The sequence below is a fragment of the Molossus molossus genome, unplaced genomic scaffold, assembly GCF_014108415.1.
Source record: "Molossus molossus isolate mMolMol1 unplaced genomic scaffold, mMolMol1.p scaffold_m16_p_18, whole genome shotgun sequence".
Taxonomy (NCBI): Eukaryota; Metazoa; Chordata; class Mammalia; order Chiroptera; family Molossidae; genus Molossus; species Molossus molossus.
In genome coordinates, this window is record NW_023425353.1 from 65974041 (window position 1) to 66046129 (window position 72089).

General features: G+C 48.4%; 1 protein-coding gene across 1 annotated transcript; it reads right to left on the bottom strand.

The window, feature by feature from the left end:
* Window positions 1-6430: 6430 nt before the first annotated feature.
* On the bottom strand, window positions 6431-42967 carry ARL8B (ADP ribosylation factor like GTPase 8B). Its single transcript, XM_036266837.1, has 7 exons — window positions 42816-42967; window positions 19636-19716; window positions 17824-17897; window positions 16946-17039; window positions 12489-12556; window positions 12137-12207; window positions 6431-7311 (listed from the first exon to the last, which is right to left on the bottom strand). Exons 1-7 carry the CDS (start codon window positions 42936-42938, stop codon window positions 7262-7264), a joined length of 561 nt encoding a protein of 186 aa, XP_036122730.1. The 5' UTR covers window positions 42939-42967; the 3' UTR covers window positions 6431-7261.
* Window positions 42968-72089: the final 29122 nt, after the last annotated feature.

A 72089-nucleotide genomic window follows, 5' to 3' on the forward strand; every position in this document is an offset into this window, starting at 1 on the left:
TGCCAACACCTAGCTTTAGTGCAAATGCACTTTCTCCGACTCACACCTGCTGCTGCGAGTTGCCTCACGTACACGATTCACTGTAGCGCGGTTTATAAAAGCAGCTTATCAACAACCCGCATGTCGATCGCTGGTGCCAGTTAAATGGATCCCAGTGAAAACCACACATGACAATGAAGTGGGGACCTGCTGTCGTGAAAGGAACGAGGAACAAACTCTACCGCTGTGGAAAGGTCACCAGGGCACAGCGATGGGAAAAAGCCATGTGCAAATCGGCCACTACCTTCCATGTAAGAAAGCGATTATTTGCCTTTCATATTTTGTATAAATACACTGGAAAGGTACATAAAAAATTGATATAAAGGTTACCTGCAAGGCCAGGGTGGTGGCGGAGGTGTGGTTACTCAGTCATGGGTGGGATCAAGCGTTCATGTCTTTTTATGTATTTTCAATTTTTGAATTATGTGACTTACCTATTAAAAATCAACTTGTCGGTTGCAGTTTGTCCCCGACCCTGGTTGGTCATGCAGGTGGCAGCCACTCGATGTGTCCCTTTCACGTCGATGTTTCTCTCTCTCTCTCTCTCTCTCTCTCCCACTCTATCTGTACAAAAATTGGAAAAATGTCCTCAGGTGAGGATAAAAAAAAAAAAAATCAACTTGTCCAGCCCTAGCTGGTTTGGCTCAACGGTTAAAGAGCGTCGGCCCGCAGACCAGAGAGGCCAGGTTCGGTTCCTGCTAAGGGCACGTACCTTGGTTGCAGTTTGTCCCTGACCCAGGTTGGGGTTGTGTGGGTGGCACCCAGTCGATGTGTCTCTTTCACATAGATGTCTCTCTCTCTCCCTTTCTCCCTCTCTCCCTCCTGCTCTATCTGAAGATAAATGCAAAAATGTCCTCGGGTGAGGATAAAAAAAAATCAACTTGTCTAAAAATAAAAAAAGTGGTGAGCTTTCTTTCTCACTACTAAACCACTAAATTAAATGCAGCCACTGCCTATCAAGAACTGATGTTCACCTTGGCCCGTGACTCAGTTGGTTGAAGCGCCGGCCCGTACACCAAAAGGTTGTGGGTTTGATTCCCTATCAGGGAACATACCCAGGTTGATCCCCGGTTGGGGCATGAACAGGAGGGAACCAACCAATGTTTCTCTTTCTCCCCCCAGCCCCCAAATCAGTCAACATATCCCCAGGTGAGGATCAAAACACTGACCCTCACCACCCATGTGTCATGTGCCCTGAGGTCACTGATGCTTCCAGAGAGAAGTAGGAGTTACATAGATTCTAACCCTCTTTGCAGAGTGGGGAGAGCTGGGGCCTTCCTGTTAGCTGGCACTACGGCAAGTCGTGGCAATTCCTTCCTCCCTGGAGAATGGAGACACCTAACGGAAAAAGGAGACACCTAACTCGTGCCGGGAAACTAGAAACGATGGGCTCTCTTAAACTGTGGGCACAAGATAGCATGTAGAGTGACAGATTTACAAAGCTGAGGGTCTAGAACCCTTCTGAGGGTTATGGAAGAGCTGCATGGAGGAGATACTATAATTAGCAATCCTTCCTGTTCAACTTCCCATCCTGTGTTCAAAGGGGACACGTTGGTTTTGTTGCCCCCTCGCCTCATCACTTGGAAAGGAAGTAGCTTCTATAAACTGCTCCAGGTTCCTCCAAGCTCCAAATAAATTCTAGCAGAACCTAGCAACAGCAGCTATAAAGTGTTAAACATTAGCTCTACACCATTTACCCCCAAGTTGGTATATATTCTTCCACACTGCATACCAAGGTACAATTCTGCAGTCTGGGAGAAATGCTTTAAAATTTTTTTAAATTAATTTTTTTATCTTCACCCAAGGATATGTTTGCATTTATCTTCAGATAGAGCAGGAGGGAGAGAGGGAGGAAGAGAGAGAAACATCGATGTGAGAGAGACACATCGAATGGTTGCCACCCACGCAACCCCAACTGGGGCTGGGGACAAACTGCAACCGAGGTACGTGCCCTTAGCTGGAACTGAACCCGGGACTCTCTGGTCCGTGGGCCAATGCTCTAACCGCTGAGCCAAACTGGCCAGGGCTTTAAAATTTTTAAATGGCGCCCGGCCACTGTGGCTCAGTGGTTGGGCGTCAACCCTGCACCAAGAGGTCACCAGTTCAATTCCTGGTCCAGGCACATGCCCAGGTTGTGGACCTGATCCCCAGGGGGGGCATGTAGGAGGCGGCCAGTGGAAGTTCTCTCTCATTGATGTTTCTGCAGTCTGGGAGAAACAGACTTCCTCTCTAACATCAATAAACATAAATAAAAAGATTTTTAAAAATGGCTTTCAAAATATAAGCCGTGTTTATAGCATTTTCTTCAAACAAAATGTTATTGCATCATTTTGCAAAAAGTCTGTGATCTCCAGACCTTACGTTAAACCGTGAAGTTATAAAATGTAAACTTTTGTTTCGGGTTATTTTCGTGTGGAAGAAACAAGCAACAACGTATTGACCAGGATAAGTAGGTGCTTTCGGCTCCTCATTCACCATCGTGCACATCTCTAGGCGGCTGGAACGCAGCCCATCGGGGAAGAACTTGCATTGGAAACCAGGGTGTCACTTCACAGCCTGGAAGACTGCGGAGCCAGAGGGGGGCTCAGCAATTCGCAAGTCACACAACCAGTAACCGCGGAGAAACATTCTCTCATTTCAAGCGACACTTCTTTCCCTTCCACATCCCTTCCTCTTAGGGACGCCCCAGTGAAAACGAGGCTGGAGGACCGTCCCTGCTCCCCTGCTGGGAAATCTGAGCTACCCAAACCCGCGCTGCTCTGGGATTCCGACAGCTGCTGGAGCGGCCGCTGCTCGAGCAGAGCCCCCGCTCCCTCCCAGAGCCGCTGGCCCGCGTCCCTTCCCTCGGAGCGTCCAGCCGCAGCCGGCGCACAAGCCCGGTTTGCTGACCCGCGGAAGGTTAGAGAGAAGCCGCGCAGAGGGTGTTTACTGATCAACAGGAAACACCTGCAGCGGGCCGGGCGCACATCTGGGGGGGCACGCAGCCGGGAAGTCGGCCAGGCTGGAGCTGGCCTCACTTCCTCTTCACGTATCTTCCCCGATGCACGTTGTTGTGGGCACCGCCTTCCAAGTCTGCAACCAAATAAAAATATTTCCAATTCTGCACAGGGTGGTTTCCCTGCAGCAGCCCGGTTCAGGTGCATCCCTCGGGCAGCTGGATGGCGCGGCGCCGTGCTGGCTGCAGGCACTGGCCTTCCCCGCTCCCCGTCTCCTCCTGCAGGCACTGGCCTTCCCCGCTCCCCGTCTCCTCCTGCAGGCACCGGCCTTCCCCGCTCCCCGTCTCCCCCTGCAGGCACCGGCCTTCCCCGCTCCCCGTCTCCCCCTGCAGGCACCGGCCTTCCCCGCTCCCCGTCTCCTCCTGCAGCACCGGCCTTCCCCGCTCCCCGTCTCCCCCTGCAGGTACTGGCCTCCCCCCGCTCCCCGTCTCCTCCTGCAGGCACTGGCCTTCCCCCGCTCCCCGTCTCCCCCTGCAGGCACTGGCCTCCCCCCGCTCCCCGTCTCCTCCTGCAGGCACTGGCCTTCCCCCGCTCCCCCGTCTCCTCCTGCAGGCACTGGCCTTCCCCCGCTCCCCCGTCTCCTCCTGCAGGCACTGGCCTTCCCCCGCTCCCCGTCTCCCCCTGCAGGCACTGGCCTCCCCCCGCTCCCCGTCTCCTCCTGCAGGCACTGGCCTTCCCCCGCTCCCCCGTCTCCTCCTGCAGGCACTGGCCTTCCCCCGCTCCCCGTCTCCCCCTGCAGGCACTGGCCTCCCCCCGCTCCCCGTCTCCTCCTGCAGGCACTGGCCTTCCCCCGCTCCCCCGTCTCCTCCTGCAGGCACCGGCCTTCCCCGCTCCCCGTCTCCCCCTGCAGCACCGGCCTTCACCCGCTCCCCGTCTCCTCCTGCAGGCACCGGCCTTCCCCGCTCCCCGTCTCCCCCTGCAGGCACTGGCCTTCCCCGCTCCCCGTCTCCCCCTGCAGGCACTGGCCTCCCCCCGCTCCCCGTCTCCTCCTGCAGGCACTGGCCTCCCCCCGCTCCCCGTCTCCCCCTGCAGGCACTGGCCTCCCCCCGCTCCCCGTCTCCTCCTGCAGGCACTGGCCTCCCCCCGCTCCCCGTCTCCTCCTGCAGGCACTGGCCTCCCCGCTCCCCCTCTCCCCCTGCAGGCACCGGCCTTCCCCGCTCCCCGTCTCCTCCTGCAGGCACCGGCCTTCCCCGCTCCCCGTCTCCCCCTGCAGGCACCGGCCTTCCCCGCTCCCCGTCTCCCCCTGCAGGCACTGGCCTCCCCGCTCCCCCTCTCCCCCTGCAGGCACCGGCCTTCCCCGCTCCCCGTCTCCCCCTGCAGGCACTGGCCTCCCCCCGCTCCCCGTCTCCTCCTGCAGGCACTGGCCTCCCCCCGCTCCCCGTCTCCCCCTGCAGGCACTGGCCTCCCCCCGCTCCCCGTCTCCTCCTGCAGGCACTGGCCTCCCCCCGCTCCCCGTCTCCCCCTGCAGGCACTGGCCTCCCCCCGCTCCCCGTCTCCTCCTGCAGGCACTGGCCTCCCCCCGCTCCCCGTCTCCTCCTGCAGGCACTGGCCTCCCCCCGCTCCCCGTCTCCTCCTGCAGGCACCGGCCTTCCCCGCTCCCCGTCTCCCTCCGCCATACCCAGGCGCTGAGCTGCCGAGGCGGGGAGGGCATGCGGAAGGCGGCCGTGCCTCCGTGAGGACGAGCGCCCTCAAGCGGCCCCAGTCCAGTGCAACCAATTCACTTGACAGAATCCAAGGGACGGATTTAGAAGTCTCAATTAAAAAACTTTTTGATTTTAGAGAGGAAGAGGGAGAGAAACACCGATGAGAGCGAACATCCATGGGCCGCCTCCTGCATGCCCCCCATGGGGGATCAGGCCCACAATCTGGGCACGTGCCCTCACTGGGAATTGAACCGGTGACCTCTTGGTACATGGCTCACGCTCAACCACTGAACTACACCAGCCGGGCTTAATACTTAAATCTTTTCATTCTGGAATTAAAGTAGCTATGTCTTGCAATTTCAGCTTACTAATAATTTTGTTATGATTTTTAAAACTGGGTTATAAAATAATTAACTAGCTCTTGCCACTTTGAAAGTCCTAAGTTTGGCACATCACGGCGATTCACAAGTATGAGCATCTTCTGCACCCACCCTGAAAAAAAATCACAACCTCACTCATGTGGCTATTTACCAGTTTATTTCTTCTGCAGCCCACAGGCCAGTTCTTTGAGCTCAGCTGGCTGCTTCTCTGCACACGTCTGCGGACCCTGCTCACAGGGACTGTCTTTCCATCCCCTCCCCCCAGGTCGGCACCTCCCACCAGGACACAGTTTAAGTTAAAATCATCGATACAACCCTCAAAATGCAAGTTTATTGAATAAAGCTGAGAAGAGCAGTAAACAGACGAAAAAAGCATCCACCTAAATAAAAAATTCACGTATTTACAGAGTTCAGTAGGTGATGTTTCACATGCAGAGGTTAACGCACAGGAAGATGTGGGTGGTGTCTGGGTCTTGAGACGCTGAAAGCGGAGAAGAGACACAGACACACTAAGGTTTAGCTACAGGTCAGGCTGCGGACCTTTGCGGCCCCCAGAGTCACACATCCCAGTTCCGAGTCCTCCTGTTAGGCACAAGCAAATCGCCACATTCTTTGTGATGGTTCACAGCGACCATCCATGGTGTTGAACTACAGCAGCAAGTTTAACTACCCCTTGATTCACAGAACCGTCCACCCATCAGGGAGTATGCAACATGCTTCAGAGAGTACAGAACAGAATTCTAAAAGCCGAGAGTTTCTATTCATAAAAATGTGGCTGGAGAAAAACCAGTAGTGTCCGTGCGACACAGGCAGCACTTCGCACAGAACCCGGGGAAGGCCACGGCGTCTAGAGACTAGAGCTGGTGTCAGTAAAGGGACCGAGTCTCGGCACACGTGGACACGCAGCCCCACGAGCGCTGCTTCCCAGTGAGGACCCCGGAAGCAGGCGAGCCCGTTCCATCCACGGCAGTGGCGTGGGAACCACGAGGCCCACGTGGACCAGCAGGAACGCATCCCTTTGTGGGTGTGGAGATCACTACACTGCCAAACAGGGTCATCTTAAGTCTTCATCTCCGTGACACAGAGCCGACAGTGGCCAGCCTCAGGTCCTCAGTTCTGTGAACGACTGGTCAACCACCTGCAGACATTCTGCATGATTATGTTAGATAAAGCAGGCAGGTGCAGAGTTGTCACAATAATCAAGATGTCTAATGGCACCAGGCAAAAGCGTGCCAAGCCTTACATCGTCAATTAGAGAAAAAAATAGGAATTTTTTGTTTATAAGTATCCATTGTGCTGAAAGTCAACTTTATGGCTGGATATAAAAAGTCAGGATACTGACACAATGACTGGAGATAGAAAGAACAAAATCTGACATTCTTAACATGTTTTATTATATTGGCCGGAATGCTCTAAATTCATGAAAGCGTTTGAGAAAATCTTCAATTCCCAACCCCTTAAAAAAGTGTTGAACCAGCTAAAAAAAAGAGAGAAGTATGATGCGGACAGACAGAAAACAGCACTCCTCAGCTCCTCCCGTGTGCCCAGCTGCTCTCTGGTGACGCATTCTGAGAGCGGGGGCTTGGAAACCCGTCCCGCACGACCTCCCCAGTGTGAAGACCAATCGCAGCAGTCACCGGTACCTCTGCTCACCTCTGCAGGCCATTTTCAAACTCCGAAGGTGCAGTTACACATTTCACATGCATGTGTGGGACATGTAACGTCAGTTTATGCCCCACGCGAGTCAGGCTAAAGGTTTTCTAAATACTGTGGGTGGCAAATAGAAACGTCATGCTGCATCAAGTCAGTATCAGTGCTAAGCTACTAGACTCTAAACGAAATACCATAGATAGACATTTACTGAAAACCAATATAAAAATCTGGCCCAGAAAGACCAGGACAGAAATATGCAATTTTCTTGGTTGAAGATGGTCAAAAGTATGTTGTTGTTTTTTTAAAAAGCTCTACACACATTAAGACAAGGATGTGTAAGAAGCCTTTCTGTGTGCTGACTGTGTCATGACAACTCTATTGGATCTTTATGAAGGATAGGGTTACACATCTTCAGCAGTGCACATGAGAAAGAAACTCGGAAAAAGGCAATTTCTTGGGTTTAGGAAGGACCGTATTCTGGGAAGTACTTCAGAGGAACGGACAGTAATTCTAGGAGTATAGCCAGGAAGGACCGGAAGACTTCAGCTTTTCAGCTTCTTCTAGATTTTGAATGTTGAATAAGCCACTGAAGTGTGATATCTAAAGACAGAGGGAAAAACAGGCATTAGGACACCAAAGCTAAGAAACTAAGCAGCAGAGAGACTATGTACAATGCAGCTAATTCAAAGCACAAGTGCTGGGACCTGTCCTCTGCTTTTCTGCACCTACATTGTCGTTCCTGTTACCTCGCCCTTAAGACCATCGGAGGCATCATGAGAACAGAGTCTGATTTAAAAGTGAAACTATCGCCCTGGCCGGTTTGGCTCAGCGGTTAGAGCGTCGGCCTGTGGTCCCGAGAGACCGGGGTTCGGTTCCCGCTAAGGGCACGTACTTCGGTTGCAGTTTGTCCCCGGCCCTGGTTGGGTCGTGCGGGTGGCAGCCACTCGATGTGTCCCTTCATGTCGATGTTTCTCTCTCTCTCTCCCTTCCTCTCTCTCCCTCCCACTCTATCTGTACAAAATATGGAAAAATATCCTCGGGTGAGGATAAAAAAAAAAAAAAAATCAATAAAAGTGAAACTATGGGCTGGCTTGACTCAGCTGTTAGAGTGTCGACTTCAGGACCAAAGAGTCTCAGGTTCAATTCCAGACAAGGACATATACCTCAGTTGCGGTTCGATCCCCGACCCTGGTCAGTGTCATGTGGGAGGCAACCAATCGATCTCTCTCTCACATCAATGATTCCCCCTCTCCCTCTCCCAATACCCTCAGGTGAGGACATTCATAATAAATGAATAATACATAAACAAACGTGACGCTGTGCAAGGAACAGCTGCGTCTCCCACTCCTCCGGAAGCCACTGCGGGGCAGGAAGCGCAGGGGAGTGCCAGGCTGCAGACAGGGCGAAGCCCTCTTGGGCCTCGAGGAGCTTTTAGGATTGCAGTCGGAAAACACACCAGCAATCATCTGGGGTGGGGGCTGCCCCACAGAATGCCAGGCAAAAGAAACAGCGTGGGGCTCTGGGTGGAGTGTAAGTGATAAGCAGCGGCTGCCGTGGGGCGGGGGAGGGGGAGCAGGGCTTCTCCACATTCTGACATTTGGCTGGTTAACTCTTTGCTGGGAGGAAGGGAAGCTCTTTCCTGTGCACAGCAGAATATTTTGCAGCATCCATGACCTCTACCACTAGATGCTGTTATCACCATCACCTGCCCAGTGTGACAACTACTAACATCTCCAGACACTGCCAAATGTCCCCCCAGGAGCAAAACTGTTCTCAGGTGAGAACTGTAGGGCTAAAGGGAGCTAGATAACCTTGTATGCACTCTAAGAATTTATTCTCAAGTCCAAGGACAGTTACTGGAATATAAACAGGGAAACTGTACTGGTTTACTGAGCACAGTCAAAGGACAGCTTGGCCCTGGCCGGTTTGGCTCAGCGGTGAGAGTGTCGGCCTGCGGTCCTGAGAGACCCGGGTTCGGTTCCCGCTAAGGGCATGTACCTCGGCTGCAGTTTGTCCCCAGCCCTGGTCGGTCGTGTGGGTCAGCCACTCGATGTGTCCCTTTCATGTCAATGTTTCTCTCTCTCTCTCTGTTCCTCTCTCCCCCTCCCACTCTATCTGAACAAAAAATGGAAAAATGTCCTCGGGTGAGGATAAAAAAAAAAAACAACAACAAAAAACCAAAGGACAGCTTGGAGGGCTGCCAGCACAGAGACCGTCCATGGAGAGCCACCAAGGCCCAAGCAAGCCAAGGCGTGGGGATGGAGAGGCAGCAAATGGGAAGCGTGATTAAGATGTAGTATGACAGGTGTTGGTGACCGATTAACATGTAGTGGGTGAGAAAGAATCCTCTGGCCTGAATGAGAGTCACAGAGCTATTGAGTGACACGGTGACGAAAGGAAGAATAGCCTTGAAAAACCAGGAGACTTCAGCTGTTGCAGGTGGCGTCTGAGGTGCATGTAGAACGCAACAATGACATGCCCGGCCGGGGTGGCTCGGTGGACTGAGCGCCATCCCATGGACTGAGAGGTCCCAGTTCCAGTCTCAGTCAGGGTACACACCTAGGTTGTGGGTTCGATCCCTGGTTGAGGTGCATATGGGAGGCAACCAACTGATGTTTCCCTCTCACACTGATGTCTGTCCCCCTTTTCTCTAAAATCAATGGAAACATATCCACAGGTGAGGATTAAAAAAAAGATTGTCATCTTTCATGACAAAAGGGGCCACAGTGTGAGCCATCTTTGCAAAGATCACTCACCCTCCTGGAAGCAATCTGTTCTGTGTGGTCGAGGACACACCGCCAAGGAAACCAAAGCACTTCCTGCACCGCACCAGGAAGCGGGAAGTATAATGTATGACCCATGCACACTTTTTGGAGCAATTTAGTAAACTGATAAATTTGACACTAAAATTTGTTATAAAAGCTGAAATTACGGAGGATGCTTTGACATGAATACTTTGGCTGTTACCGCATTTCTTGTTTCGATAAGCAGGCATCTGGTTTACAGACTGCGCGTGTAACCTAGTTCGGGGCGGTTTCCTGGGACTGGACTCTTCCACGTGAACCAGGAGTCCCAGCCCCACACCTGCGGGCCCTGGAGCTGCAAGCAAACTACACAAGTTCTCACCTCTGCTTCATAGACTAGCCCCAGAGAGGTTTCCCCCTCAGGAAATATCTGGCTTGTTTGTCGTGGTTGGTAAAACAAAGAATATTTTCTCTCATTTCAGAAACTGTTTTACGAGTCTTGAACTAGTTAACGTGGGGCGTGACGGATTCACAGACGAGCACACCGTCCTGGGAGCTGGGGCGAGCGCAGAACAGGGTGTCTCCGCTGCACCACTGCTGGCTTTTGGCCCGACAGCGCTCTGCTGCAGGTTCTGTTTAGAGCAGTGTGTCTGTCCCTGGTCTCTGCCACTAGATGTCAGAATCACCCTTCTCATGACAACCCGAAATGTCTCCAGACATGCCAGCTGTGTCCTGGGGGAACTCTTTCTAAGCAGCACTGCGTGGAAGTAAACGCTCTCTTGGAGGCACAACGTAAGTACTGGGCTCAGCCTGCTTTGGGTAGTCTTTTTTTTTTCTTTATTGATTTCAGAGAGAGGAAGGGAGAGGGAGAGAGAACGTCGACTAGCCGCCTCCTGCATGCCCCTCACTGGAGATCGGGCCCACAACCTGGGCATGTGCCCTGACAGGGAATCAAACTGGCGACCTCTTGGTGCCTGGGTCGATGCTCAACCACGGAGCCACACCGGCCAGGGCCACGTTTGTTTTTTTAATCCTCACCCTAGGATATCTTTCCATTTATTTTCAGATAGAGGGGGAGGGGAAGGAGGAGAGAGAGAAAGGAAGATCAATATGAGATAGACACATTGGTTGGTTGGTTGCCTCCCACGACTCCAACCAGGGCCAGGACAGAACCGCAACCTAGGTATGTGCTTTTGACCTGAGTTGAACGTGCTCCTCTTCGGTCCGTGGGGCAACGCTCTAACCGCTGAGCCAAACCAGCCAGGGCCAGAATATCTTTAAAACACACTATTTTGGCATTTATTTGAATGAACTTTTGTTTATTAAATAATATCTCACTAACTAGCTGAGAGATGAAAATTGAGCCATACATATTTATTTGTTAATCCTCACCCGAGGATACTTTTCCATTAACTTTGAGATAGAGTGGAAGGGAGGGAGGGAGGAGGAGGAAGTGGCGGGGGGAGGAAGGGAGGGAGGGAGGAGGAGGAAGTGGGGGGGGAGGAAGGGAGGGAGGGAGGAGGAGGAAGTGGGGGGGGAGGAAGGGAGGGAGGGAGGAGGAGGAAGTGGGGGGGAGGAAGGGAGGGAGGGAGGAGGAGGAAGTGGGGGGGGAGGAAGGGAGGGAGGGAGGAGGAGGAAGTGGGGGGGGAGGAAGGGAGGGAGGGAGGAGGAGGAACTGGGAGAGAGAGATGTGAGAGACACATTCATTTGCTGCCTCCCACATGACCCCACCTGGGGCGTGGATGGAACCTGCAGCCCTTCAGTGGGAGTGCCAATGCTCCAACCACTGAACCAAACCGGCCAGGGCCATACTTATTCTTTAGGACTCTGGATTGAACAGTGCCCCCTAAAAATTCACATCCACCTGGAACCTCAGGATTTATTTGGATACAGGGTCTTTGCAGATGTAATTAGTTAAAATGAGGTCACACTGATTATGGTGGGCTCTAATCCAATGACATGTGTCCTTATAAGAAGAGGAAACAGACACACAGGAACACAGGACGCCGAGGCAGAAACTTGTGATGCTTCTATAAGCCCAGGAGCGCCAAGGACTGCTGGCAGCCACCACAGCTAGGAAGGCCAGGGTCCACCCCGAGCCTTCAGAGAGCACGCCCTGCCCTGCCCTGCCCACTCCTGGATTTCAGACATCTAGCATCCTGAACTTGAAAGAATGAGTTTGTTTCAGCCACCCAGCTTGTGGTGCTTTGCTATGGCAGGCCTAGGAAATCAGTACAGACATTATGTAGATTAAGGGTATTTTGGGTTCATAACTCTGATGGAGTGATAACATACTGCAGTAATATACTGATTTCATAAATGAACAAATGTTTTAGTGCCTATGGAGCAATTTTTGTAAAGTCTTATTTCAAGAATTATTATAATTGCCATTGTTATAAAGCACAGCTAAATACTAGTTCTGTGAAAATTAACACAATAAATCGATACCCCATTTGTTTAACTTCATGTCTCTACTGCATCTACTTCTTTAAATAGTGCAGAACAGACCCAGCATGTGACATTTGTCATCAAAGGCATAACATCCACCTCTTTCCTGAGTCAAAGCAACAGTACTCCATAAAGGAAGTCACTTAAACAGAAAGGGGACAACAGACAGAAATATCATTAGATACCCCTTCCAGGGGGTACCCATTCTTCTGAAAACACCTGTCATTTCTTACCTATATTATCCTTTTCTTTGCAAGAAATTGAATAGCAGCAAATTTCTCTATCCTGAATAGCAGACAGGTTCCTATAAGAAGCAGAGTTAAGAAAATAAGTCGGTACTTATAACAGCTGTCATAGTTAATCACTCTTTGCTCAATTTTACTTGTTCTTTTATTACCAAGCAGAAGACATTATTTTACTAAAATGTTAGGGATTCACTTCTCTGTAGGCCAAGTTTATCTACTTAAAAGCATGGCTAGATCATCACTGAATAATGCAATGATGCTAAATAAGTGGTGGGCAAAACAGTGCATTTAGAACCTATCTAAAAAAACGAAAACGCCATCATTCATTCTTAAGACCTACATTTTTTCAATGAGCTGTTTCTCATCCAAGGCATTAGGAAGATCTCTCTTGTTTCCAAGGACTAGCACCTTTAAAAAGAAAATAAATTGAGAGTAAATGTAACATAAGAAAATGTCACAGAAGCACATCCTATGTATCGTATCATCCATGTAGATGCTGAAATGAGAATGTTGCCCTGGCCGGTTTGGCTCAGCGGTTGGAGCGTCGGCCTGCGGGTACAGAGAGAATGTTGCCACCCGCCATAATAGTAAAGCATTTTTGTGTAACTGGCGGCCTATCTCACTCATTAATCATTCAGATTAGTATTCGTTTCGACTTACACCATGTAGATGCCTTTATTTAATACATGGCCCCAATTCCGACTTAAACTACTCTCAGTCTGTGGTGTGCATTCTATTTCTTTTTTTTAACTTACCTTTATTGTCGAATGTATTACACTGACCCCCTCCCCAATCCCTTTCCCCACACTACTGTTTGTGTCCACTGGTTATGCACATATGCATAGAAGTTCTTCGGTTTCTCTCTTCTTGCCCTCCCCTCCCCCATTCCTTTGAGGTTTATCAGTCTAAAAACAATTTGTGCTTAACTCCTTCACCTTTATCACCATCCCCCAACCCCCTTCCATCTGACAAGCAACAAAAAGTTCTCTGTATCTATAAGTCTGTTTCTATTCTGCTTGTTCACATTTTGTTTGTAGATTCAATTGTTGATAGATATGTCTTTACTGCCATTTTACTGTTCATATTTTTGTTCTCCTTCAAGAAAACCCTTCAACATTTCATAATACTGGGTTGGTGGTGATGAACTCCTTTAGCTTTTTCTTGTCTGGGAAACTCTTTTATAGCCATTGATTCTAAATCATAGCTTTGCAGGACAGAGTAATCTTGGTTGTAGGTTCTTGCTTTTCATAACTTTGAGTATCTCTTCCCACTCCTTTCTGGCCTGCAGTTTCTTTAGAGCAATCGACTGACAGTCTTATGGTATGATAGCTCCTTTGTAGGTAACTAATTGCTTTTCTCTTTCTGCTTTTAAGGTTCTATCTTTGGGGAGGTGGGGGCAGCCAGAGGTCCGGAGGCAGGGGAGTGCAGCATTCCGCTGATCTACAGGTTCTGGGGACGTGAGCAGAGCAAACTAGACTGCCTCGAGAAACTAGGAGACTGACTAAAGGCCAGCCAAGAAATGAGGGCCTCAGCCCTATAACTACAGAGAACTGAATTTTGCTAACAACCTCATGGGCCTAGAAATGGATTCCGCCCCAGTGTCCAGAGGAGGGCCCAGACCAGCTGACCCCTTGATTTTGGCCTTCTGAGACCCTAAGCAGGGTACTCAGCTGAGCCTGCCTGACATCTGTTCTAGGCAAGTGTGGAGAAGGGGTTCCTAAACCCAAGAAGGTTGGACTAATTAGCGCCAGCACCTGAACTGGAGACTGGAGAGAAAAACTTAGAGACTGGAACCTGGCTGGTTCCTGAGTAACACAAGCGTCTGCTCTGGGACAAGCTACCCCGTAAATACGGGCAATTCTTCTCTGGAAGAGCTCGAGCTGGACGTTTTACCTGGACACTGATTTCTCGTCATCTGGCCGAAATGGCAATGTTAGCGTTTCAGGACAGCTTCTCTTCTGTTAACAATGTCTTCATCCTCTCATTACTTTAATTCATGATAATAATCCAGACAAGCTTTGACCATTAAATCCTTGTAGGCAGTGGAGTTCCCCAAAGGCCATTCTTTGTTTTTGAGTAATTAGTTTCTTCAATTAATTTTACTGAATGAAGTTCATAGTATATGGGAATTCATTTTCTTTCTGATGCAATAAATTTTCCATTAATGTGAAAAAAAAAAAAAGATTCTATCTTTGTCTTTAACCTTTGGCATTTTGATGATGATGTGTCTTAGTGTGGGCCTCTTGTTTGGAACTCTGTGCTTTCTGGACTTGTATATCTGTTTCTTTCACCAAGTTAGGGAAGTTTTCTGTCATTATTTTTTCAAATAGGTTTTCAATTTCTTGCTCTCTTTCTCCTTCTGGCACCCCCATGATGCGAATATTGGTACACTTGAAGTTGTCTCAGAGGTTCCTTACCCTGTTCTTGTTTTTTTGGATTCTTTTTTCTTTTTGCTATCCTGATTGGGTGTTTTTTGCTTCCTTATATTCCAAATCGATGGTTTCCTTCTTGGCTTCCCCTACTCTACTACTGATTCCTTGTAAATTATTCTTTTTTTCAGTTAGTACATCCTTCATTTCTGACTGGTCCTTTTTTATGTTGTTGATGTTCTCACTAAGTTCCCTGGAGTTCTTAAGTTCCTTGAAGTTCTCACTAAGTTCCTTGCACATCCTTTATAACCACAGTTTTGAACTCTGCATCTCATTGATTGCTTATCTCCATTTTGTTTTGTTCTCTTCCTGGACTTTTGTTCTGTTCTTTCACTTGAGACATGTTTCTTTGTCTCCTCATTTTGGCTGCTTCCCTGTGTTTGTTTCTATGTATTAGATAGAGTTGCTATGTCCTGCCTTTCAGGCCCGACTCTTACCTTCTCCTTCCTCTTACTGAAGTCACTCCAGGTTCTCAAGCTGGACCTGCCTGAGTTTCTAATACTACATCATGGTCATCTGTGATCAGTTGCCTGGCATCTTAGCCCTCTTCTTACATTTGGTAAATCTCTCACCTTATGAACGTGCCTCCCAATAAAGCTACTTGTTTCTGTAGATAATTTCTTTCCCACCCTTCCTTTCTGCTAGAGCAACGGTTCTCAAGCTGTGGGTTGTGACCCCTTTGGGGGTCGCCTAAGACATAACAGTAGCAAAATTACAGTTATGAAGTAGCAACAAAAATAATTCTATGGTTGGGGGTCACCACAACATGAGGAACTGTATTAAAGGGTCGCAGCATCAGGAAGGTTGAGAACCACTGTGCTAGAGCATGGACACAGTCTAGGCTCAACCCAGTCTAAAGAGCCAGTGGTGCAGGAAAGCAGGAAGAGAAAACCCATTCTGATAGGAAAGGGGCATCAACTTTCTACTACTTGTAGGTAGGAACCCTCACAGTGCCAAGGTACAATGATTTTTACTTATGGTAAGTAAAAATAGTTTTTAATGTAGAAGAAAAAGAGAAGGCTGTAAGGTCAGACAAGGGTTCAAACTCGGCTGTGCAGCATACTTGTGGCCTGTTACCCTGAGGGTCTAACAGCTGTTACAAGGGAGGAGTACCCCACGGCCCTCAGTGCGGTGAGGGCCAACTGAGCGATTTCCCTCAAGTACCTACACCCACAAACCTGCCATGAGGCTAGAGCCTGGTCCTCTGTAAGCACTCCTTAGTCCAACCATGGCCACCTCTCGCCCGACCACATCAGCAGGGAACGGGGCATTATTCTCTGTGCCTTCCACTCCGATCCATGCTAAGTCTGACTGGCTGTTTCTGAGCATCACTAAGATCGGTTCCCATTTCACCATCTTGTGTAGCACCCAATCTACGGCGCGGTAATTTGCAGGACAGTTCTATCGGCTCCCCAACACTGCCCCTCACAGCCCCGCCTGCCGTCTCAATGCAGTCTCCCTTTCTTATCCTCTCCCAGGACATTCTTCCATTTTTTGTTCAGACAGAGTGCCAAGGTAAAATGGAGGAAGAGAGAGGAAAGGAGAGAGAAATATCGATGTGAAAGGGAGACATTGAGTGATTGCCTCCTGCACGACCAACCTGGGCCGGGGACAAACTGCAACCCAGGTACATGCCCTTAGCGGGAACCGAACCCGGGTCTCTCTGGACCTCAGGCCGACCCTCTAACCGCCGAGCCAAACCGGCCAGGGCACCTCAATCCATTCTTAAACTGAAATCAGAAGGATTTAAATAATAAATCTGATCATTTAAAATACTAAAATGGCTTCCCACCCAGTCCAGCTCACAAGCCTCCCACAGTGTCCCCACTGCCACATGGCTCACCACACCCCACCCAGGCCCCTCTGCCCTGTGCTCCAGAGCCTGGCCTCCTCTCCAGGCCCCACTTCCTCCTACCAAAAGGTTTTTGTCTGGAACTCTCCCTCCAAGCATCACCTCCCTCACAACAGACCAGATCTCCTCTCTAATTTATAACTCTCACAGCCCATGCACCTCGCCTGCGCAGCACTAATCAAAACTGCTGGTCAATGATTCCGTGGCATCTGCCTTCCTGCTGGACCGCAGGCGCCACGGCGGCAGGGAGAGCTCCCCAGGCCGAGGTCCCCACCGCCCAGGACTGCGCGCGGCCCCGCTGCACATCGTTTCAGTGAACGACTGAAGGAAAGAAAGAGCACAGTGCCCAGGACAGGGCAGGTGCTCAGTATACCTAAGCCTTCCGGACTTTAACACAGAGAGTACTTCACTGACACCAACCATGATGAACATAGTTGCACAATATCATATAATTCTATTAATATAATGACGATGATAGATATTATATGCAATGTATAACAAGTACTCCATACTTACTGGAATTCCTTGTAACTGTGGTTTATCTAGAAGATTATGTAGTTCATTTCTCGAGGCTTCTATCTTTTCGCGATCTGCAGCATCTATCATGTAACTTAAAAAAACACACAAAGTGATCTCAATATGCCATATTCTTTGATGATCACAATTAATACTACAAATGTTTAATTTTAAGATTTACACAACTGAAATTGTTAATCAAAATAAAGCCCTAGCCCTGGCAGGTGTGGTTAGTGTCACCTACACACAGAGGGTCTCGGGTTCGAGCCCCAGTCAGGGCACGTACCTGATTGCAGGTTTGGTCCCAGTGGGTTCCTGTGGGAGGCCACCAACCAATGTCTCTCACATCTACGTTTCTTTCTTCTCCTGCCCCCCCCTTCTCTAAAAAACAAAACCAGCCCGGCCGGTGTGGCTCAGTGGTTGAGCATCGACCCTGTACCAAGAGGTCGCCGGTTCGATTCCCAGGGCACATGCCCAGGTTGTGGGCCAAATCCCCAGTAGGGGGCGTGCAGGAGGCAGTAGTCAAAGTTCTCTCTCACCCTGGGCATGTGCCCTGACCAGGAATCGAACTGGCGACCTCTTGGTGCATGGGTCAACGCTCAACCACTGAGCCACACCAGTCAGGCATCAACATCCCAAAATACTTTTAAAGAGACTGTTCTTGGGAGCTAATACACGATAGTAACATATTTATATTAAAACATAAATAAAACTCTCATTCTATGATTAAATATTTAAAGTCTCATGTTAATGAATTACACTAAGAAAACATCTAAGAAAGACTGTTACTGCTGAAAATAAAAACTGAGCCTTTGAAAGTGGTATCACAAACATCCCTTTTCCTCGAAACCTAAGCTGGCTTTTTAGAGCGTGCTCACACAATGGCGTTGACCCCTCTGCAGTACCGCTCCCACATGCTCCGGAACCGAGGCTGCCCTCCTATGTCCCAGATCTGCAACAGAGACAGACGACCCTCAATACTGACATTGCAAACAACATGCTGAAGGAGAAAGAGCAGACAAATACACTCGTTTTCACAATGAGCCACATCCCTCCTGAAGTACTTGAACTCAAGCTCTTAATCTGGAATTTCCTGGGGCCACTTCTAAACTTGAAGTGCATATTGAATGTTTACACTAAATCCAATCAGTTCTGCTTAAGCAAAGATTTAGTTTTCTGTGCAATACTTTTTTTTGCCTGTTTACCAATAAATTTCCAATACTGAAAATACAGTAGTCCTCCCATATCTGCAGGGAATATGTTCCAAGATTCCCCCGCACAGGATGCTTGAAACCGCAGACAATATCAAAACCCTATATATACCCTTTTTACCAAAACATACATACTTATGATGAAGTGTAATTTATAGATTAGGCATAGTAAGAGATTAACAACAACAAATGATAATAAAATAAAATAATTATAACAATTATAAAGTGTAATTTATAGATTAGGCAGACTAAGAGATTATCAACAACAAATGATAATAGAACAATTGTAAGTGACCAAGGGGTGGGTAGCATATACACAGTGTGGATATGCCTAACAAAGGGACAACTCATGCCCTGGGTGGGACAGAGTGGGATGGCACAATACTTTATCAGAATAGCGCACAATTTGAAGCTTATGACTGTTTATTTCTGGGATTTTCCATTTACTGTTTTCAGACTGTGGTTGACCGTGGGTAACTGAAACAGCAGATAAGGAGGATACTATATATACCTTTAATATACACTTTCAGAATCTCCAGAATCATGCATCATCCAGATTTCAATGCCAAGACAGAAAAAGGTTCATTCAGAACGTATTACAGAGTAACTGTCTCACTGGATCTGTACATTAATGCCTAATCAATTTTAATTATTCTCTAACCAACATACCCAGCATTCCTACCTAGGTGTTTTTCTTATATACAATTGTTTCATCCATATGAAAGCCAATAATTTCATTATTGTATCTACTATTCCAGACGATGGGTTACATAAAAGTCTACGTCATGGTATTTATCTTTAAAAAGCTTCCAATTTAGCAACAAGCACTGGTAACATGCATAAAGAGACATACACATGAAAAGGCAGGAGTTTCATTAGATGCTACATGAAGAACTTAGTAAACAGTTTCTGTGAGCCGTAAGAACTGGTGAAACAGCCATGAGGGCCCAGGCCATAGACGTAAACTCCCATGAACTACTGAACCAAACCAAATCAGACAGACATCCCAAAACAAAACTGAAATATGGCCTCTATTAAACAGGCCAACAATTCATGATTCAAACTCATTGTAAAAAAAAATTATGTTAAATTAGTAAACTTTCCCCATTTTATAGTTTTAATTTTAAGGCTTAGAAAAGTAAAGAAGGGGAAAACTAGGTAACCATATTTGCTACCACTATATTACCAATATTATAAATAATAAATTATAATTTTTCATGAAGTAATGTAATATCACATTCCAAATACTCTGAAAATGAGATTTTTATTCCTAGGACCATCCAAATCCCAAATAATTACCCCTGCCAACTCATGTGCTAAGTTTTCTATGTGCACTTACCATTGAACTCTTAGAGAAAACCCCACAACAGATCCACACTCTTGGAGCAGGCCACTCGTCAGCTAGGAACGGCAAACACTCATGCAAACCCAGAGAGAAATTCTGAGCTGCAACGCCAGCACAGCGAGAGGATCACGTACCTTTATCGTGACGTTGCCTTTGGTCACCTTCCTCATGTTGAAGCCCACTGTGGGTATCATGTCCTCGCTGAACTGCCCTGACTGGATGGAAGAACACAGCCGAGGTCAGAACGATCCACCCCCACCTGCTTCTGGGCCACCGCGGTCAGGAGCTGTCTTTTGAGTGCTGGTGACGACCGGCCGCAGAGCCGGGATTCTTGAAGAGGGCCATGTTTTATTTACACAAAGACACATTCTCCCATCAAAGAAAGACATTTTTGAAACTAAGGAAATTTTTTACATTATTTCCTTAAGTTTAAAATAGGAAATATTGTACATTACAACCACATATGACAGTTTATTACTTCCCTCACCTACACATACATTTTCACAAAGTAGATAAAAATCAGAAGTAAAATTTCAGAGTTTTCCATTTTTGGCATTTAAATTATTTTGACAATCACAGTTAAAATTCACTGCTAAATAGCTTCTCTGAGTTTGTCTTTTAACAAGGTTGATAAAATGTTTTGACCTAAAGAAGGTCTTCCTTTTATGTAATCACTTCTGTCCTCCTTTTGGTTCATTACCTTCCTGTTATAAGATCAAAATTAAATAATTTTTCTAATAGTATTTGTATGACTTTTAAAGTGAAATTTAAAATGTTCATCCACCTTGAATTTGATAACAGAGTATAAGAAAGTTTCTTTTTTTTATATCTGAGTCCTCGATTCTTTTCTGTTTATTCCTAAACTAGGACTATGTGAATTACTACAGGTTATACTATGTATTATTCTAGAGAGCAGACAATAAATTTGGAATGTTTTTGGAATTGTCTTGGTCCTCTCACATTCCAAACAAACTTTAGAAATGATATTTAACCACCACCAAGTTTCTTCATCCAGGCACATAGTTTGTACACTCAAACATTCCAATCTTTAAAAAAATTTTTTATGTATTCATTTTCAGGGAGTCAGAGGGAAACGGAGAAGGAGAGGAAGAGGGAAAAGGTAGGGATTGAGAGAGAGAGACTGATTTGTTGCTCCACTTATTTATGAATTCATTGGTTGCTTCTTTGTCCTTTATTGATTTTAGACAGAGAGGAAGGGAGAGGGAAAGAGAGATGGAAACATCGATGAGAGAGAACATCAACTGGCCCCCTCCTGCATGCCCTCCACTGGGGATCGGGCCCACAACCTGGGCATGTGCCCTGACCAGGAATCAACTGGCAACCTCTTGGTGCACTGGTCGATGTTCAACTACTGAGCCACATCGGCCGGGCAAGAGTTAAAAGCTCAACGATATGAAAATGACCTAATTAAAAAAGAAGCCAAAGATCTGAACAGAGATCTCACCAAAGAAGGTATGCAGGTGACAACTAAACACATGAAAAGATGTTCCACATCACATCATCAGGGAAGCGCAAATTAACACGAGATAACATGTGCACCCCTATTAGAGGCACCAAAATCCGGTACACTGACGACACCCAGTGCTGGGGAGGATGTGGAGCAACAAGAGCTCTCCCTCACTGCTGCAATGTAAAATGGAACAGCCACTTTGGAAGATAGTTGAGCAGTTTCCTACAAAACATACTCGTACCATACAATCCAACAATTATGCTTCCTAGTATTTACCTAAAGGAGTTGAAAACCTACATCCACACACACCTGCACACGTTTGGAGCAGCTTTATTCACCGTTGCCCAAACTTGGAAGCAGGCAGATGTCCTTCAGTAGTGAATGTCTAAATAAACTGTGGTCCGCCCAGACAATGGAATATTATGCAGCATGGAAAAGAAGTGAGCTACGGAGCCACGGAGAAACACACAGGAACCTCAAACGCCCATCTAAATGAAAGACCCAATCTGGAAACGCTACAGGCACGACTCCAACAACATGACTTTCTGAAAAAGGGAAAACTCTGGAAACAGTAAAAAGATCAGTGGTTGCCAAGGGTGAGGGGTGGGAGGGATGACCAGGCAGAGCATGGAGGGTTTCCAGGCAGCATTGTATTGCACGATACCATAGAGACGGACACATTATTATACACTTGTCCAAACCCACAGAATGTACAACCCCACGAGTGAGCCCTGACGTGAACTATGGACTTTGGGTAATAATAATGCATCAGTGTAAGAGCATCAGTTGTAACCATGTACCACTCTGGTGGGATGCTGATAATGGGGGAGGCTATGAGTGCAGGGACTGGGGGTATATGGGGAATCTCTGCACCTTCCCATTCATTACACTGTGAACCTAAAACTGTTCTAAAATATCCTAACAAAATAAAAAAAAAAAAAAAATGGGCAAAGGACTTGAAAAGCCATTTTCTAAAGGAAATACAGAAATGGATAATAAGCACATGAAAAGATGCTCACCATCACTAATCATTAGGAAAATGCAAATTAAAGCCACAAAAAAGATATTACTTCATACCCATTAGGATGGCTATTATCAAAAAACCCCAGTTAGCCCTGGCTGGCATGGCTTAGTTGGTTGAGTATCCTCCCAGGAGAGGTTGGTGGTTCAATTCCTGGTCAGGGTACATGCCCGGGTTGTGGAATCAATCCCCAGTGAGGGGGTTCAATCTCTGTTTCTCGCTCATCAATGTTTCTCTCTCAAATCAATAAAAACATATTAAAAAAAAAAAAAAAAAAAGAACTACCATATGATCTAGCAATTCCACTTCTGGGCATTTATCCGAAAAAATCCAATTAAAAAATATACATGCACCCCATGTTCATTGCAGCATCATTTTCAACAGCCAAAATATGAAAACAATCGAAGTGTCCAATGCTGGATGAATGGATAAAGACGACGCGGTACACACACACACACACACACACACACACACTATTCAGCCAGAAGAAAGAATAAAATCTTATCATTTGGGATAATATAGATGGAGCTTGAGGGCATTATGCTAAATAAGTCAGAGAAAGACAAATATTGTATGATGTCATATATGTAGAATCTATTTTAAAAACGAAAACACTGAACTCAGATCTAGAGAACAGACTGGTGGCTGCCAGAGGCAAGAGGTGGAGAAATGGGTAAGGGAGTCAAAGGCACAAACTTCAAGTTATAAACGCTGTACTGCATACCTGAAAGTTGCCGAGAGAGTAGATCTTAAAGTTTTTATCACCAGAAGAAAAAAATTTGTAACTGTGTGTAGTGACGAATGTGAACTAGACTTCCTGTGGTCATTAGGCTGTACACCTGAAACTAAGATAATGTTGTATGTCAATCAAACCTCAATTTAAAAAAGACTGGAAAAAAAGAAATGAAATTAGTAATTTTAAATCCCCTTAAAAAGAAATGTCTAGGTCCAGATGGCTTCTGCCAAACATTTAAACAGAAATAATAGTGATTCTACATAATTTCTTCCCCAAAACAGAAGAAACAGAAACACTTCCCAACTTGTTTTATGAGTCCAGTATTACCCCGACTTCAAAAAATAGTTTATAATATGCAAAAGGTTGATACACTATCTTAAAATGAGTATAATGATATAAGACAGAAACAGTAAGTAAGAGGAATAAATCACTGTCTAGAAAATTGAAGTCAATCTACAGCAAAGTTCTATAAACTAAGGGATTTTTTTTTTTTAATATGTGATTTGGGAACAGCAGTCTGTGACTAAGGGACATCTATCATTTGTTGAGTCATCTAGACTGTCAGTTTTAGTCAACCAAATGCTGGGGGTGCAGGGTAGGGGAGTGGGGGCATACCAACCTCCCATCAGGTTACTGGTGGTAACCCATCAATGTTTCCTGGTACCCTAGAACTATTTATTCTGGTCTAAAAATGTAAGAATATAACAAACCACAGTTCCACACAACATCCGCTTCCCCGAGGGTATCTTTCTGGCTGTGCCCGGGTTCAGTTTCAAGCAGCCTGGAAATCTACTCCAGCATTTATCAGACACAGAATAAAAGACAAGAATAATCTGTGTTGGAATTTAGCCAGGAGACTTGGTTCCTGATGAACCAACAGGAAAGCATTATTTTAATTAATTAATTTTAAAATATATATATATATTTATCCTCACCAGAGGATATTTTTCCATTTTTTGTACAGATAGAATGGGAGGGAGAGAGAGGAAGGGAGAGAGAGTGAGAAACATCGACGTGAAGGGACACATCGAGTGGCTGCCACCCGCACGACCAACCAGGGCCGGGGACAAACTGCAACCGAAGTACGTGCCCTTAGCGGGAACCGAACCCGGGTCTCTCCGGACCGCAGGCCGACGCTCTCACCGCTGAGCCAAACTGGCCAGGGCTTAAATTATATTTTTAAATAAAGTTTTAAAAAATATGTTTTTATTTATTTGTTAGAGAGACGGAGAGAGGGAGGGTGGAAGGGAGAGATAGAAACACGGATGTGAGAAACATCAATCAACTGCCTCCTGCACGCACGCCCCCTACTGGGGATCGAGCCCACAACCCAGGCGTGTGCCCTGACCAGGAATCGAACCGGGACCTCTCAGTGCACGGGACCACAAGGAGAGCATTATTTTAAAAACCACCATGCATGGTCCCCGAAGTGAAGCACACAAGCTCAGTGCACCTCGTATAGAAAGAAGATGCCAAGGCCATGACCACTGCTACCTCGGGAAGAAAAGGACCAGGAAGCCAATGGGAGCCCTGTAAAATTTGCACCACACAGTGCCCTAATTTCTGGGACTAGGACATCCTGTAGGAAGTGAACTTACTCATTCAAAATGTCCAGGTCTAATATCATCTGTTAACTACTTATGCTTCCGGTTTAGTTCCATTTCTTTCTTTTTTTTTAATTAAAAAAAAAAATCCTCACCCAAGGATAGTCTTCCATTGTTTTAGATAGAGTGGGAGGGAGGAACAGGGAAAGAGGGAGAGAGAGAAAGAGAAACATCAATTCGAGAGAGACACATTGATTGATTGCCTTCTGCAGGACCCAGATAGGGGCCAGGGATTGAACCTGCAACCTGGTACGCGCCCTTGACTGGGAATCAAACCTGAGAATCTTTGGTCCACAGGCTTGTGTTCTAATCACTAAGCCAAACCAGCCAGGGCCAACTCCATTTCTTTAAGGGAAGTTATACAGGGTTTTTTTCTCTTGGGCCACGAAGAAATCTAACTGGTGATGAACATCTCACACAATTTTCTGAGTCTGCCTCATTCTACTTCCAGGGAAATAAACTTCCCTGTTCACTGGAACTGTAATACCATTGGGTGGCTATTTAGATCTGCAATTAAAATGTCATAGACATTTACTGAGAAGTTACCCAGAAACTGTCTCCTAGTTTAGAATTTAAGCCACCACTCCTGTCACTCCGAACCCTCAAGTGTTAGAAGTGAGACCCTCCCAACGTAACCGAGGGCTCCAGCACGTCACGCCCAGGGACAGCACACGTGTGGTTGCCAGCAGTTCTCCTTTCTGCCTGGAGGAAAAAGGAAGCTGCTGAAACCCCGTCCCACAGGCATGTCAAGTGACAGACAGGCAACCCTCCCTCCTTACCTCTGAGAGCCCACTCCAGGACCCTTGCAAACAGTAGCGGAGGCAAGAAAATGTTTATAAAGACAACGGGGTGTCAGATCTGGAGGAAGCAGACCTCGACCGTCATCAGGACGACGGAAACCTGGGTTTAATTTGCAGTCCTTTACTGCCCACGTGGACCACCGTCATGCCTCCCAGACTTGCAACTTTATCTCCTCCACTCATAACATCACGTGGATCGCTTTGTCCCCCCACTCCACTGTGAAGTTTTCAGTAGCAGTTTACTTTTAAAAATATTGAAGTTACTAATTCCCTAAAATGATTTAAAACTAGAATTTATCCAATCTTTTAGCTATCTATTTATTCGAGACATCTCTGCTTCTGAGCTCGTCAGTTTCTCTGGCAGGGGAGTGGTGTGGGTGCAGAAAATGCCATGGTCTGAAGACTCAACGGCCATCTTCCCCTCCTGGCTCTCTCTGGGTGACCCCGAAGGAACACCACACACTCCATCAGCCCAGTCAGTGCCATCAGCGATGCTTCACACCGAAACTCAGCTCTTCAATGATGGACAATCATGAAACACTGAGTCACTGTACACTGCTCAGGTTCCAAGTGCAGTGCATTCTAGATGCTAACATCATCATTTATTCAGTAGCTGTCTACAACCCCACGTATTACCACCGGGTGGGGAGCTTGGCCAGGAATTAGGAGTCCAGGAAGAGGCTGGGGTGACAAGAATGTTTTCCAGTTATATGTGGTTACTGCATCAAGACATCATTGTTACTGGCCAGGATACATGTCGCTGACTGACACTATTCATAATGATGGTGATGATGATAGCAGTGTGACACCATTCACTTTACTGACCTCACTGAACAGAAAAGGAAGCTGAGTTCAAGGTCACAAGATCTCACACACAGCTAAATAGTGGCCAAACTGGGATCTGAACACAGGCCTGAACTTCAAAGCTCTTATGTGACTTTCTACTTGTGTATGACGCTTCAGGCATTTGAGGGGTGTCTGGTGATAGATAAGCAAGAATCAGTATTTTTACAGAAGCTTGAAGTAAATGTTAGGTTGCTCAACAGCAATAGCAAAATACCAACACAATGGCCGATTGAGAGGTTGCAAATAAACACTAGGCTAGTATTCTACTAGCATATGTAGTGAAATATCAATTTAGAGCAATCATAACCTCTTCTATCCAAGCCCAAACTAATACCCACAACCAAATTTACCTCCAGGAAGACATACCAAACAGACCTGAACATCTTTCAACAGGACACCCCAAACATCCTAGCAGGTCTACAGTGAATATGGCAAAGGGCTGTCTGTTATTTTAGTTTCTTTTTCATGATGATAGAAACCCTTCAATAAGAATCAGAAACTAGTACCTAGTGCCCTGGTACCTCCGTCCTGGAACTCAGGGACCTTCCATTTCCCTCTGAAATTGAATCCCTACTCGGTGCTCACTTGAGGGGCGAGAAGGGGCCCATCTCATCCACCATCAACTGGAGCACACGCTCCAGCCCTAACCCCTAAATGTCACGTCAAACACAATGATAATTACCAATTATGAAGCATTCACTGTATGCCAGGCAGAGTGCTCATCACCTTACCGCACCCCCCACCCCACAGCTGTTCTCAGTCCCACATCACCAACGAGGAAACTGAAACTTTAGCAGTGGTTTTCAACCTTCCAAATGCCGCGACCCTGTACTACAGTTCCTCATGCTGTACGTAGGCGTGCGGGCATGTGGGCGGACCCGCCTGGAGGCGGTCAGAGGAGCGGGGTCTCGGTTCCTAAGACCACTGGAAATATGTGTTTTCCGATGGCCTTAGGCAATCCCTGTGAAAGGGTCGTTCGACCCCCAAAGGGGTCGCAACCCACAGGTTGAGAACCACTGCTCTAGGGGGTCACAGCGCCCTGGTAGATCTTAAATTCAAATTTAGTCCTGTCTGACCCAACCTACTTAAATATGACCCTACACTGCCTTACTGTTAAGTCAATAATTATGGAGCACCTGCTGAGTCAGGTCCAGAGCTACATTTAGTGGCATAAATAATAATAAGAAAGTCTGCTGTCTAGAAGTAGAGACATAAATAATTGGCACAAATAAATACAATTTTATGGATGATTTTTTTTTTTAATTTATTTTTTTGGTATGTGCCCCTAGTGGGAACCAAACCCAGGACTCTCTGGTCCACAGGCTGACACTCCAACTGCTGAGCCAAACCGGCCAGCAAATAAATACAATTTTAAAACAAAACGCTGTAGAAGCAGCTCAAGGGAAATGAAGAGGAGAGGAGAGTCGGGACGAGGTTCAGACCCGGGGTCCACACGGAGTGTAACAGCGTCCTCTGGGGGAAGGAGCGCTGGCTGTGACAGGCACTGCAGGCAACGGAAGTGTCTTGGTGCCCGAGTGTCTCGCGCTCCATCATCACCACAGTCTAACATGCGTCTCAAAGGCCTGCCCCTCCTCCCTCTCCTCATATCCGCACTGCTCACTTTCAATGGCAAAATTAAGCTCCCTCCAGTCTGTCTCTCCTCTTCCAAAGACACAAACACTAAAATGTGTGTGTTCCCAGGAAGGCCAGGACACGGAAGTATTAAAGCAGCCACAGAAGCAGACGACGCACTCGGCAACAAAGAGCCAGAGCAAGCTAAGAACACTGGAGCTGCAAGAGGTCAGGCCAATCCCAAACTGGACTCAGCGCAGGACCTGGGAGAGCTCGATTTATCTCGGCAAAGTAAGGTCCTAAAGGACTGTCTGAGACGCGGATCCATCATATCTCCCCTTTTTTATGGGCGACAACATTCAGGGTGAGAGCTGAAGATGAATTCCAGACCTATCTAAAAACGGTCACTTAATCTTTCTTCACCTTATATAAGCTAAGGAGTATCTACTTAACAAGGGGGCCAAAAGAACCATACAATACAGCGTATGTGAAAGCTCTTTATAAAACAGCCAACTGTTCAATTAACTAAACAAATGAAAAGTTTTTTGTTTTTTTTTTAATGTCGCGTGTGTTCGGAGATAGAGGGAAAGCATAATTAAGAAAACAGTAGAGCCCTGGCTGGTTTGGTTCAGCAGTTTGAGTGTCGGCCCGAGAACCAAAGGGTCTTGAGTTTGATTCCTGATCAAGGGCATGTACCTGGGTTGCAGGTTTGATCCCTGGCCCTGAGGGAGGCAACCAATCAATGTTTCTCTCCACCTCCCCCTTCCACTCTATCTAAAAAAAAAATCAATGGAAAAATATCCTTGGCTGAGGACTTCCTGTCTTGTTTCATGATAATGTCCATATGCCCCAAGATGAACTGTGTCTCTGAGCACTATGGGTCTCTAAGCAGATACCAAACAGTCTAACTGGAATACGAGGACTGGTGACCACACTTTGTTTTCAACCACACTGCGAAACAACCAGCAATGTTACCTGACAAGAAAGGAAAATGGTATTATGAACCTAACACGACCTACATATTTCCCCAGGACCTCAGAAAAACCCCAAGAGATCAGGTATCCTTTATGTTTAAGCACACAAGTGCACCCCAACTTTTCTCTCAGTGGAAAGACACGATACAAACAGAACCACTTTCCAGGGACAGAAACAGTCCTGTCCGCATCAGACAGCAAGTGGGCATGAGGCACTCTGAAGGCACAGCCTCCACTCCGCTGCCTCCTGGGGGGCCGGCCACGGCAGGACTCTTCGAGGCGGCCTGCGTTCTGGGCACAGATCATGTGTGTGAGCACAAGTAACTCAAGATGGCACACTGCATTCTGGAGGACTGGAGAACAACCTGCAAGTCCTGTGTATAAACGTGGGCAAAACAAGTAATCAGTGGGGTAGGATGATCCACACAAACCACTAGGAAGAAAATACCCCACAACTCGTTCTTTTCAGGAGAAAGCAGGGTTGGTTTCCTAACTACTTGTCTCACTAAGTCTCTTACTGCTCCTGAGAATAAGGATAGGAACTGGATGAAACTGTAATTCCGTTTTAGTCACGCTGTTCTCAAATACAGCAGCAATGCCCTTCCCAAACAGCATTCCCTTTAGAGCAGAATACACTTTATACACCCCCGTCCCTTTCTCTTCTAAAGCCACTCCCCCTTCTCCATCCCACATCTGCTACTCGTTGGTTGCAAAATCACATATTCCCCGCCATTGACTCAAATCCTCAAGGTCTTAGACTACAAATTCCCCTTTGCCTTGCACATCTGAGTCAACTGCTAAACTGTACTTGTTCTACTTCCATAACAATGCTCTCTTTCCTTCACTCCTTAACTCTCCCTGATCTCCCAGACAGACAGAACACTGTAATAGCCTTGTAATCAATTTCCGTTCTCAGGGTCTCTACATAGCTATTAAATTAATCCTTGGAAACACAGGTCCCACTTCCTTCCCCTGAACAAAGATCGTCAATGCCCCCCGCCCCCCACTACAGATTTAAACTCAGCTGTGGCCTTGTGGGAACCAACTCAATCTACTTCTCCAGCCTTTTGTTTTTTCCTTCATCCAACAAAACTTCTTGTCCTCAACTGGCTTAGCTTCTCTTACTGTTCCTTCTTGAACATCCTTTATCCCTTTCGTGACACTAGAAGCTATGTGAAGGAAGGGGCCACGTGTCTCGCTCCCCACTGTATCTATGTTGTCTAGGCCACTGCCTGGATTCTCACTGGATGATCGAAACCACTCTGCTCTCCAAGTTCAGTTTGATGGCCATTCCCACCATGGTCCCACCAAAAGTCAGCAAACTGCCTTCCTAAAACTCCCCCGACGTCTTAGTGAGGTGAGGTGAGGAGATTCCTATAGCATTTTGTGCCAGTCTTAAAGCACTTAATATTGTTATCCTATACATGGCTACTATGAGGCGGCTACTCTTGTCTGGTACATTTATATATCACCTCCTATCACAACACCTTGCACACAGTTGAAGTATACAGAGAGATATACTTTGTTGTTATATTCATTTAATGTTTAGAAAGCTATTATGTGTCAGGCATTGTTCTTTCCACTGGGATACAGCATTTAAAAAAAAAAAAACCAAGCCCTGGCTGGTTTGGCTCAGCGGTTAGAGCGTCAGCCCACGGACCAATGAGACCCGGGTTCGGTTCTGGTCAAGGGCACGTACCTCAGTTGCGATTCATCCCCAGCCCTGGTCAGGGTCGCACGGAAGGCAACCAGTTGATATGACACGTCGATGTTTCTCTCTCTCTCTCTCTTTTTCCCACCCTCCCTCCCTCTCTCCTATTCTGTCTAAAGATAAATGGAAAAATATCCTTGGGTGAGGATTTTAAAAAAACAACAACAAAATGAACCCAAAGCCCTGCCCCAACAGAACTTATATTCATAAAGAGACAAAGACAATAAACAAGGTACTTTCTGACGGTGGTAAGTGTGGTAAAAATTATGATGGCGGTGACATGAGGAATCCTGACTTGGGAGGACCCCACTACAGCTAAAATTATACTAAACATTTAAAGGTTAAAACTGGTCACACTGTTTGGCCCAGTTTCTGGAACTCTGAAGAAAATTATAAAAATGAAAGTTTTAGGAACAAATATTTCAATAACTCAATAGTGAAAAATGATGCCTGTAACCAAAATATACATATAAGGGTTAACTAAAATGCCCTGGCCGGTTTGGCTCAGCGGTTGGAGCATCGGCCCATAGACCAGAGTCCCGGGTTCAGTTCCGGCTAAGGGCACTTACCTCGGATGTGGTTCATCCCTGGCCCCCGGTTGAGGTCAGGTGGGTGGCAAGCAGTCGATGTGTCTCTCTCCCTCCTGCTCTATGAAGACAAATGCAAAAATATCTTCAGGTGAGGATTTAAAAAAAAAAAAGGCTGTAACATCCATTTGATTTAATGTCTATTAACTATTTTTATTGATTTGAGAAAGAGAAGATGGGAGAGGGAGAGAGAGAAACATCAATGGGTTGCCTCCGGCATGCCCCCTACAGGAGATCGAATTAGAAACCCAGGCTTATGCCCTGATCAGGAATTGAACTGGTGACCTTTTGGAGCATGGGACGATGCCCAACCAAGTGAGCCACACCAGCCAGGGCTCACTGACTGAACTGGAGTTGATCAAAGTAGATAAATCAATTAGACTATATGGGATCACTTAGTACATACACATGATCCTCTCACTGTTATCGAGAAACTACATATGTATTGCTAAGTGAGCAAGTAAGATAGAAAAACAGCAAAATGGAGTTGGTGTTACCAAGACCACAGTATAAAAGGGAGCTAAAAGGCCTGGCAGCTCAGCTAATACACCCTCCCCCGCCGCACTCCATGTGAAACCAAATATTTTGAACTTTAGAAATGGCTACATTCTAACACAGCTCTTGGAACTGGGTCTGGATCACTGAACTCTATTAAAAAATAAAATTTCCACTTAGCAATAGACATAAGCAATTAATGATGTACAAGCATGGTATGAATCTGCTGGCCGGCACCAATCACAGCTGTCAAAATGACCTGTATAATCCCTTTGGAAGCCCCCCTCCTCTGTCTTTATAAACTCTGACCTTTTCTTTCCCCCTCCGAACAGCTGAGAGTTTCTACCCAAACCCGTGTCTCCTGGCTTTGCCAATCCTGAAAAGATCCCCAAGCAAAGCTTCTGTCTGCCTTGCAGTTCTTGGTAAAAACTGACTGCCACGTTGAATCTAAAAACAAACAAAAACAACAAAACAAAACAAACTAAAAAAGGACCCCCCCCCCCAACAAAACAAAACTGGAACTGACAAAGAAAACAGACGGGATTACCAGAAGCAAAGGGTGGGGAAAACGGGTAAAGAGGTCAAAAAGTACAAACTTCCAATTATAAAATAAGTAAGTCATGGGATGTAATGTACAGCATGGTGACTACAGTTAATATTATATTGCAGACTGACTGGTGTGGCCCAGTGGTTGAGTGTCGACCCAGGCACCAAGAGGTCGTCAGTTTGATTCCAGGTCAGGGCACATGCCCATGTTGTGGGCCAAATCCCTAGTGTGGGGCATACAGGAGGCGGCCAATCGATGTTCTCTCTCTCTCATCAATGTTTCTACCTCTCTCTTATATAAAACTTAAAAAGAAATATTATATTGCATATTTAAAAGCTGCTAAGAGAGTAGATGTTAAAAAGTTCTCATCAGCCCTGGCCGGTTTGGCTCAGCGGTTAGAGCACCCGCCTGCGGTCCGGAGAGACCTGGGTTCGGTTCCCGCTAAGGGCATGTACCTTGGTTGCAGTCTGTCCCCGGCCCTGGTTGGTCGTGCAGGTGGCAGCCACTCGATGTGTCCCTTTCACATCGATGTTTCCCTCTCTCTCTCTCCCTCCCACTCTGTCTGTACAAAAAATGGAAAAATGTCCTCGAGTGAGGATAAAAAAAAAAAAAAAGTTCTCATCATGAGAAAAAATAATTGTGTGGTGATGGACGTTAACTAGACTTATTGTGGTGATCGTTTAGCAACGTATAAAAATATTGAATGCTATACACTTGAAAGTAATATAATGTTACATGTCAATTATATCTCAATAAAAAGTATATATTTGTATATATAAAGGAATAGAGAAAAATTAGAAGGATATACAGCATATTAATAATGATTAAATCTTAATGGTATTAAAGATTATTTTTTCTTATAGTAGTAATTCTACTTTGGTGGATGCCTAAGAAATTGTTATCAATAGGCACAAAAGACATTTTTAATATCATTTTCCCAATCATCATCAAAGTTTTTTTTCTTTAATACAACAAATGATTACTTTTATAATCCAGTTTAGCAGAAAAGTCCTCAATTTTCAAGTATAAGTGTCACTATTTACATACCTGAAATATATAATTATTTGGCCAGTACTGTGATTTAAAAAAAAATACATAATTTTCCCTGGCTGGTTTTGCTCAGTGGTTAGAGCATCAGCCTGCAGTCTGGAGAGACCCGGGTTCGGTTCCCGCTAAGGGCACGTACCTCGGTTGCAGTTTGTCCCTGGCCCTGGTTGGGTTATGTGGGTGGCAACCACTCAATGTGTCCCTTTCACATCGATGTTTCTCTCTCTCTCCCCCTCCCACTCTATCTGAACAAAATATCGAAAAATGTCCTCGGGTGAGGATAAAAAAATAAAATAAAATAAAAAAATAATAATGATAATAAAAAAAAAAAAACATAATTTGCCCTGGCTGGTGTGGCTCAGTTGATTGAGCACCGAAAGGTCACTGGTTCAATTCTCAGTTAGGGTACATGCCCAGGTTTTGGGTTCAGTCCCAGTTCAGGGTGAGTATGGGAGGCAATTGATACATATATGTCTGTTTGTGTGTGTATCTCTCTCTCCCTTTCCCTCTGTCTAAAAAAAAAGAAACACCAACAAAAAATATTTTAAAAAATACATAATTCTTAGAGATGATTTTTAAATGACTCCACTGTAGACTTTTTAAATAAAAAAAAGTTCCTTTCATGAAATGAAATAAGACTGTTTTCCTAGTGTATAAAACTGGGCAATCTATGAAATCATATCCAAACACAAGATCCAATATCTAATTTAAGAAACAATGTAACTTAAAAAAAAAAAAGGCAGAATAGAATGTAAGTCTGTGGTTTTGACTTTAAAGAAAAAAATTAACTCAAATTATTCCATTTGAGATTTCAATTTTGGGTTGTCACATCTTAGAAAAACTAAATGCCTTAAGTTATCATTTAGTTTTGACCTATTTAGCAAATAGATGAATATGTTTTTCCTTAGTTTTTCTCATATACGAGCTCAAAGGACACAAATCAACTTTTTTTGTTTGTTTTTTGTTTTTCTTTTTATCCTCACTCGAGGACATTTTCCCATTTTTTGTTCAGCTAGAGTGGGAGGGAGAGAGAAACATCGATGTGAAAGGGACACATCGAGTGGCTGCCACCCACACGACCAACCAGAGCCGGGGACAAACTGCAACCGAGGTATGTGCCCTTAGCGGGAACCGAACTTGGGTCTCTCTGGACCCCAGGCCGACACTCCAACCGCTGAGCCAAACCGGCCAGGGCACAAATCAACTTTTTAAAAAAATGTTTTTATTGATTTTTTTAGAGAGAGAGAAAGGGAGAGGGAGAGAGAGAAACATCAGTGTGAAAGAGCATCCATTAGCTGCCTCCTACATGCCCCCTACTGGCCATTGGGCAGGAAACCTGGGCATGTACCCTGACTGGGAATTGAACAGGGATCTCTCAGTCCATGGGACGATGCTCAATCTACTAAGCCACACTGGCTGGGCTTAACTTTTATAATTATAAATAATACTCAAGTTATACAATTTTAAAAATTCGTCCTGCCGATGTGGCTCAGTGGTTGAGCATCAACCCATTCACCAAGAGGTCGCCGGTTCAATTGCTGGTCAAGGCACGTGCCCAGGTTGTGGGCCTGATCCCCAGTAGGGGGCATGCAGGAGGTGGCCAAACAATGTTCTCTCTCATCAATGTTTCTATTTCTCTCTCCCTCTCACTTCCTCTCTCTCTAAAATCAATAAAGGAAAAAAAATTTTTTTTTAATTCATATGCTATAGCCTCAAAAATGATCCACTTGGTAGACTTTCTTAGACTCTGGTTTAGGAAAGATTATTTTTTAACTCCTCCACCCCAGGCCAAAAAAAAGCATCATCCCACATGGTAATAAGGACCACATGGAAATATGCCAGAATTCTAGAATATAAATTAATGCAATCCACCAATAAGTTTAAAACTAGTTGGATTGTGATAGCTAAAGTGTATGAACTGTATTTATATGGCTTGCCTGAGAAGTTCAATAAAAAAGAAAACTGAAAAGGGAATTCTGTTCTCTACAGTCTCAGTCAGCAGTTGCTGAAACATAAACAGGTACTTCTTAAAACATTAAATACAGAAACAGAGCAAATAGCTAATAAGATGATTTTAAAATACTGCTGCTGTATTTACCTTATCAACAAAACTAAATATGAGTTGTTGTAAAAATATCAAAGGACAAAGTGCTTAACTAAAGTCCAACTTTATATATGAAATCAGTTCAGAAGACCTTCTCAGTGGGCATGCAGCTTCTGGAAAGTAATTTGGCATTTGATATAAAATATGCTCATATCCTTGGACCTAGCGATGCCCACTCTGGAACCCATCCTTGGGAAACGCAGATCAAATTGATGTACAACAGCAAAACCCTGGATACCACTCAATGTCCAATAGTGAGGAAATTATCAAATATATTATGATATATCCACAAGATATGCCATAACAAATTATAAAGCAGTTCAAAACAGTTTTACTCTCTCTAAAATTTATAGGGAACCACAAAAGACCCAATTTAGCCAAAGAAATTCTGAGAAAAAAGAACAAAGTAGGAGTCATCACACTTCCTGATTTCAAGATATACTATAAAGCTATAGTCATCAATACAGTATGGTACGGGCATAAAAATAGACAAATAGACCAATGGAACAGACTCAAGAGCCAGAAATAAACACAAGCATATATGGTTAACTAATATTTGGCAAAGGGAGGCAGGAATACAGTCTCCTCAATAAATGATGCTGGGATAATTGTATATTCACATGTAAAATAGTGAAACGGAACCCATATTTCACATCACTCACAAAAATTAACTTAAATGAATTAAAGATGTAAATATAAGCCTAAAATAATAAAACTCCTATAAGAAAACACAGAAATTAAGCTCCTTGACATGGGTCTTGGTAACAGCTTTTTGGATATGATTCCTAAAGCACCAGCAACAAAAAAAAAATTACCAAGGGGGACTACAGCAAACTAAAAAGCTTCTGCACAGCATAAGAAACCACTGACAGAGTGAAAAGACAAACTATGGAATGGTAAAAAATATTTGCAAGCCATATATCTCATAAGAGATTAATATACAAAATATTAAAAGAATTCATACAACTCAACAACAACAAAAAAAACTAATAGCAAATAAGACAATTAAAAAACAGGCAAGCCCTGGCCGGTTTGGCTCAGCAGTTAAAGCGTCGGCCTGCGGTACAGAGAGACCCGGGTTCGGTTCCCACTAAGGGCACGTACCTCGGTTGCAGTTTGTCCCCGGCCCTGGTTGGTCGTGCGGGTGGCAGCCACTCGGTGTGTCCCTTCACGTCGATGTTTCTCTCTCTCTCTTCCTCTCTCTCCCTCCCGCTCTATCTGAACAAAAAATGGAAAAAATCCTCGGGTGAGGATAAAAAAAAAAACAAAAAAAAAAAAAAAACAGGCAAAAAACCTGAACAGACATTTCTCCAAAGACATAAGGCCAACATATATATGAAAAGCTGCTCAACATCACTAGTCATTAAGGAAATCATTAAGGAAATGCAAATTAAAACCACAATGAGATATTTATCACCTCACACCTGTTAGAATGGCCATCATAAAACAAAAAACAAGAAATAACAAATGCTGGCTTGGATGTGGAGAAAAGGGAACTTTTGTGTACTGTTGGTAGGATTGTGAATTGGTACAGCCACTATCAGAAACAGTATAGAGGATCCTCAAGAAATTCAAAATAGAAGTACTATATGATCTAGAAGCTGCACTCCTGGGAATATAGCCAAAGGAAATGAAAATTAAGTCAAAAAGACATCTGCATCCTCATGTTCATAGCAGCATTAGCCACAACAGCCAAGACATGGAAACAACCTAAGTGTCCTTATTGACAGATGGATGCATAAAGAAGTTGTGGTATATATATAATGGGATTTTATTCAGTCATAAACAATGAAGAAATCCTATCATTTGTGACAACATGGATGGACCTTGAGGGCATTATGCTAAATGAAATAAGTTAGAGAAAGACAAATACTCACTTATATGTAGAATCTAAAAACAGAAACAGAACAAACACCCCCACCTCCAAATCGAAAAAAGATATCAGACTTGTGGTTCCCAGAGGCAGAGGGTGGAGGGAGGGAGAACTGGAGGAAGGTGGTCAAAAGGTACAAACTTCCGGTTATAGGATGAATAAATCCCAGGGATGCAATACACAGCAAGCACAATGACTACAGAGAACACTGCTGCTGTTGAGAGTAAATCGAGAATTCTCATCATAAGGAGAAACATGTTTTCCTTTCTTTTATGTATCTATATAAGATGCATGTTAGCTGAACCCAATGTGGCAATTATTTCACAATGTAAATCAAGCCAGCATGCTATATGCCTTCAACTTACACAGTGATGTATGTTAATTATTTCTCAATAAAACTGGAAAAAAATAAACACTGCCTTTAAGAAATGAGGGGAAAAGTGGTTTTAGATGTAGAAAGATGCATACACCATAACTAAAAGAAAACAAATTGGGACACATACATTATAAATAGTATCATCTCAAAACTTTAAAAAGGCATTTGGATATATACATTTAAAAAAGACAAAGGAACTACTTTGAAATGTTGACAGTTTGAATGGTGGATTTAAGTGATTTCTTTTACTTTATACTATTCTTTTTATTTTATTTTATTTTTTATTATTATTTTTTTGTGTGTGGTACGTGCCCCTAGCGGGAACCAAACCCGGGACTCTCTGGTCCGCAGGCCGACATTCCAACCGTTGAGCCAAACTGGCCAGGGCTTATTTTTAATTAATTATTTTATTTATTTATTTATTTATTTATTATTTTATTTTTATTTTTTTATCCTTACCCAAGGACATTTTTCCATTTTTTGTTCAGAAAGAGTGGAAGGGAGAGAGAGGAAGAGAGAGAGAGAAACATTGATGTGAAAGGGACACATCGAGTGGCTGCCACCCACACAACCAACCAGGGCCGGGGACAAACTGCAACGGAGGTACGTGCCCTTAACAGGAACCGAACCCGGGTCTCTCTGGACCACAGGCCGACACTCTAATCGCTGAGCCAAACCAGCCAGAGCTGTTTTTTATTAATTATTTTTATTACAGATGTTTCTCCTCCCCACCCCCCCATGGACCCCTCCTCCTGACCACCCCCTCACAGTATTGTTGTCTATGTCCACTGGTTATGCATATAAGTTCTTTGGTTTATCCTACCCCCCCACCCAAGGTTTGTCAGCCTGATCCCTACTTCTATGTCTCTGGGCTTATTTTGTTCATTATATTCCACAAGTAAGTGAGATCATGTGATATGTCTTTCTCTGAATGGCTTATTTCACTTAGCATAATACTCTCCAGGTCCCTCCATGTCATCTCAAAGGATAAGAGATCTTTCTTTCTTACAGCTGCATAATATTCCATTGTGTATATGTACCACAGCTTTTTTAGTGCTTATCTACTAATGGGCACTTGGGCTGTGTCCAGGTCTTAGCAATTGTAAATAGTGCTGCTATGAACATGGGGGTACATATATTCTTTCTGATTGGTGTTTCAGGCTTCTTAGGATATATTCCTAGAAGTGAAATCACTGGGTCAAATGGCAGTTAAATTTTTAATTTTTTGAGGAAACACCATATTGATTTTCATAGTGGCTGTACCAGTCTGCATTCCCACCAGCAGTGTACTAGAGTTCCCTTTTCTCCACATCCTCCCCAGCACTTGTTGTTTGATGACTTGTTGATGGCAGCCATATACTATTCTTTTAAAATTTCTACTAATGACCCTGTATGATTTTGATCATCAGAAAAAAATCTTCTAAAAATAACATTTAAATAATTATTTTTATAGGTGTAAAATGCATTCTGTATCCATGTTAAGTGACCACGCACTTTATCTTTGAGAAACTTAAGAAGTGCTTTAAGCCTGGCTGGTTTAGGTCAGCAGTTGGAGCGCTGGCCTGCGGACTAGAGAGTCCTGGGGTTCGCTTCCCACTAGGGGCATGTACCAAACATTAAAAAGTGCTTTAAGCTGTGAAATATCCTGGGTTGGTACTTTGAAATGCATTATTGCACTCTAACAGCTTCTTAATGAGAACATTGGGCTTGGGAGATTCTCGGTTCGCATAGAAAAAAAAAATGGGGCAGGGGATTGGGATGGGGTGAGTAAGGAACTCTGAAGACATGCTCGTTGGTGGGATGCCTCATTCCGCAGCTCACGCTGTATTTGAAGAATTCTGCGTGGAAAAGCTGGTGTCTACAGCAAAGTTTCGGATTTGTTAAACTTTAGACATGTGCCATAGTAAATTTTCTTTAAAAACTGCTTTGTCATTCTTACCCCAAAGTAATGAAATAATTCTATGCAGACTCTTAAGAGGAGCATACTATATATAAAAATATTTTCAAAGGATTAAGATCTCTAACTCACAGCTCTATGGTTCTAATCTCAACTGGATCTACAGAGGCAGGCAGGAAAAGCGGAAAGTATACTGGCCCTGGGCTCTAATTTTATCTCTGCTACTAATTAGTTTTGTGGTATAGGAATTTCATTTAACCTTTCTGGATCTCCCAGCTACATCTATAAAATAAGGGTAAAATTAGACCATTTAATTGAGGTTTCTACAAACTCCTAAAAAAAATAATTCTAGCCCAGCCAATATGGCTCAGTGGACTGAGTGTGGTCCCCTGGACTGAGAGGTCCCATTCGATTCCTGGTCAGGGCACATGCCTGGGTTGCAGGCTTGATCCCCAGTGAGGGGTGTGCAGGAGGCAGCCTATCGATGTTTTTCTCTCACATGGATGTTTCTATCTCTCTCTCCCTAAACAATTAATTAAAAAATACTTTAAAAATATAATTCTAGGTTCAAAATTCTACAATCTTCCCAAATATCTCCTATCCCTAATTTTCAGCAGTAACAACTATTTCCTTGGATTACCTCTGTGGTAGCAACACTTTACAAAAATGTAAAGGGATTTTTATACTACTACTCATTTCAAAAATACACAATGTGTACAAAACTTATCCTATAACATTTAGTCACTATCCTATAACCCATCTAAAGCCTCAGTTAAAAATAAAGATTGCTCAACATACATTACACATATAGGGCACATGGTTCATTACACAATAACTGCCAGAATACTTAGCACGGGCCCTGTATCATTCCCTAACACAATCGGAACATTCAAGACCAGAGATGTTTATTTTTTAAAACAAACAGAACACTATGTACATCAAGTGTCTCTACATGAAATAGTAAGTTAAATAAAGTATCATTTCAATTTTAAAACCACAAGAATATGCTTTTTAGGAGTGAAACTCTCTGTAAGTAAATTGCCTAATTTCAGAATGGACCAAACCCTACATAAAAGTACTTCAGTTTCATAAACCATTTGAGTAAGTTAAATAACATCTGTTATATTTTTTAAACTTTTAAGGCAGAAGATACAGCCACATTTTAATTTGATGTTTACAAGAGTTGATTTCTACCCACAGAAAACTGGCTTCACCAAAGCTTTCCATATTTGAGAAGTTACTTGTGGAATCTGAATGTACATGACACTCAGTGCTCAACACACCTGCATTTCTGAGTCTATAAAACAAGCATTGACTACAAAAGACAAAGAACATACAATTGATTAAAAAAAGATAATGCTAAATTTACTATTTTGGACACAGTTTCCATCTGAAAGTCTGTAATTATTAACCGTTTCCTCATCCTCAATATATTCTATGTGAATCACAGATTAGCTTAGAGTCTGAGGTTTAAAAAGAAAAAGTAGGACATTTACTGAGGTCTCTCTTTTTTCCCAGCATCTTACCCAATACATAGTCTACTGCAATCCAGATTTTTTTCTTAACAGAACCTACACACATTATTATAATTAAAAAAGAGTAGCCTAATGTTAAAAGAATAGTGGAACCACTGGTTGGTTCACTTTGAGTTCAACAGCTTTCCAGAAGTTTTGTTGTTGTTAAAACTAATCTAATTTCAAAAAATGGGGGGAGGGGGCATGTAATGTAGTGGAATTACCTGCCTCAATCTATAAATCCACGAGTGTAGTCCACAGTTGGATACATCGGGAGATTTAAAGAAGGAAACAACCCCAGCTAATTCCCTTCTCAATGTTTCTGCATTAAAGGGCTGTACTCAAGACAAATAATACTAATAATTACCATTTACCTAGCTCCTTCTGTGGGCAGGCATGATGGTAGTCACTTCACATGTCATTTCATTTACTCCTCAGAGCAACTCTTTAAGAAATATATTATAGCCCTGGCCGGTTTGGCTCAGCGGTTAGAGCGTCGGCCTACGGTCCAGAGAGACCCGGGTTCGGTTCCCGCTAAGGGCACGTAACTTGGTTGCAGTGTGTCCCCGGCCCTGGTTGGGTCGTGCGGGTGGCAGCCACTTGATGTGTCCCTTTCACGTCAATGTTTCTCTCTCTCTCCCTCCCACTCTATCTGAACAAAAAAAAAAAAAAGGAAAAATTTCCTCGAGTGAGGATAAAAAAAAAGAAATATAATCTCCACATAAGAGACGAGAAAGCAAGGACCGAAAGAAGACACGAGGCTGCAAAGTGGCAGAGCCAGATGGCAACCCCAGGGTTGCTTGACTTCAAAGTTCATGCTCATTATAATAAGCGACACTGTTTTGAGTCCCTCAAAGACTTACTAAAGTTTTGTTTAGGCTTCCCAAACATAACTATTTCTTTGCAACAAATACAATTAATTGTATGCAGTAACAGCCTTCACTACAGTATAAGTTAATTCAGTCTCGTCAAAAGAATAGGATTTACAAGGAGACCCCAATTCTTTTATCAAGGGAATAACACAAAATGTTTACTGAACTCACAGGCATTCAGGTTAGCCTTTTCCATATTATATTACAGTTCCAATATGGATACTATGCCCAAAGTTTTTTCCTACTAATTTTGGTGGTATTAGGTATACTTTCACCTTACTATACCTGTTGAAACAGTCCTCTCAAGGGGAAAAATAATAATATTACAAAACAGCAAAGAAGTAAGTAAATTTATTTATACTTATATGCAACATTCTTCAAAGGAAATTTGGATTTCTACCCATCGCTTTCCCTCCGCGTCTTATTTACGCTCCGTTGGCGGAAGGACCAAGCCACACGCCGCCTATTTTCCCCAATAGAGGAGGTGTGTTTGAATCGTCCCGAAACCAAACCAGTTGGACAACTGGCCTCCGAGCGCGTGAGGGCTCCAGCTGTCATCTCCGAGGTGGACGCAGCGCGGCCATCTCCGAGAGCAGTTCCCAGTCATCCCGGGAGGGACGGCCGGAGCCGCTGAGACTGAGTCACGGCAGCTCGCGGGCTCTGAATAAAGATCGACGAGACTCCTTCCCTCTTCATTCCTCCCGCAACCAACCCAGACACCCGAACGCCACCATCGCCATCCTTGCCCTCGGTCCCTCCCGCATCCACACCGCGGGGTGTGGGTTCCCGGGGCGCCTTCCCGCCCGGACACCCCTTCCCTGGAAACGCCCCCGCGCACCCCGCGCGTCCAGGCAGTTCGTTAACTTTGTGCGGCTGCGGCCCGGTCTCGTCCCCTAGCTGGGGACCGGCCGGACCGCTGTCCCCGGCTTCCCCGCTCAGCAGCCACAGCTCAGCCCGGTCCCCCGGGAAGGGTGAAACCCGCACTTCGGGACGGAGCCCCCCCCGGCCCCCGGTCGCGCGTGGCGACCTGCCGGAGCGTCTCCCTCCTCCTGCCTTCTCGCGGGCTCTCCAAGTCCCGCCCTCGGGAAAGTGACCGGGAAAGTCCACCGAGCGAGCCCAGGGAACCCCGACCCCCCGAGCGCAGGCCCGCCCTCCCGGGCCGCGGCGCCGCCAGCGCGCGGAGCTCCGCCGGGCCCGCGCCCCTCCCACCGCCCGGCCCGGGGCGCAGAGGCGGCCGCGGGCCGGGCGGCGAGCCGGCGGCACTCACCGCGATGACATTGACGAAGGTGGTCTTGCCGGAGTACTGCAGCCCCACGAGCGTCAGCTCCATCTCCTCCTTCCAGAAGAGCGAGCGGAACCAGTCCAGCAGGCGGGAGATGAGCGCCAGCATGATGGCGGCGGCGCGGCGGGCAGGGCGGCGGCGGCGGCTTGCTCACGAGCGGGCCTCGGCCCGGACCCCTCAACGGCTCCTCGGGGCCCCGGCGCGACGCGGGCGGACGCGGGCGGGCGGTGGCGGCCGGAGCCGGGAAGCCGAGCGGGTCATATGACTCGCCCTCCCCCCACGCTAGTCCCTGCGCCGGCGTCCGCGCGCACGGCAAGAGCGGCGAGGCCCGGCCGGCCGGGCGCGTCCGCCGCCTGCAGCGCCCCCTGGTGGGGCCTCCGCGCAGTACCCGGGCCAGTGGGCCGCCCCGGGCTCCTTTCTACCACACCCTCCCTCCCTCCTGAGTGGTGGTGAATTCATCCTTCGCCTTGCTCTTTACTGTGTTGACAGTCTCCTCTGTGCAGAAAGACTTCAAGACTGGGGGTTCACACAGACACAGACAATAGCATGGTGATTACGAGAGGGAAGGGGAGAGGGAGTAGAAGAGGGAGGGTAAATGGTGATGGAAGGAGACTTGACTTGGGGTGGTGAACACACAATATGATATACAGATGATGTGTTATATTGTACACCTGAATCCTATATAATTTTATTAACCAATGTGACCCCAATAAATTCATTAAAAAAGAACAAAAAGTCTGGGGGCGGGGGTTCAGCATAAAAGTCCCTGCCCCGCATTTGTGGTAATAGCAAAAGATGAAAACCACAAGCACTTGAACTGATTAAATCAGATATAGTAAATCCCCGAAAGAGAATACTATGCAGCTGTAAAAAATATGAAGTTCTCTATAACCTGACACAGAATGATGTCCAGGAAATATTTTCAAGGAAGAAAAGCAAGGTGCGGCTTATGTATGTAATGATATTTTTGGTGTAAGTGTGCAAAAATATGTGCAAATATACATTATATTTGCATAAATAAATACTGCACTTCATCTTAGCCAAAGGCCAAGAAGTGAAACATAAAGAAATACTGGAGACTAATACAAATGGTTTCTTATGGGGGTAGGGAAAACTGGATACCATGTAAATGATTGCCTGTTCAAATGTTTAACTTAATCAATAAAAATATCTGCAAGGCTTTCAAATTAAAAAAAATAAAATCCCTGCCCTCATGGAGCTTACATTCTAGTGAGGAGACATGTAGTATAATAAATAATATAAGACATACTGCCACATAGTACTGAGCTCCATAAAGAAAACCGAGCAATAGGAGACAGGAGGGGCCACTGTCCTAGGTAGGGGCAGACTAGACCTCTCGGCGGGGGTGGCCCTGGTTTGGGAAGAAGTGGGCAGGGGAGCCAGGCACACACATGGCGGGGGCACATTCCAGACAAGAGAACACAGAGACCCTGAGGGAAAGGAGCGCAGACTGCTCCAGCTATAGGAACAGCCAGTGGGGTTCGCTCCGATGAGCAAGGCAGGGGGTAGGAAGGGACGCGGATGGCGAGAGGCAGGCACCCAGTGAAGGAAGCCATGTGGCCCTAGTTTGATTTTGTTCTTGCGGTGATGGGAAGCCAGGGGGTGAACCAGTTGATATCTTTTACAAGTTCACTCTGGCAGCTCTGTGGAGAATCAGTGGTAGGAAGCCTTGCTGGGTTGGCTTGAGTCCCCCTGAAAAGAAATGTTGCAGTCCTAACCCCGGTACCTAGAACGTGACCTTGTTTGGAATCAGGGCCATCGCAGATGTAACCAGTTAGGGTGGTCATACTGGAGTAGGGTGGGCCCTCGATCCAAAAATGACTGGTGTCCTCATAAGGAAAGGAGAAGGCCCTGGCCCGTGTGGCTCAGTTGGTTGGGCGTCGTCCTGTGCACCGAGGCGTCGCCGGTTTGGTTCCTGGTCAGGGCACATGCCTAGGTTTCGGGCTAGATCCCCGGTGTGGGCTGTGCAGGGGGCAATCAATGTTTCTCTCTCTCTCTAAAAATCAGTTTAAAAAATTTGAAGAAAGAAGAGGAGAAATACTGACACAGGAGGGGAGAGCACCATGTGGCGCAGAGGCAGAGCGGAGGGGCTGAGGTGGGCAGCCTGGGAACGCCAAGGGTTCTAGCTTCCCACGTAAAACGCTTTGTAGTCGCTTTTCTTATCACACAAGCACAACTTGTAAAAATTCAAACAATACCGAATGCGACAAGGAAAAGGTCAGTTATCCCTTGGCTCCCCAATCCCATCTCTGAAGTGACCCAATTTAATAGTTTACTCTGTTGTGATCAAATATATACTTATATTCATATTTGGGTGGGGAGTTTTCACATATATATAAATAAGAACGTGTTGTAGGAATTATTCTACAGCTTATTTTTTCACTTATTTACAGTTAAAGATATTTTATTAAAAACAAAGGCAAGAAATACTCAAAACTCCCGTTTTCTAATTATTTTGCTACTAATTTGCTAAGTATTTTTACTATTATCTGTGAAGTTATTTATGTGGATTGTATCTGTGTGATAGGAACCCCATACAATGGCCAGCTACTGACCTTCTTTTCCCAACTTGGTGTTTGTCAATGTCACATTGATAGCTTGAAATTGACCATAGTGGGACGTGTACACTAGGAAAATTGGCCAACACTACAAATCAACACTCCTCTTCCCCAGAGAGCTGGTTGTTAAACAGTTACCAGCTCACCACTGATAATACCTAAGCCAAAGCATTAAGATGAGGACTTAAAAAGTTTTTTTAAGAGAGAGAGAGAGAAAGATTTGTTGTTCCACTTATTTATGTATTCATTGGTTGATTCTTGTATGTGCCCTGACCAGGGATCGAACTCACAACCTGGCTTATTGGGACGATGCTCCAACCAACAGAGCTACCCGGCTAGGGCAAGATGAGGATGAAAGATAATATTAAATTAGTTTGCCCAGCTGGTGTGGCTCAGTGGATTGAGCATCCTCCCATGGACTGAGAGGTCTCCGTTCGTTCGATTCCGGGTCAGGGCGCATGCCTGGTTGTGGGCCCAATCCCCAGTGAGGGGCGTGCAGGAGACGGCCAGTCGATGTTCTCTCTCATCAGTGTCTCTCTCTCTCTCTCTCCCTTCCTTACTCTCTAAAAAATCAACAAAAACATATATTAAAAAAATTAGCTTAAGTGAGGTAGTGAAAGGCAGGATGATATACTTACTACGACAGCCTACACAGTTAGCACTGCCCTGGTACCAGCTCCTCTACCTACCCGCTGTGTGAGCTGTGCAAGCGCCTAACCTCTCTGTGCGCCCTGCACCGTAAAGGAGGCTCATCGTGAGGCGTGAACGAATGACCCCACGCGAAGCGGCAGCACTACATTCAGTAAATGCCCGTGAGCATCTCGGAACGTGGTGACTAGTTCACAAGTCAGGGACTCCGCTGTCGTCCGTACCCGCTAGTCTAACTGGGCAGGTCTTTCATGCCGGAGGCAGTCCACTGCGTACAAAGTCCTGGGGGTGCACCTTTCCCCTTGAACTTTGTCTGGAGTTAAGTTAAACAAATGGGAATGGGGGTTTACGCGCTCAGACACGGCCCCATCCGTAGGCTGGGTGTAAAGGTCAGGAGCCCAGAGCCTGGGCACGTGGGCAGGGAGGACCGGGCGATAAGACTGCCCACACGCTTGGTGCTTGGCTGCCGAGGAGGAAAGAAGCATTTCTTGGCATCCTAAGGTCCTTCCAGCTCCCGCCTGCGGAAAAACGAGGCCCAGAGAAGGCAGCCTCAGTTAGGAACCGGATTTTACATTGTCATCTCCTCAAGGACAGGGGCCATTTCTCCTAAACCAGAAAGGCATTTTGAGTCAAGGAGTTGGCCAGTATTTGGACCCTGACATCTCATCTCTCAGGTACCTGTTTGGATGGCTCCGCATTTGTCTGATGGGCTAACAGTTTGGGACAAAGAAGAAAATGGTTGTGACACCTTCCGTATGTTCCCACCGGCCTGATGATCCGCCTCAGAGCATCTCAACACGACAGACCTGGGCCGCACCACAGGACACTGCGCTTTGGCCAAGCCCGTGACAGAGCCAGACTTTCCCACCATCCGTGGCTGTCACTCCAGGTCATCGAGATAATCCGCCCAAGTCTGCAAGGGACAGGTGGCAGCCCCGACTTCTAAAAGGACAGTGTCGGGCCCTGGCCGGTGTGGCTCCGCGGTTAGAGCGTTGGCCCGCGGACCAGAGGCCCGGGTTCGATTTCGTTCGAGGGCACGTACCTCGGTTGCAGTTCATCCCTGGCCCTGGGCCAGGTCGTGTGGGAGGCAGCCAGTCTATATGTCCCTCTCCCATCAATTTTTCTCTCTCTCCCTCCCGCCCTCCCACTCTATCTGAAGATAAAGAGAAAAATACCCTCAGGTGAGGATTAAAAATAAATAAGTAAATAAAAATAAAAAAAGAGTGCCGGCCTCAGGGAAAGAGAAGGAATCAGGTAGAGAGTTCTTTATTCTAAAACTGAGCTAGCCAACACCATCTTAAGGAAAAAATTAGGAAATGTAAAGAAATACTTAAGAAATTTAAAAAATTGAAAAGGCAGAAAACAAATACTCCTGCAGTGTGGGCAGGCGCCTGTGGCACCCCGCTGGGAGGAAAGGCCTCACCTGCACCAAGGCCCCTGTCCGGACCTTCACAGCGAAAGCTGTTCGTTCTCAGGCAAGTCCCGTGCCGTCTCTGGGCTTCAGCTTCCTCCTCTGCAAGTGAAGGGTTTGGATAAGATAAAACCCAAGAACCTCGCCGATCTGAAACCTTATGATTTCATAGCAGCCTGGCTGACGTGTTCAGGAACGGTCCCAGCGTGGGAAAGGAAGTAACTCTTGGTTTCAAAATGGCCTTTTCGTTTTATTATTTTATGTTTGTTCATCCTCAGCCAAGGAGATTTTTTCCAGTGAATTTTAGAGAGAATGGAAGGGAGGGATTGGGGGTGGGGGAGCGAGAACCGTCCGTGTGAGAGAGACACAGCGATTGGTTGCCTCCTGCACGCGCCCTGACCAGGGCCGGGTATCGAACCTCCAACCCATGTACGTGCCCTTGACTGGGAATCGAATCTTCGATCCTCCCATGCAAGGGCTGACAGTCTATCCACTGAGCCCACGGGCTAGGGCTGGCCTTTATTTTTATGGGGGAATTTAAGGTTCCCAGGAAATTGAGCAGACAGCACAGAGAGTTTCCGTGACGCTCTTCCTCCTCACGGATTCTCTAATTACATTTCTTCCTCTTGTTCCAATTCATGAACCGATACTGCTACTTTATTACGAACGAAAATCCATAAATCCATAATTTGCGTTAGGGTTTGCTCTTCGGGTTGGACATTCTCTGGGTTTGCTGTATCAAACACAAGAGGGCATACAGCACACTCTAAATATCCCCTGAACTTGGACTATTCATCTCTAAGATAACTTTTTCAACTTCCATAGTCCATGATTTTAAATACTGTATTTAAAAGAAATAAAGAAACAAATAACACAAAAAAATAACTAAGGAATCATCAGTGGAACGCAGAAGCACCCTCCTGACCATTTGACAGAGAAGAGAAGGGTCCGAAGGATTTTTGTGTTTGTTGAAGCACCCTGATTCAGCCAGTCCTGAAGCTGTTATTCTGAATTCTTCAATTGTTTGAAATAACCAGCCTCTTTCTTCTTAAGCCAGTTGGATCTGAGTTTTTGTCAAGTGCTCTGGTGAGAATCCTGTCTAAAACAGATTTGAGAAATCAAAACGACAAAAAGTCTATCTACGAACGGAACAGAGAAAGGTAGTAACACAAAGGAAAATGCAACAAGGTACAGAGGGCGCTAGATAAGGAAGGAACGCAGGATAGAAGCATTGATTTTTAAAGCAGATCTCTGCTTTATTCAGGTCATTGCCTGGGGCGGGGGTGGGGGGCTGGTGACTAGTCAGTGCAGGTTTGAGGGTAAATCGGGCATGTTGGAGTCTGCTGGGTGTGGGTTTGCAGCCCAATTCTCTCACTCTGACTTTTGGCAAATCACTTCACCTGTCTGAGTCTAAAATGGGGGCGATCATATCTACCTCCCAGGGTTGTACGAGAGTCACACGCAACAACATGACAAAGTTGCTCAGCCCAGTGCTCTGCCCATAGAAGTGCCCGCCGAATGGCACGGATCTCACCTGACAGCCCAGCTGCCAGTGCTCCTGGGGAAACCCCCTTTCCGTGCCCCTGATGTCCCCCGGGGCTGTCCGCGCAGGCGTTTCGGGAACACGTAGGTACACCTGTGGTGTGAGACAGGGTTTCTCGGGCTCAGCACTGCTGGCCTTGGGACCCGAGTCTGTGTTGTGGGCAGCAGCCCTGTGCATCTTCAGCAGCATCCCTGGCCTGTGTCCTACTAGGCGCCCGTACTACCCCCTGCCCCCAGCTGTGACAACCAAAAATATCTCCAGGCATTGCCAGATGTACTGGGGGGGGGGGTTGGGGAGGGCACACAATTGCCCTCAGTTGAAAACAACTGGATTAGAAATACTTTTCCACCCTATTCTCCACTGTCCTGTCCTTTAAACCCACTCTGGGGCAGAGGGTACCAAAAGGTGGGAGCGGAGCGGCCCCTCGCCAGGAGTGTGGCAAACACTGACACTGTCCTTTGTCTGCTGAGTCTCCTCACTCCACCAGGAGGCCTCCCAGGACAGGCCCCGGGACAGCCAGAGCCCAGATCTCTCCGGAGGTGATCCACATCTGGTGTCCTGGAAACGAAAACCATCCTTTGTCCCCACAAACCGTGGGGGCAAGATTGCCTCAGGGTAGGATGTCTTTTTGCTCCTCAGTCAGGACAGCCAGACAGCACCAGTGTTACAATGTTTCGATCACTCAGGCAGCCCGGCCAGTGTGGCTCAGGGGTTGAGCTTCGACCCAGGCACCAAGAGGTCGCAGGTTCGATTCCCAGTCAGGGCACATGCCCAGGTTGTGGGCCAAATCCTCAGTGAAGGGCATGCAGGAGGCGGCCAGTCGATGTTCTCTCCATCGATGTTTCCATCTCTCTCCCTCTCCCTTCTCACTAAAATCAATAAAGAAAAAAAGATCACTCAGGCAAGAGTCCACTGTGACCCCCAGCATCGCTAACAGCCTCTTTCCCTAGGTCTAAGGTGACGAGTAGGCACCCCCACACCCCCCCTCACAGGTGGAGGAGCTAACAACGCATGGACAACTGCCTGCGAACACAATCTTTTTCTTTAATTTCCCTTTCCTACCCTCACTGGGGGTGAAGGCTTCAGCATCTCAAAGCCTCCGCTTGGCACGTCCTGCCTAGCGATCCCGGTGACATGCAACATCGATTATTTTGGTGTTTCAGCCGAAAGTAAGACAAATTGGTTTCGCTGTAACCATTAGTTGTATCCTGTGATGATTAGCCAGACCGAGGCCCCTCTGAAGCAGAGATGGCCTTACTCAACTTGGCACCCAGCATCTGGCTCCGGTCTGCGCTTGGCAGGGGCGGCTGGAAACGGTTCCCAAACAATGGGCGATGCCAGGTTCCCGTGCTCACAGACTTCCGATTCCCCTCCTTTGGCCACAGTTCAGTCGGGATTTATTAGCCCCCTAAAGCAACCTTGGATGATGGAATAAAGAGGCAGGCGTAGAAAAGTGAGCTAAGTGAACCTCTGCCCGACTTCCGAAGGATGGCAGGTGGTCTGGTGAGGCAGGGCCTGCAGCCAGCCGGGCAAAGGATGCGCTCAGCATGCTGGCGGCCCGCCCCCGGCTCCCCCTGGTGGCCGCGGGGCGCACTGCAGCTGGTCCCCGCCCCAGGGGCGGAACTGCACTCTGAAGCCGCGGGATCTCGCAGGGATGTGCAGGCGGTTTTCAAGCTGTCAAGGTCCAAGGTGGCCTGGAAGCTTGCAGGATGGACACATCGGTCCTGATGCAGCTAAAACCTACTGAGTGTAAACGGCCTGCTCATTCTCTCTGGGTGCTGGGCTTCGAGGGTTTGTTGCTGTACGCCCAGAAAGAACAAGGAAAAACAGACAGCTGGGAATGAATGTTTAAGGAACTGTCCAGGGAGGCTCAGAGAAGCCAACAAAATGCAAAACAAGCAACATTCCAAGAAAAAGCCTGACAGTGGGAGGTCGGGTCGGTAGCACAGTACTTCCATCCGCAGCCACCAGGAATCAGAACGGGAAGGTCTGTTCACACCCAGGCGCGTCTACTCCCAACGTGAAAATAAAATTCTGAAAGAAGCACTCGGCCACAGGGAGATACTACTATGCACACGCCAAGGCTAAAATTAAAAAGACAAACTGTCAAGTGTGGGTGAGAGGCAGAAAAGTTAGAACTCTGACATGTTTCTGGTGGGAGTAGAAAATGGTACAACCGAGGCAGGAACGTTAGCATAGGGACCAAAGGCCTCCAGCTCTGCCCTGCTTCGCCTTGGCCGAAACGTCGCGACTTGACCTTCGCTGACCACCTGTTGCCCCGCTTCTGGCTCCCCAATTTCCTGTAACCGAGAAAGCCAAAAAAATCGCTGTCTGGAGAGAAGGGACAAGGATAAGCCATGTCGGCAGTAACCTCACCAGCATCGGAAGCCAAGGACCACCCTCCCACCCCCCTTGCCCACATTTAATAAGAACCTTCTACCCAGCCCTGGCTGATATGCTCAGTGGATAGGGTGTTGGCCTGCCCACCCAAAGGTCTCGGGTTCGATTCCTGGTCAAGGGCTGCAGGTTTGATCCCCTACCCTGGTTGGGCACGTGCGGGAGGCAACAAATTGGTGTGTGTCTCACATCAATGTTTCTCTCCCTGTCTCTTTCCTGGTCCCTCCCTTCCACTCTCTCTAAAAAAATATCATTGGAAAAAATATCCTCAGTGAGGATTCACTAAAACAGTCCCATGGACTGAGAGGTTCCGTTTTGATTCCTGATCAGGGCACATGCCCGGGTTGTGGGCTCAATCCCCAGTAGGGGGCGTGCAGGAGGCAGCCGATTGATGTTTCTCTCTCACATAGATGTTTCTATCTCTTTCCTCCTTAAAACTCAATTAAAAAAAAAAAGCATGTTGCCCTGGCCGGTTTGGCTCAGCGGTTAGAGTGTCCGCCTGCGGTCCGGAGAGACTGGGTTCGGTTCCCGCTAAGGGCATGTACCTCGGTTGCAGTTTGGCCCTGGCCCTGGTTGGGTCGTGTGGGTGGCAGCCACTCAATGTGTCCCTTTCACGTCGATGTTTCTCTCTCTCTCTCTCTCTCCCACTCTACGTGAACAAAAAATGGAAAAATGTCCTCGGGTGAGGATAAAAAACAAACAAACAAAGAAACAAACATGTTAAATATCTTCATTTGGGTGATTACACACACACACACACTTGATAACATGTTTGTGGTAGTAAGTTATACCTCACTGAAAAGTTTAAAAGCTCAATTAGACACGCTTCTGCCCTCGAGTGTATTACAATGTGGTTGAGCAAGTAGGGCCTGTTCAAACCAACTACAGTAGGAGGCAAGTTTTATTCAAAGGGATGGGCTCAGGGGACAGTGTGGCTGAGGGGTAGGGCCACAGGCCCAGCGCAGCGGGTGCTGGCTCTGAAACCAGCCCCTCACGGGCCAGCTTCCGGAACCTGCCCAGTGACCTCATGCGGTGAGCTCCGTCTGTGCACCCCAGTCTTCCTGCTCTGGGAACTCAGTCCTGGCCTCGCCTGCCGGGCCTGCAGGAGGGCTGGACGGACCGTAAGGCACTCGGCCCCTCAGCTCACGTGACCGTGATTCCCCAAACCCCTGTAACCTGGGGAGTGCAAACTCTCATGGCCACAGTGGCCCGCGGCCTCGGGGGGAACCGCTCTTTGCTGGGTCACAGTTTCGTTCTGCGGGGTGCGTTCTGTCGCCTGGCAGAGAAGGAACCTCAGTCCAGGTCTTCTCCTTCGTTCCAGGGTTAAGCTGTCACTTCATGGTTCTGCTTCCCAGCCAGGCGGGGGTTTAGGCTGTGCCCGGTACTGGGGAAGTGGCTGGGCCAGGCTGGCATCCAGTGGGTTCTGACGGCAGGGCCTGGCCACCTCACACGCCACTCCGGCAAGTCCCCACCTCCAGGTCCAACCATCCCACGTCACGTTTGAAGATGCGGACGTGTTTTCGCGTGGCAGGAGCTAACCGCGCTCAAACTTTACAACAGGTGGCAGGCATTTTAAAATCGTTTCAGGCAAATACCACCAGGTCCTGCAAAGCACCTGACCCAGAGCTCACTGACCCACGTGGGACACCCACCGATCTGAGTCCCCGGGACACACATGCCACGTCAGCTTTGGCTCTTTTTAACTTAAAAGTGAAGTGAAAACAAGTTAGAGTTTTAAATTGAACTGTTTTTCTGTAAAAATTCTCATGTAGAAATCCAGACATTGACTGGACTCACCAATTTTAACAGCTTGCCACACTTTTTCCAGAATTTTCCAACCCATATTCCACAGTAGCCTGGTTCCAGGTGATTGTAACAGGGTCTGCAATAAAACAGGGTTCACACGTTTTTATATGTATATGACATGCAATATATTTACGATAAGCTGGGGCAGCAATATGTGTCTCTCTCCTCACACACAGCCCCTCAGTTGCCTGTCACATGCACATCAGAATGTTAGGACCATAAGGAGTCAGCGAGACAGCCTGGCTGGTGGCTCGGCGGTTGAGCATCCACCCATGCACCGAGAGGTCCCGGTTCGATTCCTGGGCAGGGCACATGCCCGGGTTGCAGGCTCGATCCCTAGTAGGCAGCATGCAAGAGGCGATCGATGTTTCTATCTCTCTCTCCCTCTCCCTAACTCTCTAAAAAAAAAAAAAAATCAATAAAACATATATATAAAAAAGCCCAGCCGGCGTGGCTCAGTGGTTGAGCATCGATTCATGCACCAAGAGGTCGCTGGTTCGATTCCCGGTCAGGGCACATGCCCAGGTTGTGGGCCAGATCCCCAGTGGAGGGCATGCAAGAGGCGGCCAATTGATGTTCTCTCTCATCGATGTTTCTAGCTCTCTCTCCCTCTCCCTTCCTCTCTCTCTAAAATCAATAGAGAAAAAAAATTAAAAAAAAAAAAAAATCGGGCAAGAGAGTAACAGGTAAAAACGGCTGAGCAAAGTGATCTGGCCACAGAATGTTCTAGGTGACGTCCCCTTGAGCAAGCCTGCGGCTCTGCAGCCCCCGCTGGCGGACCCCTGCCTCCCTGGGGTTGGCTGGATCCTCACTTCCCAGATGGGGGAGGTGGGCGCTCAAGTGACCCGCTGGCTGGAGCACCGCTTGGGAGCGCCACTCGGCTCTCCCAATAGTGTTTGCAGAAATCCTCCCAAGGCAAAGGCTGGGCCCTTAAACGCTGACACGTGTTCTGATGTTTCACAAGCGATGACGAGCCAGGCTCCCACGTCAGCTCGGGCCGCGGGGGCTGGGGCAGGTGTTCAGCCTCCACCAGGGCCCAACAGAAAACTCAAAGGGCCTCTTAACAGGAGGACGGTTACCTGCAGAGGACACCCCACTCTGCCCCCAAATGCTAAGGTTCCATGCTGTGACCCACCTCTGGGGCCCACCTGTGGCTTCCTGCAGCCTGATCCTGCTGTCTCCCGCCGAAGGCCCTGCATAAACCCACAGCCTTCTGGGGCACATAGTTAGGGGGTTGGGAACGAAGTCTGGGCTGGGCAAGGGGCCACAACCAATGTGCCTGCTGAGGGCGAAGGGCATGACTGGGCAGTGGGGGAGGGTGCTTCTAACCATCCGCTGTGACCACGTGGCCAGCCGCAGCAACCAGCACTGTCATTTCTTCCTTAGTCTGACATGGATCTATTCACTTACACACAAACCACCTTTTCGTCTCCTTTTCCGTTGCCCTACCATCTGACATGTGACCTGCTGATTGTAGCTACTCATCCATGTCAGTGTTCGAGTTAACAAGATGTCAGAGGCGCGGCGTGACCGCTTACCCCAAATGGATAAAGGGACTTCGAGTCCTTCACCGGCGTGTCTTTGGACGTTTGGGAGAGGTTTCTATTACGTTTGAGCGGACATTTCTCATTGGCCAAGGTGCAGTTCTCAGAGGAACACCAACAGGTGTGTGCGTCTCCAAATAACTGCCTCTGTCTGCTCCAGGCGACTCAGCATCCTTGAACAGCAAGTGCAGCGGCGGGGGCCGGGGAGCCGAGGACTCCGTCCCGGGGATAAATCACCCTGTGCCACTTGGGGGAACGCCTGTGCTCCTCGCCTTCTCAGAACGTCCGAGCCACAGAGAGCTTCGCTGACTCCAAGGGACAGGTGGGGGGAGACGCTGTGCAGAAACGACTTCGGTGCCAGGAGACGCATTGTGAACAGCTTCTACATTCAGCAGATGGTGCTGATGCCAGTGCTCAGCGGAGGAGACCGGGTCGGCGTGTTGCCACGCTCCTCAGGTGCTCGTTCCTAAACATCGGAGAGAAGCACGGCTTTGGGGACCTCCCGCCGCTGAGCCAAGGAGCCCGGCGGCTGCGGCCTCGGCCGTCCTGCTGCCCTCCGGCTGGAAGGCGGCGGCGGACCACACTGAAGGGACCCCGGGGAAGATCAGACACTTCTCAGACGCTGAGGACACCAGGCCGCAGAGCGCACCGCCCGTAGACACGGCCTTCGTCATTTCTCCGAGCATACTGCCACATCAAAAGGACCGTCTCGCCTTCATCAAATCCCCATGTATTGCAGACCCGCTGAGTTATGAAACCATAGAACTTATGGGGGAGGAGGAACTTACGGTCATTGAGGAGAGGCAGAAACAACTAACTTTTACCCAACAGTGTGTGCTCCCCGCTCCATGCTGCAGAACTCATGCTGACAAGTGGCTGCCGGGGGGCGGCACGTTTTCCAACACCCCCTGTGCAAGGCGGCCCGGCCGGCCCGGCCAGTGGAGGGTCGGCAGAGGTGATGTGTCACTGGTGGGCCCAGGCAGCCAAGAAGAGGCTGTGCCAGTCCCTCTCTTCCTTCCTCCCGGACGCAGAGGTCTCCGAGGCCCTGAGGGACGGCAGAGCCCCGGGAACACCCACATCTGATCGTCACGCTGGTGACAGATGACTCGCGCTGCGTGGAACTGCTGAACCGGGGGCTTCTTCCAAGCCCTCAGTGCTGGTCTGCAGAGGGCGTGCTCTCCCTGTCCCCTCGAGGTCTCCCTCTGCGCCTGCGTGTGCCCCGATTTCCTCATGTCCCCTCAACTGCCTCCTGAAAGATCCTGCCTCTCTCCCTGGCCGGTTTGGCTCAGCGGTTGGAGCATCGCCCTGCGGTACAGAGAGACCCGGGTTCGGTTCCCGCTAAGGGCATGTACCTCGGTTGCAGTTTGTCCCGGGCCCTGGTTGGTCGTGCGGGTGGCAGCCACTCGATGTGTCCCTTCACATCGATGTTTCTCTCTCTCTCTCTCTCTCTCTCTCTCTCTCCCTCCCGCTCTATCTGAACAAAAAATGGAAAAATGTCCTCGGGTGAGGATAAAAAAAAAAGATCCTGCCTCTCCTGCCTCCACGCTGAGGCCCTGGGGGTAGCACTTCCACATCCGGATTTCGGGGGAACACAGTGTAACCCATCATAGTGGGGGACACAGAAAAGCTATGTTGTGGGTTCTTAAAAAATCCTCACTGGAGGACATGTTTATTGATTTTTTAGAAAGAGGAAGGGAGAGAGAGGAAGAGACAGAGAGGGAGAGAGAAACATTGACTGGTTGCTTCCCATACACGCCCCAACCGGGAACCAAACCCGAAACCTAGGGCTGTGCCCTAACCGGCCGCTGAACCCGAGACCTTCGGTGTGTGGGGCGATGCTCCATCCACTGCGCCACCCGCACAGGCCCTGTCGTGGGTTATTGTCCCGGAAGTGGAGCGAATCACGCTGAAAGGGCTGGTGGGGCACTAGGCAGCATTTCCCGAGTCCCCTCGCCTCCCTGGCTGGTCTTTCCAGGGACCACACTCATTTCCCCCACGTCTGCCGAGCGGCGGCACCGCGCCGTGTTCCCCGCGGGAAGACAGAGGCCCGGAGGTCGGAAGGACTCGCTCGAGGTCTCACAGTGGGCAGGTGGAGAAGCTGCAGCTTGAACCCCGACCTCCTGGCTCTAAGCCAACACAGCTAACCGTTCCGAGAAAGTGCCTGTTGTTTATCTCCACAGCTTTCTTATTTATTTAATTTTTTTATCCTCACCCGAGGACATTTTTGCATTTTTTGTTCAGACAGAGTGGGAGGAAGAGAGAGGAAGAGAGAGAGAGAGAGAAACATCGATGTGAAAGGGACACATCGAGTGGTTGCCACCCGCACGACCAACCAGGGCCGGAGACAAACTGCAACCGAGGTACGTGCCCTTAGCGGGAACCGAACCCGGGTCTCTCTGTACCGCAGGCCGACGCTCCAACCGCTGAGCCAAACCGGCCAGGGCTCTCCACAGCTTTCTAACCCATGGTGGGACATGCAAAACTTTTGCAGCAGCCGATCCGGAACTCATTTAACGACATGGTCTTTCGGGTGTTTTCCCGGTCACCTGCGGCCCCCCTTGGGGCAGGGAGCCATGCGGGAGAGAAACCAGCCCGGAGGAGCCTGTACTCAGGATGGAGAAGCCGAACACATGCTTGATTTGCTCTGAATGCCAGGCTCATGTGATGGTCCCCTCCCTGGCACTGAAGCCAAACTCGGAACTTACTCCATCCTCTGCCTCGTTCGCTTGGCGCGGGCCCAGGACAAGGTTAGCCAATCGAAGAGTCGGAAGCTGCAACCAATTACCCTGAGAAATCTGCTGAGCCCGGCCAGATTTATTCTCCGTACTTGGTGGGTGGCTTCGCGGCCGGGGGCCAGAGCTATCATCTGCTTGGCTTTGCTTCTGACTATTCATTGACTGGGACGACTTTCTTCCCATAAGCTGCTGCTGTCTCCTGTCCCAGAAGAGGGGAAATCCAACCACCACATTGACCAATCCATTCCAAACAGAATGTTTCAGAGACAGACTTATGGTACTAATGAATATCCCCAGTTTTCCTTTTTGAATTCACAGTAGAGGATTAATAAAAAAAATGTCGTGATGGGTGGAAGCATGTGGGTGGCAGGTTCTACTGATTCCACTGGGTGTCTATCCTGACACATGTCATGACTCCCTGATATGAACCATGTGCTGTGAGATGATTTCCCAAATTATCCCAGTTAGCTTGCACAAACCCACAGGTAGGTGTCGTCACCCCCATGGTACAAATGAGGAAACTGAGTCTGTAGAATTACGTTGTCTGATATGGTGTCACTAGCCACGGGTGGCTCTTTAAACTTGTTGTTGTTGTTAATCTTCACCCCGGGGGAACTTTTCCATTGATTTTTAGAGAGAGTGGAAGAAGGGAGAGAGGGAGCGTGAGAGAGAAACATTGATGTGAGAGAGACACATCGGTTGGTTGCCTCTTGCAAGACCCAGACGGGGGCCAGGGATTGAACCTGCAACCCAGGTACGTGCCCTTGACTGGGAATCGAACCCAAGACCCTTTGGTCAGAGGGCCGACGCTCTAACCGCTGAGCCAAACTGGCCAGGGCTGGCTCTTTAAACTTAAAGTCACTAAATGTAAAAAGTCAGTTTCTCAGTCACACCAGCCACGTGTCAGGTGCTCACCAGCCACACGTGACCCGTGGCTACGGCGCTGAGCGGCCCCGCTGGAGAACATCATCATCACAGGGCGGGTATTGGACACGCGGCTCTCGTCTAGAGGCGAGAGCGTTGCCATTTGCTTTAGCGGTTCTCAACCTGCGGGTCGCGGCCCCTCTGGAGGTCGAACGACCCTTTCACAGGGGTCGCCTAAGACCAATGGAAAACACATATTTCCAGTGGTCTTAGGAACCGAGACTCCGCCCCTCTATCCGCCTCCAGGCGGGTCCGCCCACATGCAGAAACGCCACATACAACACGGGGAGCTGTGCTAAAGGGTCGCGGCATTGGGAAGGCTGGGAACCTCTGGCTTAGGCAAAGGCGAGATTCGGGTCGGCTGTCTGCTCCGACCAGGCTCTCCCCGCTGTCCCCCCACACCCACGGCACCTGCCGTCTGCCCTGGCGGCAGCCGGGACCCTGATTTCCATGGTGTTCCCACGGCAGCCCATCCTCCCCAACTAAAACTTTCTGTCCTGAAGGGCGCGTGGAAAATGCTTGGAGGTGACCAGCAGGTGGTGTGCGTGTCCCGTGTCTCACAGAGCCGCCCCATCTCAAGAGGCGCATGCCAAAGCCCAACTTGTGCTCCAAGACAGAGCCTAGAGATGAAACTGGAGTTGTGGACACTCTTCCTCTCTCTCTAAGTTCTTTTTACTTCACTCAGGAACTTCACAATAAAGATATCTACAAACGGGAGGAGACAGCCACCTTCCAGTGTCAATCCCGTTGACTTTAAATATACGTGGACAACTCTGACATCTACATCTTCGGACAGACCCGTCCCTGAAACTATGTGTGTGTTTCTCCAGTGGCCTACTTGCGATCTCACTGGGGGTCCAAGGGGCATTTCAACATGAATTTGACCAGAAAAGGAACCCTCATTTTCCTGACCCCTCTGCCTCCCGAATTTGTTCTTTTTTTTTTTTTATCCTCACCCGAGGATATTTTTCCATTTTTTGTACAGATAGAGTGGGAGGGAGAGAGAGGAAGGGAGAGAGAGAGAGAAACATCGACGTGAAGGGACACATCGAGTGGCTGCCACCCGCACGACCAACCAGGGCCGGGGACAAACTGCAACCGAAGTACGTGCCCTTAGCGGGAACTGAACCCGGGTCTCTCCGGACCGCAGGCCGACGCTCTAACCGCTGAGCCAAACTGGCCAGGGCCCGAATTTGTTCTTTACCCATCTTCCCAATATCTACCACCACCCATACAGTTACTCAGGTCCAGATCCCTTTCACACACACACACACACACACACACGCACCCCAGCCTGCCCCCAAGCCTTCATCCTCTCTTGCCTGGACAACTACAATGGTTGCTAACTGGTCTCCATGCTTTGGCTCTTGCTCTTCTCCAACTCACTGTCTGGAGAGATCTTTTATTTTTTTTATTTTTATTATTTTATCCTCACCCGAGGATATTTTTCCATTTTTTGTACAGATAGAGTGGGAGGGAGAGAGAGGAAGAGAGAGAGAGTGAGAGAAACATCGACGTGAAAGGGACACATCGAGTGGCTGCCACCCGCACGACCAACCAGGGCCAGGGACAAACTGCAACCGAGGTACGTGCCCTTAGCGGGAACCGAACCCGGGTCTCTCTGGACCGCAGGCTGACGCTCTAACCGCTGAGCCAAACTGGCCAGGGCACCACAGCCCTTTTCTTAAAACGAGTATTTTCATGACATTGCCTTCACTATCCCAACGGGAACGCATAGATAGTGTAATCGACCGACAAAAGAATTTCTAAAAACCAATATATTGTTCTAGATGCTCCAAATGGGGGAAATAGAAGACAGAGCTCACAGCGCAGTGTGTTCAGATAGGACCGTGCCCGAGGATTCGAGACGACAGGAGGGTGCCGGCCCCGCCTCCGAGGTGCATGGGGAGTTGTGGACCGAGACAGCATTTGCCCGAACGGGCTCTGCTCCTGCTTTCTGTCTGCCATCTCGAAACAAGGCTGAACAGGCGCGCACGGAAGCTTCATGACGTGGCCGGACGCTTGACTCGGGCTGGTGAACACGCGCTGTGCGGGGGGGCGAGAGTAGACGCGTACACCTGAAACGCACATGTGGTCAGCCAATGTCACCCCGACATCCGATACCATTTAAAAATCTCCATGGACGAAACCGTTGTGAGTAAAGACTGAGGCGGCTGGGTGGCACAGGGACTCAGACCCCAAGTGTCGGTTCTGCCGTTAACGACGTCCTTTTCCAAAAGGCGACCGGCTCGTGGTCAGGTGCTTGAGCCTCCCTGCACCCGAACAGCAGACGCATTCCGAGGGCTGGCTCTGCAAACCGTGCTGGTGTTGTGCTGAGAGATACAAAACTAGGATCTACGCTCAAATAACAAAAAATAAATTGAGTTTGTGGAAATGTCTGGTGGGACATTTCAAATCTTCAGGGGACACAAGACAACTCTTTGCTCCACAGGCCTGTGTCATACCGGCCCCCAAAGCCAGTCGGACATGAGACTTCCCCATCTGCACCCCACCCCTGGAATCCTTGTGAAAACCAAAAGCACCGTCAGGAGGAAACATCCCCTAGGGAGGGTGCCGCCCCCTTTGAGGAGCACTTCCTTAAAGTCACAACTCTGAGAACATCAGGTCCTTCAGTCACCCTCTGGGTTACCGCAGCGCCTACCCTGCACCCTCTCACCCTGCTGGGAACCTGAGGGTGTGCCAGGCAAGTGGAGTGGACTGAGCAGAAATGACGATGGCGTGGAGAAGGGAACACCTGTCCCTTGGAGCGACAGGCTGAACCTCAGGCAGTCGGTGAAACTCCAGCTCCAAAGAGCACCTTGTGCTGTGACGGGAAACCCGGCAACAGATGACAGGGACAGAGAGGCCCTGCGAGACGCAGCGGGGCATGCGAGGACAGGGGCGAGCTGCGGCCAGGAGAGCTCAGGATGTAGAGCAGGAGTCCCCTGGGTGCGGAAGAACCAGTGTCAGGACAGCCCCAGAAATTCAGAGAGAGGAGAGGGAGGAGGAGGAGGGGTGAGTGGTGAGAACACAGGGTGCTGGTTAAGAACTCGGGTTTGGGGATCAGACTTGCCACCAGCTGAGCAGTGTGACCTTGGGCCGGCTGCTTAACTTCTCTTTGACCCAGTCTCCTCATCTATCAAATGGGCACTAATGACAGTCCCTACTGCTTGGGGTTGCTCTGGGGATGAGACAGGATCCCAGGTAAGGTTCTTAGCACGGTGCCGGGGGGCCTGCAAGCTGCTAATTCTGTCCCCTTCGAGCCAGAGCCCTTGGCACAGCAGCAGGGTCAGCCAGAGTCGAATGAACTGACTGAGGAAGGGCCTGTGGGGGGTCGCCATTCTCACTACTACGATGGTAACGAGGGAAGGAACCAGGTCGCGGAGCTGGGGTAGGAAGTGGGGGCTTCTTTACTGGGACACAAGATCCCAGGCAGCAGCAGTCACAAGAAGAGCAAACCAGGCACCCGGAGGAGCCGAGCCGAGGGCCCCAAACTCTCTGAGGGAGGACAGCGCCGGTCTCAGGGCTGGGGCTGCTGAGCTCCCAGGACAAGGCCCCGCAGCCCCCACAGAGAAAAGAGGGGCGACCTCGGCAGCCAGCGCCCTGGGAGGGGCCCCCGCCAGCCCAGGGGAGTGCCCCGTGGCCTGCACACCTGTGGCCCCACCACATCTCTAGGACTGGGACACATCAGTACTGAACCGCAGGAGCCAGGCATCAGGAGGGAGCAGGCCAGCCCTGGGCCTTCCTCCTCACCGGCTCCTACCACGTCACTGTCCCATTTGCGTTCTGACCTCCAGCCACACTGGCCATTTCCTTGTTTCTTGAGAAAAACGCTACGCTTCCCCACCCATATCCCCACCACCCACATCCCCACCACCCACTCTGCCTGGCTGATCTCTGCTCATCCTTCAGGTGTCGGCTCAAGTGTCGCTTCCTCACAGAGGCTGTCCCTGAACCCCGGAGGGGTGGTGCCCTCTGCCTCACGCACCCTCAGGGTGTTACATCGATTGCAGGCACCCCGCATGCTGGTGTGGGACTCTCCACCAGAGCGAACACTCCTGAGGGCAGGCACTAGGTGGCGCCCTTTACCCCAGAGACTCTGCTGCACTGTCCCTGCGGGGTGCAGGGTCAGCCTTCAGCGGACATCAGTGGAAAGGACCGGGATGGGAAGGCAAGGGAAGCCCGGAATGCAGAGCACGGTGACTGGGTTTGTCCTAAAACGTGATCAGATCCACAGACAAACTCAACTCAAGAAAACCCGGCCACCGACATTCCTGCTTGAAAATGCGTTCTGGAGCAACTTTCCCCGGGTCAGGGCCTAGCTCACAGCACAGACGCACGTGGACCCTCCTCCCCCACGCAGTGGCCGCGGCCGCGGGCGCCTGGCCTGCTCCCCTCCTCCCTCTCACCGGCAGGTCGCCAGGAGCCACACTGGTGCACCATCCCTGCCATCTGGCTGGTGAGCACATGTGATCCGGACTAAGTCCCTGGCAGAAATGAGAACTGAAAAAATAGATTCCTCCCTCCTCCGTGTCCTCCACCGTCCACCGCGCCAGCCCTGCCCAGCTAACGTCTGCCCGCGGGACCGCGAGCACCGATTATGGCCCGGGGGGAGAGCGGACTTTGTTCACAGAGATTTCAGCCTTGGTTTTCCCTTCCGATCTCCACCAGGGCAGCTCAGATGCTCTGAGGTGCTTCGAGGTGCGGGCGGAGCACAGTGGCCCTGGACGGCAGCTCCCCGGGAAGGCACAGAGGTGGTGGTTTCCCAGCATTCTGAGTCTAAGTTCACGTCACCGCCCATCGCGGGCCCTGGTTCTGAGCAACGACTGTGCTCTTCAGTGCTTTACAGACACGGTCCTAGTTCATCCTTCCAGCGGCGCCACGGAGCAGATACTATGACCGTCTCCATTTTACAGATGAGGACAACTGAGTCCCAGCAAGTTGTAATAACCACTCAGACTCACGTGACCAGCAAGAGGTGGTGGTAGCGGTGAAATGCAGCTCAATCTCTCTCTCTCTCTCTCTTTAAAAAAAAAAGATTTTATTATTTTTTTTTAGAGAGAGAGGAAGGGAGAGAGAGATCGAGACATCGATGTGAGAGAGAAACATTGATGGGCTGCCTCCTGCACGCCCCGCACCAGGGATCACGTCTGCAACCCGGGCATGTGCCCTGACCGGGAACTGAACTGGGGCCTCTCAGGCCATGGAGGACGCCCAGTCCATGGAGCCACGCCCGCCAGGCTGCAGCCTGCTCTCTTCAGCACATGCTTTGTCGCAAGAATAATTGACTTCCAGGGCCCTTTGATGGTTACATTTATTAATTAACGGGGTAACAGGAGCGACACCAGTGAGAATCATGTAGAGAAGTGTTCAGTGAATGTTAGCTGCTATTATTGTCATCAGTATGTATTATCCCTGATTGAGAAATATTGTCTTGAAGGGAGAGGGCGCACCCCTCTGAATAGCCTTCTCTGCTCTTTGGCCTCTGTCTGGGGTCTGGTCACAGAGTGTGTGTGACTCAGATATCTGTCAGCTGAGGTGACCTACGGCCCAAGTGCCCAGTTCCCCCTGGGTCTAGGACGCACGATCACATGGGCCAAACAAGCACCCAAGTGGGATTTGCGATGCACCCGTGGAGGTGACAAACCCAGCTTCTATTACGGGTCCCTAGAACTAGGTTGCCCCCACATACAGTCCTGCTGTGATTCATACAAAGTGTGAGCTGAGTGGCAAGTTCAAGTCTTTCCTTTTTTAAATGTGCTGACCCGAAGGGACCTCCGGAAACGGACGGTGCATTGTCAACAGCAGAAGACTCCTTGAGAAATCTCAGGGCTGTTCCAAGAGGAGGGAGTTACACACACAGCTCTCCAGTTCAGCTCGTAGTTCAGAAAGAATCCTTTGGTGGCTGTGGGTGTGATTTTTAAAATGGGGCAATTCCCTATTATAAAGAACCTGTCGTCCAGGGGTGGGGTCACTCAGAGAGGGGGCTGCTAGGTTCAGGAGCTCATGAGTGAAGGTGGTGTGGGGCCATTCAGACTTGGGTTCCAATCCTGCCTCCGTCTCTCCTAGCTGTGTGACTTGGGACAAGTTCTTCTGTAACTTCTCTGAACCCACATGGGATACTCATACCCATGTCTTCCTGGAGACTTTTCAGAGAGATTTAAAACAAAATCAAGTTCCTCGGGTGAGCACAGGAAGAGGGGCATGGCCGTTAGAGTGTCAAGTGTGCAACCGTCCTGGAGAAACATCCCAGGTGTGACACCGTACGGTCACTTGCTTCCTTGACCTTCTGTTTACTCATTTACGGGAGGGCAGGTGTGAGGATACGGACGTGTAAGCAACGTACTTAACCCAGGGTCTCCGTAAGGGTGGTGCCAGTTGCTACGTGTGGCAGGAACAGATGCTGGCCTTCCTCATGACCTGGCCAGGAGTTTGAAGTCAGTGCCCAGCCTGGGATCGGGCAGCAAGCCGCCCAGGGGGGACTGTGGGGCCAAGGTGGAGGTCAGTGCCGCCTGTGGGTGGGCACTTCTCCCCTCCACCCCGGGCCCCCCACCTCTCCACCCCACCAACTGGATTCACAGGTTTGGTCTCCTAGACCTTGAACAGTGTGTCTATCAGCAAAGGCTGGGGAAGGGCTGCATTGTAAGCTGATGCTGATTTTTCTTATGGAGATGAGGCTAATCAGAGGGCTGGTGGGGAGCCAGTGAAGAGACTCCGCCTGGGCCCTGGAATCGGGGAGTTTCTTCAAAGACAACTCCCCACATTCCTGCTCTAGGTAAATTTAGTCCTGGATAAGGTTTCAGACGGACACACCTGCTCTCTCCCCTTTGCCTCAAAGCGAAGAGCTTTCGGGCTGACGTCAGGAAGGGAATCCAGCGATTCGCCACGTTAGTCACGGAAATCCTGTTTGTACAGGGCTGGGCGCTGATGAACTGAACGCTGGGGTTCACCTCCTCCCAGAGGGCTTCTTAAAACATTGCCGCTGACACGCTCTGTAATGAACTTCGCAGCTAAGCGGCCGGCCAAGTGTACCGAGCAGGCCTCGGGGGTCAGGCAGACCTATGTGTCTAACCTCGTTTCTTAGCTGTGAAACGGGACACGGAACCGCCTTGTAAGTTCACTGCGGCTACTGGGTGAGCTCAGACTCCTGCTGCAGCACGTGTCCTGTGTCACCCCCTCTCCTTCCTGGAGCAGTTTCCTACCTGACCGTGATTCATACGCTCCTCTCCGCCAAACAGATCCCAGTTTGGTTCATGCTTCTTTAAGGGACTGAGTCCTTTACTTTGGGGGCCAGAAGCCTGGCTCCCGAGGCAATCCTAGGGAATAGACCCGCCTCATTCCAGCCCGTCCCTGGCATCTCAGTCCTCTGGCCAAGCAGGTGGTTTAGACACGAGAAATGCTACAACTCTGGCCAGTGGGATCTGCTGGGAGCCTCTGGGAAGGTTTTCGCTGCTTTGTAAAAGGGATACGAGGCAGGCGTGTTTCCTGTTCTGTCTCTGAGTGCTGTCACTGGCGTGCAGTCACCGAGGGAAGGCAGCCCTCGGGGACCGTGACGAGAGCCACCCTGCACTGTCAGGGCAGCAGACGGGCTGTCTGGGAAGGAGACAGAAGAGACCAGAGTTGCTGGGTGATGGCATCGGCTACTTGAATGAACCAAGCCAGCATCTGTGACATCTGGCTCCCTTGTTCTGTAGGATAATAAATCCTCACTGTCTTAGTCACATGTTTGCTACATGCAGCCAGAAGTGACCCTGTGGTGGTGACCAGGGCTGGTTGCAATGATCCGCCTGCTCCCTCTCCCTGGGCACACGATGGAGCCATACTTCCCTACCTTCTCTGAGGTAAGGTGCAGCCACTGGCTCGCTCTGGCCAGTGAGATGTGGGTATAACTGCTGTGTGTCATTTACAGACAGAAGGCGTTGTTTTCCACACCCTTTCCCTGCTTGAGCCATCGCAGAAATACGGATGGCGCCTCCGTCAGCTTGGGTTCCCCAGGGACTGATAAACAGGGACTTCAACATTATACATGTGACATAAATAAGACATAAAGTTGGTTGTGTAAAACCAATAAGACTTGGGGTTGTTTGTTACTGCAGCATAACCTAGCCTTTCCTGACTGATACATTCAAATAATAGAGTAGAAACTTCACGGGAGGGACAAGAGATTTGCCACAGAAGGTTAATCTTTGTGGTGTAAAAAGTCTGATTCCTTTCTTGATAATTCACTCTCAGCCAGATGGCTGTATAGAATTCTTACCCCTCCCATACTGCCTTTAAGATTTAGGCTTTGGCCCGGCCAGTGTGGCTCAGTGGTTGAGTGTTGACCCATGCACCAAGAGGTTGCCGGTTTGATTCCTGGTCAGGGCACATGCCCAGGTTGTGGGCTTAATCCCCAGTGAGGGGGTGTGCAGGAGGTGGCCAATTGATGTTCTCTCTCATTAATGTTTCTATCTCTCTCTCTCCCTCTCCCTTCCTCTCTCTCTAAAAATCAATAAAGAAAAAAAAATTAAAAAACAAAAAGGATTCAGGCTTAGTCCATCAGTAGGACTAGACAGAGAAGCGATTCTACTTCTGGGTGTATATCCGAAGAGCCAAAACACTCATTTAAAAGAGTATATGCACCTCTATGTTCACTGCAGTGTTGTTTGCAATAGCCAAGATAGGAAGCATCCCAAGTGACCACCAATAGACAAGTGAGTAAAGAAGATGGGGTACATACATATACACAATGAAATATTACTCAGCCATGAAAAAGAATGAAATCCTATCATTTGCAGCAATGTGAATGGACCTCCAGGGTATTGTGCTAAGTGAAATAAATCAGGCAGAGAAAGACAAATGCCATATGATGTGACTCATATGTGGAATCTTAAAAAACAAAACAAGGCACAATTCATAGATACAGAGAATAGATTGGTGGTTGCCAAAAGGGAGGGGGTTTAGGGGTTGGGTGAAATGGATGAAGAGCGTCAAGAGGTATAAACAAGAGTTATAAAATAAACAAGTCTTGGGGATATAATATATAGCAGGGGGTCGACAGTTAATAATACTCTATTGCATATTTGAAAGTTGCCAAGAGAATAAATCTTAAAAGTTCTCATCACAAGAAAACATAAATTTTGTAACTTTGTATGGAGGTGGCTGGTAACTAGACTTATTATGGTGATCATTTCACAGAGTATACAAGCATTGAATCATATTGTATACCTGAAACTAATATAATGTTACATATCAGTTATACCTCAATCTAAAAACAACCACACATGTATTACCTTACGGTTTCGGAGGTCAGAAACACAAATTTAGTCTGACTGAGATCGGATCAAGGTGTCTGCAGTACTGTGTTCCTGTTGGGACCTCTAGGGAAGAATCTACTTGTCGCGAGTGGCCACCTGCATTTCTTCATTCACAGCCCTTTTCCATCTTTTTTTTTTGGATCAAAATAATAATAATTTTTTTATCCTCATCCGAGGACATTTTTGCATTTATCTTCAGATAGAGCAGGAGGGAGAGAAGGGGGAAGAGAGAGAGAGAAACATTGATGTGAGAGAGACACATCGACTGGTTGCCACCCGCATGACCCCATCCAGGGCCAGGGACAAACTGCAACTGAGGTATGTACCCTTAGCGGGAACCGAACCCGGGACTCTGGTCTGCAGGCTGACACTCTGACTGCTGAGCCAAACCGTCCAGGGCTCAAAGTCATTATTTTAAATGGATATCCCAGAGCCAACATGCAGCCCCCTTCCATCTTTATTTATTTATTATTTTTTAATCCTCACCTGAGGATATTTTTCTATTTATCTTCAGATAGAGTGGGAGAGAGGATGGGGGGGGGGGAGAGAGAGAGAGAGAGAGAGAGAGAGAGAAACATCGATGTGAGAGGAACACATTGACTGGTTGCCTCCTGCATGACCCCGATCAGGGCTGGGGATGAACCTCAACTGAAGTATGTGCCCTTGACCAGAATGGAACCCGAGACTCATTGGTCTGCAGGCCGACGCTCTAACTGCTGAGCCAGACTGGCCAGGCCTCCATCTTCAAATCCAGCGATTGCAACACTCCAAGCTCCTGTCTCACTCTGTCACGTGTAAGAACCCTTGTGACTACAGTGGGATGATCTAGGATCATCTCCCATCTCAGGGTCAGCTGATTAGCAACCGTAATTCCATCGCCACCTTGATTGTTCTCTGCCACGTAACTTAACACATTCGCAGAGGCCCACTGTGTCGCACACCACGCTACATCGCAGAATTGTGCAAGCCAAATGGAACAGGCTACATTAATGGTTAGGACAGTGTTCGGCACACTGAAGAATAAATAAACAATGTCCTAAGCTTTCTAAGAACTCAGCCTGTGAAATTACTCATCGAAGGTCAACGTCCTTTGGCAAAACATGGGTCTCTGCAAATGGGAGTTACTTTGAAATTGCGGCAGAATTTGAGTGTAGTGACGTCTGGGATCATAGTATCTCATAGCAAAAAGGGATGCGATAAGTCATCAGGGACAGTGCTCTAATTTTACCAGAGTTAACTGAGGCCTGCAAATGTAAGTGGTAGATCCCAGAGAGGTTCAGCAAGTTGCTCATGATTGTGTAGCTAGTGAGGAGCAGAGGCAGGATTTGAACGCAGCTCAGCCCCTGAGTCTGTGTGTCAGGGGAGACAAGACACAGGCTCACACGCAGCAGACCTGGGCTCTTTGTGGCAACGAAGCGAAACCTCAGGAGACCCCGACGCTCTGCAACTCCTCTGGAGCTGCTGTCGTGCTCTGAGCCCCCAGTGTCCACATTTGAGCCACGGACACCCCACGCACGGGCTCCGGGGCTGCAGGCAAGGCTGACCTCTTCCTGCCTCGGATCGGTCTCGAGACGCCGTTTGCAGTCTTCACAACGGCTCGTCTCACTCGGTAGCAGACTGAATATAAAGCACAGGTAGGGGCCGGATGGAAGCGTGGGTCAGAGCTGGGGAGGGGAGCCGGCGGCAGCCTCTCCGGGGAGGAGCGCGTTGCGCAGGCAGGGCTGCGTTGCCGTGACCCTCTCCTCTTCGGTGTGGAGTCCGCTGCTACCAGACCAGATGGCCCAGCTAGCCTTTTCTTTCACAGGCTGCAAATAAAATGCAACACCCTCAGAGATGTAACCAAGTCCACCCACTGACATAACTCCCTCTTCCCCAGGTGCTCTTGAAGTCACAGAATTTGACACCTACACAATCTGACGTTTCCGACTGGAGGAGGAGGCCGAGCGAGCGGGTGCTCATTGAGCCTTTCGGCAAATACTTCCGGGGCTCTTGCCCGGGACTCAGCATGATGCTAGGTTTGTAGGTACAGATGGAATGGGCAGCAGTGATCCCTGCCTCTCACGGAGCTCCCAGTTTGGGGGCCAGCCAACGTAGGATTATTCCTTTGCACTGAAAGGCGCTCTGAGGGAGGAGCAAGCGTGACTGAGGGTGTTTATAAGAGGCAATCAGGGAGGCCTTCTTGTAAGAGGTGATGCATCAAAGCTACAACGGGAAGGAAAAGTAGATGCTGGCTCAAAAGAAGGGGGTGGGGAGAGACCAGCTATTACAAAAACAAAGGGGTGGGCAGCGTTTGCAAAAAAGCCCAAACCCTGTAAGACACTGTTGGTGTCCTGAGGGGCCAGAAATGCAAAACAGCTGCAGAGAGAGGCAGATGGGCCCAAGCTCTCGGCTTCAGGGGGAGATGTGGACGGTCTCCTGGGCCGGGAAGGTGTTCCAGGTAGCGGAGTGACAAGGCGGACCCGCATTCTTTAAAGTCAAATTTACTGGGGCCCTGGCCTGGTCGCTCAGTCGGTTAGAGTGTTGTGCTGATATGCCAAGGTTGTGGGTTTGATCCCCGGTCAGGGCACATAGAAGAATCAACCAACGAATGCATAAATTACGTGGAGCAACAAATCGATGTTTCTCTCTTTCAAATCAATAGAAAAATTAAGGTAAATTTATTGGGATAACAGAGGTTAACATCATTATATAAATTTCAGGTGTATAACAGTATAATACGACATCTGTGTACTGCATTGCGTGCTCACCACCCAAAGTCAAGTCTCCTTCCATCACCATATATTTGACCCCCTCTTTGTCCTGCCCGCACCCCTCTCCCCTCTGGAGACCACTACTCTGTTGTCTGTGTCTCTGAGGTTGCTGCTTTTTTTTCAAACCCCTCTGGCCGACAGCTAACCAGTAGCGGAGGCGAAGCTGGGCCTTCAGCCGGGTCTCTGTCTCCCTGTGCAGTGCTCTTTCCCGCCTGCCTCCAACGCGCCCTGGTCTCACCTCCCGGGCTTGAGGTTCCGCTTGTGTCCAACCCACTTCGTCTCCTGCACAGGAGTAAGGACAGCCCACTGCGCAGGCCCCTCCTCTGCCCCAGCACAGCCACCCCCACGCAGGCCCCCTCCTCGCCCCCCAGTGCAGCCACCCCCACGCAGGCCCCCTCCTCGCCCCCCTGTGCAGCTCCCCCAGCCCCCCACCCCGCACAGCCCCCTCCTCGCCCCCCAGCCCAGCCCCCCCCAGCCTCCGCCCTGCACGGTGCAGCCAGCCCGGCCCTCTTTACTGCAGCCGTGGGTCTTGGGAAAGTTAGCGAACATCTTTGGGCCTTGGTTTCTCATCAGTAAAATGACTTTTTAAAAATGTCCGCCTCAGATCATTGTTAGGACAATTCAAAAGGAACCATGCCCATCATGTGTCTAACTTAAAAGCAATCCTCAATCAGGAGGCGTGCTTGAAAGTGGAACTCGCTCCTCTGACCAAAGAGTCTTGCTGAGGTTTTCTGTACACGCTCTGAGGTCTTCCAAGCTGGAGTAGCCACTGCTCTGTGTTTTCCCAATGAGCCTGCTTTATCCTGGGAAGGCTGGACGCTGTCTGCGTGTGACCCAGGGGGGCCACTGCCCCATCCAGGGATGGGTCATGGGTCATGGTCTCCAAGGGCCCACCTTGAGCCCCTGCCTGGGACCCACATTCAGACGCTGAGAGCGGGGAGTCCTCTGCTTCCACGTCCCGGCGGCCCCCACGCGGGGGGACAGGATGAACAGGAGCTTGGGGCAGTGCGGAGTGTCTGCTTCTGGTCCCTGAGGAGGCCGTGGCTGCCGCTCCTTTTTCAGTTCTGTGAGCCAGCTCAGTGGCCCTGCCAGTGTCTCAGGTCGCGGACTGCCCACCTTGCTGTAGTCAAGTCGCAGGTTTGACACCTGCAACCCAAAAGGGCTGAGACAAGTTAGGCGCTTGTCAGGGTCACAGGCAATTCTGAATCATCAGCCTGGAGCCCCAAAGTTGAAAGAAGCCCCAAAAGGTCATCCAGGACAGGGGCTCAACAATAAAACAACAACAACAGTGCTTTCGTGTGTTTCCATTTTCCCTTTCCTAAGGATATTCTCTACTGCTGCTCGGATAGAGTGGAAGGGAGGCAGGGAGGGAGGGAAAGAGACAGAGAAACATCGATGTGAGAGACACATTGATTGGTTGCATCCCACAGAACCCCGACCAGGGCCGGGGATCGAGCCAGTCGAACCCTTGACCAGAAATCAAACCCACGACCCTGTGGTCCCAGGGCCGATGCTCTAACTGCCGAGCCAAACCAGCCAGGGCAACAACACTTTGATTTTAAGTAGCAAAATCTCCTTTTGAAATCTTCAGGAACCCAAATATATAAAACGGATGAAAGAGGAAGC

Excerpts from the sequence above, each read along its gene's own strand:
- ARL8B (XM_036266837.1), bottom strand. The coding sequence starts at position 42,938 with ATGCTGGCGCTCATCTCCCGCCTGCTGGACTGGTTCCGCTCGCTCTTC. Across the intron at positions 12,557-16,945 it reads CACAGTTACAAGGAATTCCA|GTGCTAGTCCTTGGAAACAA; the intron begins GTAAGTATGGAG and ends TTCTTTTTAAAG. Across the intron at positions 12,208-12,488 it reads AAACAGCTCATTGAAAAAAT|GAACCTGTCTGCTATTCAGG; the intron begins GTAGGTCTTAAG and ends TGCTTCTTATAG.